This window comes from Kryptolebias marmoratus, linkage group LG3, assembly GCF_001649575.2.
Source record: "Kryptolebias marmoratus isolate JLee-2015 linkage group LG3, ASM164957v2, whole genome shotgun sequence".
Lineage (NCBI taxonomy): Eukaryota > Metazoa > Chordata > Actinopteri > Cyprinodontiformes > Rivulidae > Kryptolebias > Kryptolebias marmoratus.
The window spans coordinates 23754345-23823743 of NC_051432.1; the positions used below are offsets into that span (position 1 = coordinate 23754345).

General features: G+C 40.2%; 7 protein-coding genes and 1 non-coding gene across 9 annotated transcripts in view; 4 read left to right on the top strand and 4 right to left on the bottom strand.

Annotated features, from left to right (window-relative positions):
* LOC108236357 (cholecystokinin) overlaps positions 1-313 on the bottom strand; it is a 3268-nt gene extending 2955 nt beyond the window's left edge. The window contains exon 1 of the mRNA XM_017416936.3: positions 1-313. This exon is cut by the window's left edge and continues 132 nt beyond it. The gene's annotated coding sequence lies outside the window, so the exon portion shown is untranslated.
* A 3748-nt stretch (positions 314-4061) lies between these two features.
* Positions 4062-9378, top strand: LOC108236279 (keratin, type I cytoskeletal 47 kDa-like). The gene is made up of 9 exons (XM_017416835.3): positions 4062-4307; positions 5436-5561; positions 6508-6590; positions 7042-7198; positions 7284-7445; positions 8114-8239; positions 8628-8857; positions 8933-8970; positions 9066-9378. The coding sequence occupies exons 1-9, from the start codon at positions 4062-4064 to the stop codon at positions 9170-9172; spliced, it is 1275 nt and encodes a 424-aa protein (XP_017272324.1). The 3' UTR covers positions 9173-9378.
* Positions 9379-17696: 8318 nt separating this feature from the next.
* On the top strand, positions 17697-19715 carry LOC108236409 (keratin, type I cytoskeletal 13-like). The gene is made up of 7 exons (XM_017417037.3): positions 17697-18171; positions 18284-18366; positions 18469-18625; positions 18712-18873; positions 18973-19098; positions 19200-19417; positions 19514-19715. The coding sequence occupies exons 1-7, from the start codon at positions 17761-17763 to the stop codon at positions 19599-19601; spliced, it is 1245 nt and encodes a 414-aa protein (XP_017272526.1). The 5' UTR covers positions 17697-17760; the 3' UTR covers positions 19602-19715.
* Positions 19716-20140: 425 nt separating this feature from the next.
* On the bottom strand, positions 20141-23139 carry LOC108236410. The gene is made up of 4 exons (XR_005232976.1): positions 22837-23139; positions 22588-22732; positions 22055-22190; positions 20141-21966 (listed from the first exon to the last, which is right to left on the bottom strand). It is a non-coding gene; the product is annotated as an uncharacterized LOC108236410 (transcript).
* A 4891-nt stretch (positions 23140-28030) lies between these two features.
* LOC108236363 (keratin, type I cytoskeletal 13-like) lies at positions 28031-31623 on the top strand. The gene is made up of 8 exons (XM_017416951.3): positions 28031-28498; positions 28690-28772; positions 28858-29014; positions 29567-29728; positions 29823-29948; positions 31054-31274; positions 31376-31386; positions 31483-31623. Exons 1-8 carry the CDS (start codon positions 28103-28105, stop codon positions 31572-31574), a joined length of 1248 nt encoding a protein of 415 aa, XP_017272440.1. The 5' UTR covers positions 28031-28102; the 3' UTR covers positions 31575-31623.
* An 11330-nt stretch (positions 31624-42953) lies between these two features.
* On the top strand, positions 42954-45992 carry LOC108236364 (keratin, type I cytoskeletal 13-like). Its single transcript, XM_017416952.3, has 8 exons — positions 42954-43466; positions 43817-43899; positions 43986-44142; positions 44241-44402; positions 44551-44676; positions 45301-45531; positions 45626-45639; positions 45736-45992. The coding sequence occupies exons 1-6, from the start codon at positions 43038-43040 to the stop codon at positions 45523-45525; spliced, it is 1182 nt and encodes a 393-aa protein (XP_017272441.1). The 5' UTR covers positions 42954-43037; the 3' UTR covers positions 45526-45531; positions 45626-45639; positions 45736-45992.
* Positions 45993-55943: 9951 nt separating this feature from the next.
* On the bottom strand, positions 55944-63959 carry LOC108236281 (stromal membrane-associated protein 1-like). Its single transcript, XM_017416839.3, has 10 exons — positions 63675-63959; positions 63084-63217; positions 61350-61435; positions 61191-61266; positions 61052-61114; positions 60900-60975; positions 59381-59508; positions 58764-58986; positions 57650-57987; positions 55944-56634 (listed from the first exon to the last, which is right to left on the bottom strand). The coding sequence occupies exons 1-10, from the start codon at positions 63790-63792 to the stop codon at positions 56500-56502; spliced, it is 1377 nt and encodes a 458-aa protein (XP_017272328.1). The 5' UTR covers positions 63793-63959; the 3' UTR covers positions 55944-56499.
* Positions 63960-64339: 380 nt separating this feature from the next.
* Positions 64340-69399, bottom strand: part of cenpk (centromere protein K) — a 6007-nt gene continuing 947 nt past the window's right edge. Inside the window, exons 4-10 of one of the 2 annotated variants that reach the window (XM_025006070.2) lie at positions 68382-68445; positions 68134-68180; positions 67951-68033; positions 67748-67846; positions 66956-67091; positions 66820-66873; positions 64340-65008 (exon numbers count right to left, since the gene is read on the bottom strand). In XM_025006070.2, the coding sequence (XP_024861838.1) occupies positions 64853-65008; positions 66820-66873; positions 66956-67091; positions 67748-67846; positions 67951-68033; positions 68134-68180; positions 68382-68445 (639 nt within the window). In that variant the 3' untranslated portion in view covers positions 64340-64852. Of the gene's footprint in view, positions 65009-66819; positions 66874-66955; positions 67092-67747; positions 67847-67950; positions 68034-68133; positions 68181-68381; positions 68449-69399 lie in introns of both variants that reach the window. The other variant, XM_017416899.3, reaches the window with a different exon arrangement.

Here is a 69399-nt window from a genome sequence, read left to right on the forward strand (position 1 = left end):
TTTGCACATTTTGAAGGGACGTGCGTAAAGGAAGCAATACGGGGGGAAAAAACTCCAATAATTCTGCTTTTCACCTGTCTGTAAAGAGCCGTTTTACACGGCCATAACAATAAAACAACTCAATGTGTTTCCACAAGAAATCCAGTCATCTGTCAGAGGATTTCTGTAATCAATTCAAAATATCCAGCGTAACTATGGAGCCAAACATGACTTAAAAAAAAAACACAAAAGAAATTTCCTGACAGAGAACAAAATCAAGTTTTACTAAATATGATTTGTTTTAGCTGTTTTATGTGAAAGGTTTTTTTTTTAGATTTTCTGTGATGTATTTGTGTTTTCTGAATGTGTTTTTTTTAAGTTTTATTGACGATATTTTGTTTTTCCTGGTTTGTTGTTTTATGTTTGAGATTTCATTTTTTGTTGTATTTTGAGTTTTCTTGCTGTGATTTAAAAACGTAGTGTTTTAGTTTCTCTTATTTTATTACCTCTGACAAGGTGGTAAGGAGGTTTTTGGTAGCATCTGACTCTGTCTGTCTGTCTGCAAGATTACTCACAAAGTTTTGAATGAATTTTCAGGAAATTTTCAGGAAACATCAAAAATGGAACAAGGGGTTACATGTTTGTGATGATTCAGTCAAACATCAAGGCCAAAGGTCAATTTAACTGCACAGTTGGACACCTCATGGGTCAAAGGTGATGCCTGTTGATTTCAGGATTCATGAGGTCAAAGGTCAAAGGTCACAGGTAACCCCTTTATTAAACACTTGTCTCTGGTCCTACATGTGACCCTTTTGTATCCTCCACCAAAGAAAGTTGGTTTGTTTGTCAGTAAAGATCAGGTAAAAACTAACAAACAGACCTGGATGAAACGTTCAGGAGATGTTGGGGTCGTCACAGAAAACAATGGATTAAATAATCCAGATTATGATTCAGATTTTGATCCAGATTATGATCCGGATCAAACTCTTTTTTTTAAATCCCACTATGGCCTTAGAGGCAGTTTCTCTCTGAGTTCTTCTAGTTTATATTTTTACTTGTTGTATTTTTATGACAATGTAATTTAAAACCACCCCTTGTATATTTTCTACACACCAATAAAAGACTTGATTTGACTTGATTTGGTTTGTTTTTTGCATGTTGTGTAAGATTTTCAGGTTTTTTTTTTAGTGTTTTTTTTAACATATTCTTGCTTTTAGTTTTCTTGTGGAGTTTTGTTTTGTGCTGGGTTTTGCTCTCATTTTGAGTTTGGAGAAAGTGTTTACAGGTTTATTACATGTTTTGTGCTTATTTAAAATTATCTTCATTGTTTTTTTCACTTCATGTTTTTCTGTTTTGTAGTATTCTGGTTGCAGAATCGATGTTTGCTTTGATTCTTTGTCGCCTCTCATGGGATCACCCTGCTGCAGTCTGACGTGTTGCCAAGCTTTTAGTCAAACCGCTTTAATGGTGTCACCACATTAATGCTGTTTACATGATGTATAGATTTTTTTCTCCTTTGCTTCACTCAATCTTTAAAGGTTTGAGTCGCTCCACTGAAACGGATCTCTGGGAACTCCTCGCTTCACCTGCATGTTGCTTAAATCTCGAGGTTTTTGATGAAAAACTCGTCACTGTTTGACTTCCTCTCACCGTTTGAGCTTCTGTTTGTCTCTTTCTCAGGTTTTGTGTTTTCGTTAAGCTGTGACCGGTCCGACCAACCTGCCCGGTCTTCATTCTTCATTTGTTTTGTTGTTTTCTCTCTTTCTGCCCTCTTATCATTAACGGGACGAAGGTGGCGGTCCACCCTAATTAAATCTGGTTCCTCCTGTTTCTTTTCTTTCTCCTGTGGCTCCTGGACAGAAAAGATTTGGCTTCTTTTGCATTGAAATGATGAATCTGAGCCCTTTAAAACTGCCTCTGTCTGCAGCTGAAAGTAAAAGCTCTGTGCTTTAAATAAATCTGCAGCTGAACGGTTGTTGGAATGTAACCTCACTTTTTAAAATGCTGTGCTAAAAGATAATCAGAAGTAGTTAACATCTGAATCTGATAAACTCACAGGAGACAGTTTTCCTGCATGACCAGTTGTCCGGATCAGACTCGCCCAGGTTTTCAGAAATATCTGCTGCCTTCTGAATATTTCTGCTGATGAATCTCAGATCCAGACGTCTCAGATTATCAGTCTGCGCTCCATCCTGGTTCGATTTTAATCCAGAAACAGCGAAATGAACAGAAATATTTGAACAAGACGCTTCATTGTGGGATTGTAGCTACTTCAGCAAACCTTCAGCTTCAGTTTTAACCATTTCTTTATTTATTAAAGCTCATTCAGGACTGAACGATTGTCTCAGTGTTTGTATTTTAACTTCCTTGTCAACATCTTTGTTAACAGATTAATTTAATGTGGTGTTTGTACTGACTGGTTTTAATTATTTCTGATCTTTTTGTCTGTTTTTTACCCTCTTTCTGCCTTTTGCCAGGCCTCAGTTCTGAATCTGTCCTGTATGAGTAAATAAATGTTAAATAAATAAAATAAAAAAGAAATTATGGCTATAGAAAATAAACATTGAAATACTTAAACTTAATTACATTCCTGTTTCTCATTAAGATGAATGAAGAAGTCTTTAAATCCTTGAAAACTTTGGTGTTTTGTACAATTCACTTCAGTTCACTGAACGTTTAGCTTTTAGCTGCTTTTCTAATCATTTTAGCTCATGGCTACGCTTTGCTAGTTTTGTTTTTTAGCTACAGTTTGTCTAGTTTTAGTTTGTTTTGCTGATTTTAGCTTCTCTTTAGAGCTTATTCAACAATTATTTTCTTTTTTTTAACAATTTAGAAGTGGTTTTATTGTTTTTATAACAGTTAAGGATAAAATGTAACTGACATTCGTTTAATTAGACCTTTGTGAGACCCCTTACTTGATGTTTTATGACCCACATTGGGGTCCTGACCTGCACGCTGATTTAAATTAAAGACCTAGCAGACTTTGTAGGAAAGCATATTGTGTTTTATGAATGACTCTCAGCTACTACCACACCAAAATTCAGCTCAGTCAAAACTGACTGAACTGTAGCCATTTCTGTGTCTGCTAAGGTCAGCTGGTTGTGGCAGCCATCTTGAATTGTTAATCGGTTGTAGACGTTCATCCAGTGATTCCTCTCTGAGAATTTCATTGAAATCTGCCCAGAGGGTCGCAAAATATTTTGCTAACAGACGTACAAACAAAGGCACAAACACAGAACCAATCAAAAACATTATCGCCCACCTTGACGTTTTTTTGTGGCAGAAAATCTCCAGAATGAAAAACATAAAGATAAAATGATATTTAACAGGAACTATATTTTTTCTGCTCTTAATTGAATATTGATCAAAACTTTAATGAAACCTTCAGAGAACCTGAAGAAAATTATTTACAACCACAGAAAATAATACAAGGTTGGGATACTTGAAAGTAAAATATAAAGAAATGACTTTTTCACATTTCTGTAAGTCTGTTCATTGCTGACCCAACTCTCCACCTTCTTCATAAAACAACCTTATAAAACCTTATGAAAACCAAGAATCAGAATTTTAAAACGTGACCTCTTCAGCTGTCCTCCCATCGCTTCTGGCAGGTCACATTTCTCTTTAATGGCTTCTGATGGCCCCACAATTAAAAACCTGAAGAGTTTCACACCAACAGAGTGTTGAATCTGTCGTAAAACTGTCCCCACAGGCCCGAATACTGAGCCTTCATTCATATGCTTCAAATGAAAGAGAATTACTGAGGTACTGAGGGAAAATACTGCCAAGTATTTACAGTTAAAACAGAGTAGGTAGTACCTGCAGTACTACAGACGGTAAATAAGAGTTTAACACTTAATGTTTCCGGAGTATTTCTGCTCTCAGTTGGTTATGTAGGAATGTGGAGAATTTAAAGCAGTGAAAAGCTGAAGACGGGCGGATCCTGATATCAGATCATCAGTTTCAGCTCACACCCTGTGACTGACCCGGAGCACATACCAGACCCACTTGCTCCTCTATAAGAAGCCACCTGTGAGGAGCAGCATCACTCCTCCTGCAGGTCAGAACCTCCTCCTGTCACCATGTCCCTGTCCGTCCGCCAGCAGAGCAGAACCTCCTTCAGCTCCAGCTCCAGCTCCTCTCAGGCCGCATGGATCCAGAGCCGCACACCCAGCGTGTACGGAGGAGCGGGGGGCTTCGGGACCCGCATCTCCTCCTGCTCCTCCTCCTTCGGGTTTCTGTCTGCAGGAGGTGAGTCCAGCCTGACGACAGGAGGGAGGCTCACCATGCAGAACCTCAACGACCGCCTGGCCTCCTACCTGGAGAAAGTAAGTCCTCGTGGAGTTCCTGAAGCTTTACACACTTTAGGTCACACCGAAAACACACACTGAACACACACACACACCAAACACTGAACACACACACCAACCACTGATCACACACACCAATCTCTGAACACACACACCAATCACTGAACACACACCAAACAGTGAACACACACACCAACCACTGATCACCACCAATCACTGAACACACACACCAATCACTGAACACACACCAATTACTGAATTAGAGCCACTAAAAAGTAGAGTTAAAAACAAGTCTTATTAGATCATTACAACTTGGTGCTAGGTAACTGGAGCTAACAGCTATTAGCATCAGCTAACTAGCTCCAACTCATGTTATTTTAGGAAACCAGAGTCACCATTTAGCACAAACTAAAGTTGTTAACAAAGCTAACCGGGTTAAACATCTTCCTACAGGTTGTTTTTACCATCATACCGTTACTTATTACATCCTAAAGCAGAGGTCCAGTCAGGCCCGGTTTGGTCAGGTGGTTTAAAAATGGCGGACTGTTTGATTTGATATAAGTATATATTCATTAGAGCCTAATTTCCTATAAAACAAACTAAAGTAAGTTAGAACAAATGCAGACAAAACAACTCAAACAGAAACAAAATGATAAGTTTTGAGTTGATTTGTGTTTTTTTTAGGTTGTAATTGTTTTTCCAATTAGTGCAATTTACTAAAAACATCATTTTGTGTTAAAAATGCGTTTATGTTTTTAAAATAATCCTCCACAGTTATTTGACTCTGAGATTTTCCTCTTTTATTTGTAAATGTTTCTTCCAGCTTTAACACAAATAAAAGAGCAATATTCATTAAAGAAGAGGCAAAAATATGAGAAAAAGGAGCATCAAATTAATTTTAAATACTATAGTTGTCACAGTAAAACAAACAGTTTTAACATATATGTTTGTTTATATTTATTGTTTTTATTTATGCATTTTAATTTAGGATTTTCTTCAACCTTAGACTTGATAGCAATTATGAATTTTTTATTATATGTAAATTAAATGTTATTATTCTGCATCTCATGTTTCTTAAAGATGAAAATCTGACTAAATAATGCGGTGTGTGTGTGTGTGTGTGTGTGTGTGTGTGTGTGTGTGCAGGTGCGCTCTCTGGAGGACAAAAACAAGATGCTGGAGCTGAACATCAAGGAGTTCTGCACGAAAACCACTTATGTTACCAAAGACTACAAAAACTACTTGTCCACCATCACCGAACTGAGAGCAGAGGTACCACGAGACGGCTTTTATTTAATTTTGTTATTATTTTACTAAACGCAACACAATGATGGAGAACCATAACTCTGTTCAGCCGTGGGGAGACATGAACACACGTCTTTAAATACTGAAGCAGCAGGAAGAGATTAGAACTGAAAATCATCTCATTTGGTCTTAAAAGACAAACAAATGACATCAGATTAATAAGAACTCAGTGATACAGATAATTATTAAGACACCAAAGGACCCCAGTGAGCCTGAAACCCTCCTAAAAGTTATAAAAATATAGAAATTAGGAGAACATTTCTAAATATCTGTCATATTTATTGTATATACAGGATCTTATCATATTAAAGAAAGAGCTCAACATATCTTTGTCCCCTAACAGATTGAAAACAACAAGAAAACAATTGCTTGTTTTCTTTCTCCACACAACAATAAATCTTTACAGCAGAATTAGGGTTTCTTATTTAAGTTTTGCCTGAAATTAACAGTAGTTTGTGACTTTTACACATCTGTAAAAAAAAAAAAAAGTCAAGCAAGTTTCAGGTTTCCCTCCAGCCCCGACATTAGACACACCCGGTGTTTTCCATAATTTAATAAATCCATTTATGGATCTATTATTGTTGCTATTATCAGATGTTTTGATCTTATCTTTTTCAGCTCAACTTCCTCTCAGCACACAGATGGTTTTGGTTTTTATTTTTGTCTTGATCTTGTAGCTTCAGCTTTCTTAATGAAACGTTGTGTTTCTGATCAAAGTTCTGAGCATTTTCCTGAAGTTCGCTGCAAAACTAACATAAGCAGGAGATTTTCCTCTTGGCTGAAAATCATCGTAATTATTCAACCTGTTGACTCCTCAGATCCTGAACTCTGAGAGCTGAACAGCAGCCAGATGCAACAGGAGATTACTGATCAGTTCTCTGTGGATCGTTCTTTTTTCCCTCCTTTCATTTAGATCGCAAAGATGTCTTCAGAGAATCATGGGATCCTGCTGCAAATTGATAATGCCAAACTGACAGCTGATGACTTTAAGATGAAGTAAGCTGAGGTTCTTCTGTTGCTTTGTGCTGCAATTCACATCCAACCTTCAGTAAAACCAACAAAATACAGACCACAGCCATTACATTTAAAGAAATGTGCACGACCCGATGAATATCACAAGATGTCAAATTCAGAGTATGTGAGTGTGACAGTTTTAGCTCAGTATCTGTAACAATGGCGGACTTCTAGCCATTTTTATGTAAGTTAATTTTAATTAGCTGTAGCAACCTTCATAAATTGGACTGGGTTTAAAAGATGTCCATCCAATGATTGTGTCCTGAAAGTTTCATTAAAATCAGTCCAGTGGTTCATGAGATATTTTGCTAACAGACACACACATATGCAGGCGCAGGCAACACCTCATCACCGATTCCTACAAGAAGAACTGAAGGGCTGATCGGATATTTTGCTTAATTATGAGCTCATGAGGATGACTCCTGACATGCAGGTACGAGCTGGAGCTCAGCATTCGGAGTACGGTGGACGCTGACGTGTTTCGTCTCCGGGGGATCAGGGACAGCCTGACTCTCAACATCAGCAGCCTGGAGATGGAAGTGGAACACCTGAAGGAGGAGCTGGTGTCGATGACCAGCAGCCACAAGACGGTGAGAACTGCTGAGGTCAAAAACAACATGTCTGAGGGAAAGATGGGTCAAAGCGTTCATTTTTGTCCCTTTTTGTTTGTTGCAGGAGCTGGAGCAGCTGAGGGTCCAGGGTGCCGGTTCTCTGAACGTGGAGGTGGACAGCACAGAGTCCGCTGACCTGCTGAAGATCCTGGAGGAAGTCAGGCTGCAGTACGAAACCGTGATGAAGAACAACAAGCTGGAGCTGGAAAAATGGTTCCAGGCCAAGGTGGGCTGGAGAAATGACCCTTACTGTGATCATTCAGTGGGATTCCTGAGAGCTGAAAGACTGCTGAATTTAGCTGAACAAGCTGGAGCTGAGTTTGAACAAGCTGAACATTAGCTAAAAGCTAAAAGGATCAAAAGGATATAAAATACATGAGCAGCAGTTAATGCTAATAGAGCAAAACACAAGCGAAAAGCTTAAAGTAGCAAAATGCTAGCTAAAAATTTAAAATATCAAAGCAGTAGCTAAAAGCTAATAGTGTCAAAATGCTAGCTGGTAGCTTAAAGTACCAAAAGGCTAGTTAAAAGTAGCAGAAAGCCAGCCAAAAGCTAATAGTAGCATAATAAGACAAAAAATAGAGCAAGTATGAGCAAGCAGATTTCAGAAATAAAAATATTTTTGAATAAATTGAAGAGATCTTAATTTATTTTTTTATGGAAAATATTTGTAAATATAGTTAAATAATTTAAAAGGTATACAAGTTACAGAAACTAAAACTGTAGCATGCATCTCCTGAAAGAGCTGAACAATCTGACATCTGAGCGGCTGAAAATGCTCGAAGTCTGCAGAAGAGGTTCGACTCGGCGTTCACTCAGTTTTACAAACGAACCTTTTAAGAAAGTCAAACGTTAAAAGGTTAATTTTTACGTTTGCTGTGTTTCTGTGAAAAGATGGAAATCCTCCAGGGGCAAATCATCACTTGCACGACAGAAGTGAAGACGTATCACTCCGAGATCTCCGAGCTGAAGAGGACCTACCAGGCCCTGGAGATAAGCCGACAGGCTCTCTTCTCGGAGGTGAGTCCTGGACCCACAGCAGCCCGGGCACCGCTGGGGCTGCTTAAAGTCCACAAACATCAAGAATAAAACGCCTTCAAGACAACACAAACAGCAACAACAGCTATTTTTTATCAGTTTACTATCACTGTGTGTGTGTGTGCATGTGCTCATTTGTGTTAGCAAAATATTTCAGTAACCACCAGATGGTTTTTAACGAACCTCTCAGTAAGCAATCATTTACAGTCAATTAACTTTGGAGCCTAAAACACACATCCTGTTTGAGGCTTTCCCTGTATCTGTTGTGCTTTTATTGTGAAAGGACACACTTGTTGTAAACATAATAGCAGCTGCAGCCTGTGAGGCAAACAGGAAGCCTTCCTGACCTTCCTTCCTGTCCGTCCTGCAGGTTCAGTGTCTGCAGCAGAACGTGACCGAGGTGAACGCTCAGTACGCTGCTCGGCTCAGCCAGCACCAGGCCACCATCACCACGCTGGAGGCGGAGCTGCAGCAGCTGAAGGTGGCCATGGAGCAGCTGCAGACCAAATACACGCTGCTGCTGGAGCTCAAGCCCAGACTAGAGAGGGAAATTGAAGAATACAGGAGGCTGCTGCAAGGAGAGGAGTTCGAACAAAAGAGGTGAGCGATCGATTTGGTTCTGTAGGACAACATACAAAGCAGACATATTCATAACGTCACCATCGTCCTTTTCAGAGCCGTGATCATCAAACAAATCACAGAGGAAGTCGAAGGTAACAATCCCGATCCTTCTCCGCTTGGATTATAAAATATCACCAAACTAAACTGCAGGGATGGCAGCTGATTGTTTCCCTTCTGTCGTCTGCAGAGCAGAAACCCCACATCGAGAAGCGGGTGAGGACCATCGTGGAGCAGATCGTTGATGGAGAAGTGGTTTCCAGCACCGAGGACACCAAAGTGCAAACCATTCAGTAACACGCCTGCTCCCACATAAACCCACAGGTTTACGATTAGGTCTTTAACACAAGTGCTGTTTAATTATATATAATTTTAAAATGTCTATAAGCTGTTTCAGTTTCTTCTTCTTGTCTTGGATGGAAATATGAAGCGAAAGTTGCTTCCTAAAATGTGAATCAAACATCTAAAATAAAAAGCTGAAGATGTTCGTTTTTATTCATAAATGTGTTTCAGTCCATGACTTCAGTTACCTTTGTGTGGTGAATATCATAACTCTCTATGATTCATCACCGCAGAGTTTTAGACTAAAATCATCTCATGATAAGAAACGACAAACTTGTTGCTGCTGTCAAACCTTTAAAATAACCTTTAATGTGATATTGAGAGATGTTACGGAATGACTCTCAGCTACTACCACTTCAAACTTCAGCTCAAGTTATGTAAAACTGACTGAAGTAAAGCCATTTCTGTGTTGGCTATTGTGGACATGGCAGCCATCTTGAATGGGTCTGACCCCAAAAGTTAACGAGTCGTTTGTCCAAGTTCCATAAAAATCTGTCCAGTGGTTCGGGAGATATTTTGCTAACAGACACAGCTTTAAACATAGATCTCCTTCAATCAGTTAGCGCTCTGAGGAAGTGCTGGGAAGGACTCTCAGCTACTACCACGCCAAGGTTTAGCTCAGTATCTGTAAACATTTGTGTGTTTTCTGTGGTCGCTTAGCTGTGGTGGCCATATTAAACGACTAAGTTGTAGGTTGACTCTGAGTGATTATTCTCTGTAAATTAAATTAAAATCCCTCCTCTGAAATAAAATAATAAATCTGCAGAATGAGTTTAATTTCATTTCTGACCACCAGGTGTCTCTTTTGTCTGTCTTTGAATCCTGACAGCTTCAGATTGCACAAACTTCGTTTACCTAATTAAAAGCAGATTTTCTGTTTTTTTGCTGCGCAGGAGACATTTAGGAGTGCGATTAACTTGATTTATTCAGAGCGGGTTTATTATGTGGTAGCAGCAGAATCCAATCCAGGCACATTTCTGATGGCATTTTTAAAACCTTTGCTGTGGGGAAATAAAGAGGGAACTCTGGCTTGGATGGACACAGAAACATGGAAAAGGAAGGTTTTGCCAAAAGGACTAAACAAGAGTTTCATTGTGCTTTAAAATGTGAAAATGTGAGAAGCTAAAAGCTTCTATGTGTGGAGCTGAGATGTGCCTGCTGGTTGAAGTGACTCAGCGGTGAGGACTGCTTTGTGCTGTTTTCCTTTAACACGTCGACGCTCCTCAGAATCACTTCTATTCACCGTAATCCCCTCTGAAAAGCTTCCACACCGTTTTACCTGCTTTGGCAGTGATTCATGTCGCCTTCAACACCCAGCTATTAGTTTTATTCTGCATGTCAGCACAAAAATACAGCTTAAATCCTGAATGTTACAATATAAAAACAAAAAAAAGTGTTTTTTTAATTTTCCGTGCTACTACTTCTGTATACTCTGTTATTTTAATTATTCATAAATCAATACATTCAGCTCATTTATAGGAGATGTCTGCTGTGACTTTCAGTTTTTGTAACTTTTGTGCTTTATCTATAAATATTTTCCCCATAGAAACGGTCAAAGGTCTTGAAAACATCGTTCTTGTCAGGTGCGGCAGAGAGTGAAGCGAACCCAATGCGCAGACTCACGACTGAGAGTTCCAGGAAAAACTTATTTAAAATAAGAAGAAACAAAAACAAAAGCTGATGTGGCAGCAAACACCATGAGCGGCGAGACACGAGGGCAACCAGACAGCACAAGAAAGCAACAACAGACCCACAAATAAGTGGAGGAAATGACCAGGTTTTAAAGACAGGAGGTAATTAGGGGAAGTGGACACAGGTGAGATGATTACAAAACTTTGGGCAGGTGTAGATGGGCGCGGCAGGAAAACAAGTGACTGATTGAGGACAATGGAATATGACAAAGAACGCAGAGTGCACAAAAACCAACAAACAAAACTAAACACAGGAACAACCAAAACCAGAACAATCAACCTAAAACAAAAGAAACTTAAAGAACAAATTAGACAGGAATCCAAATCCTGACAGTTCTCTTTGAAAGCTGCTTCAGCAAACTGACTTTATGTTTGACTTCTCATGCTGCATTTAGCTTTTAGCTAACCTTTTGCTACTAGTTTTAGTTTATAACCAGCCTTTTCAAAGTTCAAACTTCTTTATTTGTCTCCCATGGGAGAAATATTGTTTGGTATAAAAAGGGCACTGCTGCACAACAATAAAAGCATTCAGGACAACAAAACAACAACAATAAAAGCATGACAGTAAGAATATCGAACATTAATGTGCAAATATGCTAACTTTAAAAAAAGGCTACAGAATTAGACATACATGATATACTATTCAGGGTGTATTCTGGATGAAGATGTGAGAGCGAGCATCAGGGAGTTGTTTACCTGTGAGGTGACTGCCTGGTCTAAAAGCTCCTGGAGGTTAACGGAGTTCGACCCACGATCTGACCTGCTGTTCTTATCAAATGGTAAATTAGAGTTTATTATTTGACCGTTCGGCTGGTGACACCCGTACCGAAGGATGGACTCCATCGGCGCTCTGCAGAAAATTAACATCACGTTTTTTGCAGACGCAGAATAAACGGAGTCTACGTAAAAAGTGAAGGCGCTGACGGATTCTGGCACGAATGGTGGCTTCCAGATAAAGTCACTACAAATATGAACGCCAAGATATTTAAATGAAGTCACCTGTTTAATAGGATTTATTGTGTTTTCACAGGACTCACCGGGTTAACATTTCAACTGTGAAGTTTGTGGTTATCACACCGCTCCACAAACCTTTGCTACTTTTATATTAAACCCTCCAGCTTCAGCTTCTTCAGCAGATGTTTCAGTCATTCAGAACGTCAGAGGAGATTTAATGTTTCTACTTTAATCGTCCTGGTGTCAAACACAAAGCCAAATTTAAAAATAGATAAAAAGTAGAACCAAATAACTTTCTTCCTTCATTCTTTCACCTCATGGTTGCATTCACACCACGAGGAAACAAAGGCTGATCCCATTATCTGTTTTCACCATAGAGTGAAAATATTAGTTTTTGGTGTGAGCACGCGGACTCTAAATTTAAATAATCTACCTTGCATCTAATCAGTAGAAGCAAAAGTGAATCCATCTCCACCCAGATCTTCCAGATCATCTTAGGTGTAACTTTCCAGAGCGCCGAGGCCGACGCAAACTCTGCTGGACAACGAGAGGAAGGCGTGGTCGCTCCCTCAGGGCGTCGCAACAAACACCCAGAGGAATTCAGGCATGCAAAAGAAACAAACAAAACAAGAGGAGGGCTGCCAAAAACCACCTGAATGAGCCGTGACTCATCTTGGCCTTGAACACAACAGTCTGAAAGGAGATATTGTCTTGTGTCGTCCGCACCCAGAAACAGCTTTGAAAGCCTATCGTGTTTCAGTGAATGTTCGTGTTTTTTTAATATCACAACCTGCAAGTGTTGCATTTCAAACCTGAACTGAAATCTGCCTTCTGAAAAACCGTCCGAGTTCATGAAAAACTAAATGTGTCAAACAGACTTTAGTTTTTTTTTTTTTTTTTTAGGAAAACCACAAGTAAACCTCGTTGAAGTGTGTTAATTCAACTTCTGCCCAAAAGTTCAACAGGACTCAGAAACAAATACCTACTTTTTATTGTATTAAAAGAACCAATATAAAAGCATTGTTAAAGCTGCTGCCAGGGGCTGATTATGGTCACCATGGTAACCACAGACTTGTGTCTGTCACTCCCTGCCAGGTTAATGAGAGGCAGACTAAAAAGTAAGCCTCACACAAACAGGCGCTGTGTGAAAACTATAAGTCCAACCTTATAAATCCTTGAACCGTGAGCCGCGGAAGACTCAGAGATTTTACGATGCTGAGAGAAAACCTACAGAAATACCTACGATTCGACGCATAATCTGAATATGTACCTAAAATGATGCGGGAGGAAGAAGAAATTTTAGACACATCAACTTAAGTTTTCTATTAAAACGTCTGTAAAACTCAAGACATTAAAACTGCGACTGTGTCAAAACTGTGAAATATATAAAAGTGTGAAGTTGAACTTTCTGTGACCCGTTTAAATTTTGAATGAAGCTCCTACTGTGAAGTTTGCCCGAGCTACAGAGCTCCAAAGAGGCCTGTGGTTTTCTCACTGGTTTCATTAAACTCCCATTGATCTTCATGATTTTTTTCCCTCATAGTTCAGATTTTGTCCAAGTTTTGCAACGGACCTGCTACCCCGTTCCCAATCAGGCCGCGCGTGTTGGTGTGTAAACCCTGTTTGCCGTGAGGCGAGCGGATTATCTAAGCTAATAAAATGCTGATTATTCCAGTCATTCAAAACAGCCTCAGAATTTAAACAGCCCGTCCTTCATTCACACAGGAACCGCAGGCACACCTTGTCCTTCGCCGCACATGCCGTTGTCATTCATCACCCTGACAACAGATCAACCAGCAGTGACTTTACCGCCAAGGTTAAACTGTAATACATGAGGTGAACAACAAAACGCAGGTGAATGAAAACCTCTGCAGAGTAATTAGCTTTAATTAAACTCATTTGCTCTAAAAGCTGCAGGGATAAACGCAGCCTGATCGACACAAACCGCTAAATCTGCAGGAAGCTTCCTTACTTTTTACAAACATTACTTAAAGAATTTAACATCGATTTTTATAGGCACATCAAATATTAGATAGTTCGAAACTTTGAAGTTGGGTTCTGTGGAAAGTTTATTAACAGTTAATATCTTACCTGTTGTAGACAGCTTTTTGAGCAGCATTAAGTTTGGTGAAATAAAGATTATTTCTGACTGGAGGGACGAGTTAAAAGCTAATCTGAGCGAGGTTAAAAACAAACTGCTGCTTGTGAACGCAACTTTCTAAAACTTTACATCAGCCATCTTCACCTGCCAAAGAATAGATGAACAGATGTCAATGACTGACTGAAGACAAGAACGAGTGAGGAAAACAGTGGCCAGTGACACCAGGGAGACGAACGGGTAAACATACAGAAAACAAACACAAGAAAAATCCAGATCATGATCTGGATCGCCATCAAAATGTAATCCATTGTTGTTGTTGTTTTTGTAACAATAAAATCTTTGAAAAAAATAACCTCCATCATGGAGGAGTCACCTAAGACCATTCCTAAAGATGTTGTAAACGAGGCATCTGTTTGAACTGATATTCTTAGTTGTCAGGGTGTATTAACTCTTTTTTGTTTTCTTCTTTTATTCCTGCCGTTTATCATCATGAACTTTATTTATTACTTTAACTGTGTTGTAAGAAATGTGGTTTTTATATTTGTGTGCTGCTGCCATTCTTGTCCGGGTCTTTTAGAAAAAGAGATTTTTAATCTCAGTTAAATCTACCTAGTTAAATAAAGGTTAACAATTAATAAAAACCTGTGACCCTGACCTTTGACCCCATGACCTTGAACTCAATAGGCATCAACCTTGACCCATGAGGTATCCAGCTGTGCAGTTTGACTTTCCTACGTTACACAGCTGCAGAGTTAGAGCGCAGGATCACCTGTGAACTTGACCTTTGACCTTGACCGGATTACCACCAAAATCTAACCCCTTGTTCCTCGCACCTCGTTTGACGTTTCCTGAAAATTGTCACAAAAATCCACTCATAACTTTTCGAGAAATCTTGTAGAAAAACAAACAGACGGTACGGAAAAACACGAGCTCCTCTGCGAGGATAAAAACCTGAAGACGACTAAAAACAGAAAACAGAGACAAACTCAACCGATAAAACAAACACAGAATCCTGCAGAGCGGGACAACACGAACCGCTTGTTGCACATTTTATCATAACATTAAAACACAGCTTGAACAAATCAGGACTCGTCTCTCGACCTGTTCCATCAGGTTTGACTTTGTGACTCAGTTTTCGGTTGATTTGGAAGTTTTCTGCTGCTAAATTTCCAACGTGAAGTCCGATCTTGTCAACCATCCCACAGGTTCTCTCTTCTTTGATTTGACTGTTTGAGGCAGCAAAGCAACCACAAACCACAACACTCCCTTCACCGTGCTTCACAACTGAGCCGAGCTTTAATTACAGCCTTAATTTGTCTTTACAAACCACATCCTGACAACAAAGCACATCTATTACACGGTGAAGGTGCTTTCCCTGGAGCTCCTCCTGCACGCGTGAACCTGTTTACTTTAACACCATCCGATGAAGCTGCAGATTAAATGTGTTTACGCTCTTATTCACTGGACATTTAAGGCTCTGCCGCTGGCTTTAATTTACTGACAGTCTCGTCTAAAATCTGCACCTCGGGCAGATCATTTTCTGCTGTTTTCACTTTTATTTTTTGTGGTTAAATTTAATATTTTCAAGCAAGCATTATGTTTGAGCACCAGTTTATACAGAGGTGGAGAGGTGATTTAAGATCTTTATATTGAGTTTAAAAATTATTTAAGTATTTATTGGAAGAAAACCAGTGACAAAAACAAGCTGTATGTGATTTCAGGCTGGTTAGCTGTAGAATACTGAGGATTATTTGGAGATACGAGGGTTAAAGAGTTGGATGCGAACAATCTCAGTATTTATAACATGTGATAGTTCTCAGAAAATGTGTTAGGGATGACTCTCAGCTACTATCTCCAAAAACTTATAGCTCAGTGTCTGAGCTGACTGAGTTATAGCCACGTTTGTGGTTAAGCCGATTAGTTGTGGTGGCCATCTTGAATTGCTGTAGATGTACACCTAAAGATTACTTTCTGAGAGTTTCATTAAAACCCATCTTGAGGTTCGTGAGATATTTTGCTAACAGACAGACACAACTGACTCTAATAGGCAAAGTTTATTAGTGCTTAGAGCATGTGTTGGAAATGACTCTCAGCTACTACCACACCAAGTTTTAGCTTGCTATCTGTAAATTCAGCTGAGTTTTAGCCATTTTTGTGTTTACTAAGGTTGCTTAGCTGTGCCATCTTGAATGGGCTTGATTTCAAAAGTGTAATCAGTTGGAGACGTAAATCCAGTGATTTCTTTCGAAGTTTCACACGGGCAAAAACATTATCACCTTTCACATTCTGCAGTAGGCGATAAAAGGTATTTAAAGTACTACTATATGTTATTTCTCCCTTCATGCATAAACTGATTTCTATGATTTATTCACAGAAGGTGAGAGTGATTCTTGGACTTTACTGAAGCTTGTGTTGAGAGTTTTTAAATGAATTGAATTATTATGCAGCATCTATTGTCTGCAGACATGTTTGTGCTTCATATCATCTGTTTGGTTATGAGCCTAACAAACAAATGAAAGGAACGAACTGCCTACTTACTATTTTAAATGGCAAAATTAAACAAATTTAAGCCTTTATTCAGCAGAGTGAACCATTTAATCCCTCCAGTCTTAATGTGATGTTTCCGTATTTAAGAACCAAAATGGAGTCCGTCCAGGAACAAATATGTTTTATTGAGTGAATGATTTTTGTGTTAGCAGAAAAGTCAAACTACGGAGAGACAGTAACGTTTCCACTCAGATAAGAAAGTGGTTTCAAACTGATCTGTCGCCATTCAGCACGTGGAAAAGTTGAGTTTGTGACCTGAAAATGACGAAACATCTGGTTGGATACGCACAGTCAGCAACAAACACGCACGGTTACAACAACCGCCACTATTAACTAAATGAATCCAGAACTGAGTGGAAAGGTTTTTCGTTTTTCTTTCTACTAAACCTTCCTGTCAACAGGTTGAAGAGACGGTTGAAGGAAATCCTTTAAAAGACTGAGATGGAAAGAAGCAAACAGGCAGGAGCTTGTTCGATTCCAAGAAAATAACCTGCACTCATATCTGCGGTGAGCCCAGCCATTAAGAAAGTCCAAACTGGTCCCGAATGTTCATAAAAAATCCTGCTGTTACAAAACACAAAGAGACAGATGGGCACAATAACTAAAAATACATTTAAAGTTTGGTTTTTTTTTTGAAAAGTTAAAACAAAGTGTGTATCTGTTACCTCAGATCCAATGCAAAGTCACATGCCGTTTCATTTTACTCTGTTTGTATCATTTATTGCCTTGGTACTGAAACAGGTTTGGGCTGAACTGCATGACTGTCGTCTGCATGAATGATAGAACAAACTCCACAAGGTTAAACTCCTGTCAGGTCGATGACAAGATTTAAACCCTGCCAGATTTAAGTGAACCACAAACAGTAACGGGTGTGGCTGTTTCATCATTAACAAAATATTTTGCAAAAGGAGGAAGAAAAAAGCTTTGTCCTCATGCACCAAACGAAGCATCAGAATAAATATGCAATCTAATGAATGAATGTTACAAGTCTTAATGAGTTTTGTGAGTTAATGCTGCACAGTTAGAGCTGATTTGGAGAATAAGCTTCAACTTCTCATGGGCGAACAAAAAGCAGCTTTTTTCTGTGTGAGATGGGTGGGATTTTGCACCCATTTTGGCTCATCTTGTTCATATCAGGTTTGGACGGCTCCACCCACACTGGAGGATAAAAAGGGGGCAGAGGCAGAGCTTTTCCATCTCAGTCATCTCCTTCCCTCCCAGGCAGGCAGACCTCCCGAGCCGTCTCAACCATGATGAACAGAACCAGCACCATGTCCAGCTCTTACTCCGGGCGCTCCCTGGGAGGCCCGGGTGGATCCAGGGTGAAGGCGCAGTACGCTTCAAGTGTGTACGGTGGCGCAGGTGGAATCGGGCTGAGAATCTCCTCTGCCTCTGGGGGCTTTGGAGCTGGAGGCAGTGCAGGTGGGAGTTACGGTTTTGGCGCAGGGGGTGAAATGGACCTCCACGTTGGGGCCAACGAGAAGGCAACCATGCAGAACTTGAACGACCGTCTGGCCACCTACCTGGAGAAGGTGCGCAAACTTGAGGCGGCCAACGCCGACCTGGAGCTGAAGATTCGAGAGTATCTGGAGAAGAAAACTGGCCCCAAAGCCCGGGACTACTCAGCTTATGAGGCCACCATCGCTGAGCTGCAGGAAAAGGTGACGTACAAGCTCTGAATGAATCACCAAAGCACCCAATTCAGACATATTATGTTGACATATTAATGAGTAATTTACAATCATTAATGAGAAACTTTCCTGTATCTAACAGATCAGGGAAGCTATTCAGAAAAATGGAACCGTCCTTTTGGCCAATGAGAACGCAAAGCTGGCAGCAGATGACTTTAGGACCAAGTAAGTACCAGAAAGAGGAAAAAAAAATGTTGGAAAAACTGAACAAGCTTGAAAAAAGTAAAGGATAGTTGTTAAGATGGAAATGTTTTTTCTGCCCCGCAGGTATGAGAACGAGCTGTGTATGCGTCAGTCAGTGGAGGCAGATATTGCTGAGCTAAAGAGAGTTCTGGATCAGCTGACGTTGGCCCGGTCCGATCTGGAGTTGCAGATAGAAGGCTTCAAAGAGGAGCTGATCTTCCTTAAGAAGAACCACGAGGAGGTTGGTGGCAAACGTTCAAGTTCATCTCCCGCTCAATAAAAACCTTTCTCGAACAACTCAACAAAGCAAACGTGTCGATTCAACAGGAAATGGCAGCGATGAGGAACCAGATGTCCGGTCAGATCAACGTGGAGGTGGACGCCAAGCCGCAGGTAGACCTGAACAAAATTATGTCTGAGATCCGTGAGCAGTACGAGGCGGTGGCTGCGAAGAACCAGAGAGAACTTCAAGCCTGGTTTGATACAAAGGTGAGTAAATAATGGCCGTCTCAGCTGAATAGTTTACCCTAGATTTGTTCAAAGGTTACTTGGATTCGTTGCTCAGACATTTTCTCACGTCTCCTGCAGTCAGCGGAACTTAACAAAGAGGTGGCGGAGAGCACAGAGAACCTGCAAACGTCCAAAACAGAAATCACCGAGCTCCGTCGCACGTTGCAAGGCCTTGAGATTGAATTACAGTCGCAACTTAGCATGGTAAATGATCCTGAGCTGGCATTTTACTCCTCTTTACCTCATCATGTGCATGTGTCAGTTGTTTTAAATCTGTTTCCTCTTTGCCTCCCTCATTTCTTCAGAAAGCGAGGCTGGAAGAAAATCTTTGTGAGGTAAAGGCCCGATATGCCCAGAAGCTCCAAGAGCTCCAGATGCAGGTGGTAAGTCTGGAGGATCAGCTGCAGAGGCTGAGAGACGACATGAAGGGACAGAACCAAGAGTACGAGATACTGCTCGACATCAAGACACGGCTGGAGATGGAGATCGCTGAATACAGGAGGCTGCTGGACGGAGAGGCCGGGTAAGGGCCGCATAAAACAGACAAATCATTTCTGAAACCTCTTCATTTAATCCTCCGGCTGGTTTTAACCCTCTGTATGTCTCTGCCTCTCCACAGTACTGGCGGTTCAGGCAGCAGCTCGGTTAAAAAGGTGGTAGTCTACACAGAGGAGGTTAAGGACAGCAAACTGTCATCCAGAACCTGAAAACATGCTTCACGCAGAAAACACGAGGCGGCACCTGGAGGCATGGGGTCATTTACACCACTTCCTTTAAAAAAAACAATGTGACACAATAAAAGCCTCTCAGTTTGCCAACTGCATCTTCGTCTCATTTGTGTGTGCATACCTTTACATAATCCCGTGACAGTGCCAGAAGCAAAACACATTTCCTGTCCGACCTGATAAAAGCTGCTCTGAGTACTTGTTACATCTACAAACGTTTGTATTTTGGAATGCCTCCAGTTTAAACTCTGCTCTGAAGTACATCATTATAGCTCCAGGCTGAGATTAAAATGTCTTTGATTTATTTATATTATAGTCATACGATGATGCATATTGATATTTGATGTTACAACACCTTGCGTAATCTGTTAGCACTTGGAGTACGTGCTGTGGATTTCACCAGATTTTAGCTCATATCTGTGAAATTCACAAACATATAGCCATTTCTGTGTTGGCTAAGATTGAATAGCTGTGGCAGCCATCTTTGGTTGACCAAACGTTTTTAAGTTGTAGATGTGCAAACAAAGAGTTCAGCTGAAATCTGTTCAGTGATCAACGAGATATTTTGCTAACAGCACAGACACTCGTCTTTAGCGGCGAGGGGTTAAGAATCAAAACAGGCCAGAGGAGATAAATCAAGCTGTGAAGAAGAGGCTGCTCATTGTTCAGCTCAAAATCAGAGGAAATTCTTCCACTCGAGGCTCAGTTTCTTATGAGTCTAACTGCAGAACCACGATATTATGCCTCATAAAAATCCTCAGAGTCTCAGTTTCAGCACTCAGGAGGACGAGCTGCCTTCTTTAACAGAATGTTTGCATTTTAGTCAATGAAATACATCAAATCACTCTTTAAATGTTATATTTTTGCTTGGTTGGATGTAAGACAGTTGCATCAAACTTCTTTATTGTTTCACCAACTGGTTAAACTTTATTTATTGTTTCTCACTTGTTTTTAGGGAATATATGAAAACACATCTTCTTTCACCCGGTGCATGCTGGGATATGTCCTGGCTCCTTATAATACTTACAAAAAAGTGTTAGCTTAAACCAAATTAGCTAAAACAACACAAGTAAACTTTACAAACATAAGAATATGTAGAGAAAATGTTTTAACACACAAAAGCTTTTAAATAACAAAATCTGTTTTTTACACCAACAGAGGGAGCTCTGAGTTAAACAACTAACAGAAATACTAAAGAAAAGTCATTTCAACCAGAATATAATAATAGTTATAATAATAATGATAAAAATAACAACATCAAGTAACACTACTACTTCTACTGCTACTACTACTAATAATAATAATAAAACTGCTGTTTAAACAAATGTCTGTCAAAATGTGGGGGTTTTACAGCTGATTGATTGATTAAACAGTAGTCATATGTTGGGAATTTGAATAGCTAATTTACTAGCTCAGTAGCTAGTAGCTAACTATAAAAACTGTTTACTTGATTGATTGAATAATTAATTCATCAAAAGCCATATGTTCAGTGCTGTGTTGTGTCATTGCTTCACCACACTGGATTCAAAGGAATGAATGACTTTAACAGTTTGTTAATAGATTATCTGGAAGGCAATTAATGACACATCAATTAAAATAAAATTAAATCAATTAAAATAAAGTGTGTTTCCTACTGTGGTAGTGCAGAGGGGTGTGGCTCCTTTAGGAGAACGTGCACGGATCAACGAGGCGAGGAGAAACTTGTGTTCATATCCTCGTGGTGAGAATCAGAGCACATGAGGGAGGCAGGGAAAATTAGCTGTAAAAGGTTGATGTTTTAGCAGTAAATGAACAGTGTAGACTGCAGTGAAGCAGTAAATACTACAACTCCTCCTGTTACAAGCAGTCTGAGTCTGTTTTCCTTCTGCTGTGTAAAGAAAATCCTTCTCTTGATGTGTTTGGATCATGTTTTTGTTAAAACGTGCATGAAGACATAAAAACACTAATTCTCTATAAACATCCAGAGGAATGCACTTTTCCTGGTACAGTATTTGTACCATTCAAAATTAGTAATCATTGAAAAATAAGTCACAATAAAACACAGTATTTTGACTGCATGATCTGTATTGAATTTTTGTCAGGGTTCCTCCTATGGATGCTTTCCGTTATGGAAGGAGAACAACGTTATGGGCTTATTTTTCAGCGATAGGTTTTTAGGAACTGGGACATTTTAACATGCGCAGTGTTGAAAATGTGGACGATGTTAGAGGGTTGGACATACCATGATCAGCTGGGACTGCAGTTTGATCTCGAGCCACTGGAGGGTGATCTTTAGTTCTTTAACCTCTGTGCTTCTCCTGACAAAAGTGTCTGAACTGATGTTTTCCTCCTTCTCCACAACTAAAATCTTTGCAGAAATACATCACACACATACGTTACTACTCCAGTCAGCTCTTTCAAAGTCATTCGAACTAACCTGTGACTTCACTTCTCACCTTGGTCTGATACCGCACCTCCGGATCCTCGCGATCAGAGCCTCGTGGTGTTCCCTCATCTCTGTCATGACCTGGTTCTGATACACAGAGGAAGGAGAATCCTCAGACCGATCTCAGTCCTCAGCAGAAGCGGCTCCTGCAGGGGATAAGGGGAACATTTCAACCCTTCAGTGTAAAAACTCAAAAGAATCTTTGTTTTATTATTTATTTTATTAAATGGAGTGCTGATGCTGTATTACATGAATGTTTTTGGTTGTTTGATCTGATCTGTGGGTTAGAGGTGGTGTGCAAACAGAAACAATGAGCTAATGGAAGAAGAGAAGAATACATGGAAATGGGCAGAGAGAAGAGGGGCAGCACTGGGAAAAGCACGAAGCAACAGAGATGTTGTTGAAAACGGTAATCTGACAGTATTTCCTCTGTTTTATCAGGGGTAAAACAGAAGTCATGCATGAATACTGATTAGTTTTGGGCACAACAGAACGATAAGTGGTTGAAATTATTGTTGCTCCCCATCTTAGCTGCACTCTTACCTCTTTGTGGTTCTTCTTCTTCAGCATGATGAGCTCACCCCTCAGCGACTCAGACCGACCCTCCAGGTTCAGTCCGTCCAGGGTGCTCCTCTGTGAAACATTACCGCTGTCCTCAGCCAACCTCGTGTTCCGTTCAGGCTCATACCTGCGAGGACAGAACAGGCCAGGGAGGTTTCAGTGATTCATTGAGGTCACGCTCCGATGCATGAGTGAAATATCACTTCAGTAGCAGGATTAAAAAACGCTTACTGCATGTTTGAATCCTCAGTAGCCAGTTTTGCGCAGCCACTGGCCTGAACGGCAGCAGGCAACATGCATCCCTTCAAGAAATGTTAGGCCTTGATCAAGATTTATATCAAACATGGATAAGTTCAGGTTTAAAACATTTATATCTCAGAGTTGTTCCCTAACTTAAAGACTGTCCATGCTTAATATTTTCAGAAAGTTGTGCAATCCCACCCCCGCTAAGTGATCAAACAAGTCAAACAAGTGATGCAGAAACCCACGAACGGCTCGCAGCACTACTTTCTCCCTTTCAAAACAATCCTTTCTCCAATCAGAGCTAAACAGATCTTTATCATTTAAGGGCTGAAAGGTGTTTCTAGCCCTGCCATAAAACACCCACACCCTCAGAGAAAAACCCTGCGGAATCCACATCTGATAAAGGACTGAGGCCTGTCAGGAGGAGGAACCACACCTTTGTGTCGCCATAATCTGTCAAAGCAGAATTTGTTTTCAGTTTGTGACAGAAACTGTCAGGGAAGTTCATTACTGAATCCAAAAGCACTGACACAAAGTTCAGAGTTTTAACTCGAGAAAATCACAACGAATGACGGGACATCCAGTGCTTAGAAAAGTTTCCCTCCAAGTTTTCACATTTAATCATTTAAATATAGTTTCATGATTATTGTTTCTTTCAAACTACTTTCACTTCTTTACCCATTCATCAAAATGTTCAGTTTGACTGGGAAAAGTATTTGTACCTTTTATACTTTACTTTATTTCAAATGAAATTCCCCTTAGAAATACATGGAGATTTCTTCAATTGCTTCAAAACATTGTTCCTTTTGAAATCAGCGTATTTAAACAATTTGGTCTTTTCTTATTTTGACATAAGGTTTTAAATATGATTTGACAAATTTTAGCTAGAGTTCAGCTAATTCATTTTTTTGCAAAGCTTTTTTGTTTTTTGCAAATTTAAACTTTTTGCAACAGTTTTGCCCATTTTAACTTTTACCAACAATTCAGCTAATTTGACCTTTTAGCTGCTGTTGAGGTAAGCTTATTTTTTCACTGTTCTGCCCAGTTTATCTTTTGTTCTGCTTGTTTTCACTTTAACAAATAAGTTTCAGCATCTTCAACAAATTTCAGCAGTCATTCAGCCCTCAGCCTTTACACAGAAAATGCAAAACGTTTCTAGTTAGGATTTAATTTGCTGACAAAAGTCAAGAAGTAAATATTTTGATCTAACTTTATTCGTCCGCTTCAGGAGTGTAATTTGTTCTCAGCAGCAGAAACAAAGCTGAGAAGCTGCAGATGTTTGCCTTAAGCTGAATTTCTTTGAACAATTCAGAAGCAGTTTGATGCCTAAAGTAAGAGTACAGACGTCTGTCATAATGTCAAAAATACTTAAATAAACAGTTCTGATTCTGAACGGGATAATTCAACAAATTGTTTCCACATCAGCATTTTGACATTTCACAGCAGGTAAAACAAACCACTAAATCTCTCCAATTAAAACAAAATTATTTTTACATAATTCATGATTACTACACCCGACAAACCTCGGCGTGCAAACCAAACTCTGGCATCTCTAATCAGGAAGAGAATCAGCAGGATTTCCTGAGGCTGTTTCCAGAGGGATTCAAGCAGAACAACATTTTACAACTTAAAGCAAAAAAAAAAACATGTTAAAAAGGATTAAGTACAAAGAAAAAAAGCTGTGGTTCAAGCCTGCCGAGTCGATCAGGCTGCTCAGTTACTTAGTTCAAAGACAAGCCCTCGAGGCTTTAGAAAGAGGAAGGTGAGATTACAAAACTTAACTTCAGTTTAAAGAAAATGCTTCTTTAGTCCCAATTTTAGCATCAAATGACAGTTCTGAGAAGGTGTAAATAAAGAAATTGACATTTATCTTCGGGTGGTTTAAAGCTTCAATGAGAAATTGAATTATGCATGTTTTTGGGGATGATTGCACAAAAGATAAATGTCTTTTTTTGTTTTTACTGGAAGCTCAGGTAATTTACCTGTGCAGTAATATATTGGAGATCTAACAGTCTGTGGTGGCAGGTGGCATCTGGTTGGAGAGTTAACGACCTTCATGGCTCACAACTGAAGCACGGGGAGGTTCGTTCTCAACTCCTCTTTGTTGTCATAAAAACATTTTAAAAATGTTGTTTTACGAATGATTGTGTAACAGTTTAATTAAGTAAAACAGGAGAAGACTTTATTCCTCACTACAAACACGTACAATTGAAACTCTGTTTGCCACTGCACTTCTGTATTTTTTAAAATACTGCTTTAGTTTTAAATTTGCTAATATATTTTTTCCTTTCTGTATATATTTATCCAGCCGTCCAGCCGTCTGTCCTTCTGTCTGTCCATCCATCCATCCATCCATCCATCCATCCATCCATCCATCCATCCATCCATCCATCCATCCATCCATCCATCCATCCATCCATCCATCCATCCATCCATCCATCCATCCATCCATCCATCCATCCATCCATCCATCCATTATCTGCTGCTTGTTCCAGAGTTGGGTCACGGAGTCAACCTGAGCAGGGAAGCCCAGACATCTCTCTCCATAGCCCTCTCTTCCACCTCTTCCAGGAGGATTCCAAGGTGTTCCCAGGCCAATCGAGACACATAGTCTCTCCAGTGTGTCCTGGGTCTTCCCTGGGGTCTCCTCCCAGTTGGACATACTCAGAACACCTCCCTAGGGAGGCGTCATTACCAGATGCCTGAACCACCTCAACTGGCTCCTCTCGATGTGGAGGAACAACAGCCCTAATCTGAGCCCCTCCAGGATTACTAACCTCTCACCTTATCTCAAAGGGAGAGCCCAGCTACCCTGTGAAGAAAACTAATTTCAAACGCTTGTATCTAAGATCTCATTCTTTCGGTCCCTACCCAGAGTTTATGACCACAGGTGTGGTTGGTAACGTAGACCGAGGTATGTGACTTCAGATTTGGGAAGCTGATCCTCATCATCATGCCGGTCACTTCACACTCCTTTCTGCCACTTTTTAGTACTAATTTATTTATATTTGTAGTAATTTATTCTATTGTGCACCGTCTAACCAACAAAACCCCTTCAGTCCAAATTCTGAAAAACAGGTAAAATGACTGAGCTATGCACTCCATCATAAATCCTTTGTTAACTTATAAAAGTCTTACATGGCTTCAGTGGTATTTGTTTAATTGCTGTGTTGAAAAAAAACAGACTGAGCAGGATTCTGCAGGTGATAATGAAACTGTCAGTCATCGTTAGTTCTGGCCTCACCCTGCTCATCAACAGGGCTGCTGACTGAGAAAGTTAAAAACAATTTACAAAAAAAGTCACTGTGACATTCTAGCTATGTGGTTGTTTCAGGTGCTCCTTCCTTCCCGAGTAGCCACTGTGAGAAAATTCGCACGAAATATTCTGCAATAGTTTTGCACCAGATGCCCTTCCTGCCACAACGTGGGCTCAAACCTGCAGCCTCGGGATTACAAGACAGCAGCACTGACCACCGAGCTATGATGTTTAAAAGCATATAAACGATAACTCTTCACTGAAACGAGAAACTACAACACTCACAAGGAGGGCAGAATGAGAAATACAACAAGCAAGATGTGTTTTAGTGAGCTTACATTACACTTGAGGATGGAAGACAACAGTTTCTCCACTTTTTTTTTAGCCTTTTTCTTTGCAACAGAGGCCCTAAAATAAATAAAATATTCCACTAATACTCAAAACTAGGTTTTCCATAAGCACGTTAGTTAGTAAGACGCCAGTAAATATTAAAGGTTTAGCACATGTTGCTCTTTTCATGCCAGATTTTAAACTAAAATCATGTACTGTTGCAAAAACGATGGAGTTATATTTATTTTAGCCAAACCTTGACAATAACGTCATGCAAGATATTGTGCAATCTGTGAGCACTCCAAGTATGAACGTGTTACGAATGACTCGCAGCTGCTACCATGAAAAATTTTAGCATAAAATCTGTTAAAATGTGCTGAGTTATAGCCGTTTTTGTGTTTATAAGGCTGCTTAGATGTGGTGACTCCAAAGGTTAATAAGTTGTAAAAGTTTTTTTCAATGATTACTTTGAAAGTTTTATACACATCCACCCAGGGGTTCATGAGATATTTTGGTAACAGACAAAGCTGACTCCAATAATTAATAGCAAAGGGTGTAAACTAGTTTAAATCCTATTTAACAAAGATAATTTTTGTGTCCATGTTGGAGCTGCTGAGTCCTCTGTAGCGCCTTTTACTTGCGGAGTGCCTCAGGGCTCTATACTTGGCTCCTTTTCTTTTTTCTTCGTACCTACTCCCTATCGGATCTATTCTCCGAAAACACGATATTGCCTTCCTCTTTTATTCAGATGACACCCAAATCTATATGCCACAAAAACAGGATAATCATGACTCTGTGAACGAACTACTGGACTGTGTCGGAGAAATTAGAAAATGGATGTCAGTGAACTCCAGCTGGTTCAGAACGCTGCTGCCCGACTTTTAACTGGTACCAGAAAACAAGAACCACATCCAATTTTAGCGTCACAACGCTGGCTTCCAGTTTGATTGATTTTAAAGATTGTTTATTTGTTTTTAAATGCATGCAGGGTCTCACTCCACAGTATCTGCCCTACCTGCTCCAGCTGTATGTTCCCTCCCCCTCAGTTCCTTTTGGTGGTCCCGAAGTCAAAGAGGAGGTTAAAAGGTGGCCGAGTGTTTTCGGTCGCTGCCCTGTTTAATTTTTTATGATTTTATCAGCTAATTTGCATCATTTAAACTTTACAGAACATGCTCCCAAACATACGTTCTCTAGCTTACGTGAGAAAAATGAACTGCGGTCGCCTTTCCCCCTCCGGGCCCAGGTTTCACAGGGCTCAAAATTGTCACTGGTATGTGTTGTTTTTGTCACTGGTGTGCTCAATAAGGCTGCAGATGTCATGTATGGCGTTTTCTCGTGTCTTAACACCTAAAAGCAACTGGTGAAAGAATAATGCAATCACTGCCCTTCAGTGCAGAAACAAGAAAATGTGGAGTCACAAGTTTGACCTGAAAATATGAAAGCAACCCACCTCCCATTGATTACCACACCCAGGGTGATGAAGAGATAGCATAGTAAAATGTGGAATAATCTGTCAACTGCATTCCACCCTTTCAGCTAAAACTTCAAGTCCTTCCCCCTTTGCTGCATGTGGCAGCTATATAACCAAGGAGACCAGGTGATACTCGCTACTGCAGATCAACTCCTGTGATCCTTCAGCATCCTTCGACCTGATCGAGACTCTTCAACATGTCTTTTAGCTCCAGATCCTACAGCCAGAATGTCAGCCAGAAGACCGTCAGTGTCTATGGCGGAGCAGGAGGTCGGGGCACCCGTGCCTCCACATCCGTATGCTTTTTGCCTGCACAAGGCCGAACCGATAACTATAACTTATCCTATAAGAGCTTTGGGGGTTCCCTTGGCCTGGGCAACACTGAGGGACTTGACCTTCACGTTGACGAAACTGAGAAGGCCGCCATGCAGAACCTGAACAACCGTCTGGCCTCCTACCTGGAGAAGGTGCACAAGCTGGAGAAGGAGAACCAGCTCCTGGAAAAGCAGATCAGAGAGTGGTACGAAAGCAAAACTGTGACCACCCACGACTACAGCCACTACTATGTCATCATCCAGGAGCTGCAGGACAAGGTGAGAGGCAACGATATGCAGGGGTTTCTTCTCCATCCTTTCACTGAGGGATCTGTTGATCTGTATTTCATGTTAGGACGCCTGAACCATTTTATATATTTCATTTAAGAAACATGTTGTACGTCTCTAATAAACTTTAAGAAATCTGAGCTGAAGCGTGTTTTCAGCTGACATCTGTGACTTTTTCTCAGATTCGGGCTGCCCTCGTGAGCAACTCTAAGGTCGTCCTGGATATTGACAATGCCAAACTGGCTGCTGATGATTTTAGAATGAAGTGAGTGTTTTCTCTCCTGTCACTGAAGTGATATTTCACACATACATCAGAGAATGAACCTCTCTGACCTGTTCTGTCCCCTCAGGTATGAGAATGAGATGAGCATGAGGATGGCTGTAGAGGGCGACATAGCTGGACTGAAGAGGATGCTGGATGAAATGAATCTGATCAAAATGGACCTGGAGTCTCAGTACGAGTCTTACAAGGAAGAGCTCATCATGATGAAAAAGAACCATGAGGAGGTAAGATATCAGTCAGAATAGGTAGCAAGTAACAGTGCAACAGTTTCATTAACTTATTGATTTGGTAGGCTGCGTCAACACGTCTGTCTATGAAGTCTCTGCACAGAACCTGAAAATAAGTTACTACATCTATGATTAATTGAACACAGTTCAAAGTCATTCATGTTTCCAGTGGCAGCTGTTTACTGTATGATCAAACTGTCTCAATTTGTCTTATCCTTCTATTGTGTACTGAGCAAATGCATGACCTCTGTCTTACTCCTGATTAAACAGAGGAAATACTGTGTTAGGTTACTGTTTTCAAAAACCTCTCTGTTGCTTCATGCTTTTCCCAGTGCTGCCCCTCTTCTCTCTGCCCATTTCCATGTATTCTTCTCTTCTTCCATTAGCTCATTGTTTCTGTTTGCACAACACCTCTAACCCACAGATCAGATCAAACAACCAAAAACATTCATGTAATACAGCATCAGCACTCCATTTAATCCAAATAAAACAAAGATTATTTTGAGTTTTTGCACTGAAGGATTGAAATGTTCCCCTTATCCCCTGCAGGAGCTGCTTGCGATGAGAAACCAGATAGGTGGTCAGGTTAATGTTAGTGTGGATGCTCCTTCCCCTGTGGACCTGAACCAGGTCATGACAGAGATAAGGGAACACTACGAGTCTCTGATTGCCAAGAATCGCAAGGATCTGGAGGCATGGTATCAAAACAAGGTGAGAAGTGAAGTCACAAAATTTTACAGTTCAAATGACTTTTAAAGAGCTGACTGGAGTTGTAACGTGTGTGTGATGTTGTGTCTCTGCTCAGATTGCAACTGTGGAGGTGGAAGTTAAAGAAAGTTCAGACAGTCTTATGACGCAGCGCACAGAGGTTAAAGACCTGAAGTCCGTCCTCCAGAGGCTTCAGATTGAACTGCAGTCCGAGCTGAGCATGGTACGTCCAACCCCCAAACTAACCCACGTTTTCAAAACTCAGTTTGAGTTCAGGATGATTTAGATCAGGGGTGTCCAATCCTGGTCCACGAGGGCCACTATCCTGCATGTATTCCTTGTTTCCCTGCTCCAACACACCTGATTCAGTGGTTTAATTCCCTCTTCATGTTACACAGAAGCCTGTTAATCACCCACTGATTCAAATCAGGTGATTTAGATCAACTCTTGGTTTAAGAAAATGATAGCTGAAAACTAGAAAAATTACATTTTCTGCAAAAACGCATCGTGAATGCTGAGTGCTTAATGAATTTGTTAAAAAAAATTAGATGTTAATGCTAAAAAAAGCAGAACAACAGCTAAAAGATATAAGAACAACACACTCTCTAAAAGCTAAAAGAATGAAAAAACTAGCTAAAAGCTACATGTAGCAAAATGCTAACTATAAGCTAAAAGCAGAAAAAGGCTAGCCAAAATTAGCAAAAGGGCTAAAAAGAGCAAAAGGCTGTCTAAAAAATAAAAGTTACAAAAACCTAGCCTAAGGCTAAAAGTAGTAAAATATAGCTAACAGTGGATACAGGCAAAAGGTTAGCTAAAAGTAGCAGAAAAGTACCTATATCTAAAGTAGCAAAAGGCAAGCTTATTGCTAAATGTAGCAGAACATTAGCTAAAAGCGAATAGTAAAAAAAGACTAACCAAAAAGTACATTGTTTTAAGTGTTAAAAAATCTCAGATTTCATTTTTTTCTGCGCTCTCTGTGAAAATGGATCACTTTCTCATTTCATGGCTGGTTATCCTTCCTTTAACCTTTCACTAGTTTTTTTGTTGATCCTTCTTTTTCTGCTGGTGAATTGCTGCAACCAGCTGGTGATCTCCGTGAACCAACTCACAAAAATAAACAAAGATAGTGAGCAGAAATGTCAAATCATCATATTTAATTCTTGCAGACCTATTTTTGCTTTATTTATTTGAACAGAAATCCAGCCATAGACGTGTGCCATTTATCTCACATATAGCAACAAAGCAAATATTTCCTAAGCGCTGGCTGTGTATAACTTTTTCATACATCTGAAAAGTAATCCCATATCTTTGTTCTCCCACCACAACAGAAATCATCTTTGGAAGGAACCCTGGCAGAAACTCAGGTCCGCTATAGTGACAAACTGTCAGGTTTCCAGTTTGAGGTCACAAGCAAGGAGGATCAGTCTCTTCAGCTCAAAGCCGACAGGACTAAACTTAACGAGGAATTCGGCACGCTTCTGGACCTGAAGACCCGCCTGGAAAGCGAGATTGAGCAGTACAGGAGGCTGCTCGATGGAGAAGATGACAGGTGAGACCCGATGATAGGAGAGATGATGAGAATATTATGAATAAAATATATGACAGAGGTGCCAACTAATATCTTTTTTTTTGTCTCTCTTCTATTGACAGCTCAAAACAAGGTAAGAAGCTTTTTGTTCTTAAAATATTAGGAACATTTTAAAGCTTTTAGAAATAATATTTGCTGACAAGTCCTATTTCTTGTTCTTTTTTTCCAGTGATCACAAAGGTCATTACTGTGCAGGAGACAGTCATCGACGGAAAGGTCGTTCAGTCCAGCAAATCTGTTGGCGTGAATCAAATTCAGTGAAAAGTTGAAACCATCAGCAAAATTCAATAAAGATCTTGCAGCAAAAATACTTGTTAATTGTCTGTTTGTGAAATGCTTTGAACAGTAGTAGTGTTATGAAAAATGAGGTTCTGCTAATGAATACTGAGCACAAGCTGCAGCTCTGCCTGATGGGATCGTCTTCAGTTTTGGATTATTCCCCATGGATAGCTGCTCACAATTTCCACAGTGGCCTTGAAGTCCTAATTTAAACAAAAATTGTTAAAAATGTGATTTTAGGAAGCTCTCAATGGGATTAAAATGACAGAAAATGGTGGACTTAAAGGGGAAATAAAACAAAAGTAGAGATTACTCCATTAAACAGTTGCAGATTGAGAACAAACAACATATTCTTTTCTTAAAGGTTTTCATTTTTTCAGTCTGTAAAATCTTCTAAAAGGATGCCTTTATGTTCTTAAAAACACTCAACTTTAAAAACATCATTATCTCCACCTTTATCTGCCTTTCCAATTACAGTAAAGCAGAGACACATTTAAAAAAAAACATTTGTTTTCTTCTCACAACCTTCCCTGACTATGTGGGAGTCAATCAGAAAAACTTATACTGAAAATCAGTAAATAAACAATTATACACAATTTCAGGTGTAAAAAAAAACAGAAAATAAATGTACTTTTTCCTTACTTTGCAATCACTATAAACAAGTGACAACCCTAAACATCTTTTCTTTAAATATAAAATCATATGTGAACAGACAGTGGTGTCAACACTGATAATTCAACACTAGATGGAGCAATTCAGCTAAAAATCTCAACCATCTGGTCCAAAAACCTCATCTGGAAAGGGTGTGGCAATGTGACAATCTGCTGCGTTTGTGGAGCTTCACAAGCCCATCACCTACCATTTCCAGCTGATTCTTTCTATATTTAAAAACATTTTTTGTGTAACATGAATGGCTAAAACAAACATTCCTGAAGGTACTCATGCTTTACTCTCCCACACACCTCTATCAGCTGCAGATGAAGTCAAACTGAGGAAATGAAGTGCTAAGAGCAGGCATGAAGCCCTTAAAGTAAAATTAAGTGTGTTGTGAAATACCATGACCTAATGCAGTTTGGGAACAGGCCAAGGTACGCCGGTAATGTTTTATTCACACCTGCTGCGGCGCATGAACGAATATAAACTGAGTCAATATGCAAAGCCAGTAAGTTCACCAAGGGTGAATGTTTAACTTTAATGTGCAGAAACTGGCTGCACATGGAATGAGCAAACAAACAGTTGAACAAACAGAATTGTAGTCTCACACGAGCTCACACCTCATAACTGCAGCTTTTCAGACAGTAATCAGTCCAGGATATTTGTCTGAGATGTTGCACTGTGAGAGATTAACACACAATACAGAGTGAATAGTTGAGCAGGATGTGATAATGTCTGTGGATGGGGTGTGGTGCATTCACAGCCGACTCTAAGGACCATGTTGCTCCAAACAGGTTCACATCTGTGAGTCAGAGTTTCTCAGCACAAAGCTGCTATCTCTGCTGTTTGAACTGTTACAGCGGCCTGTCTGCAGCCAAGACTCTTCAGCAAAGGGTTTGGTCACCGAACATGAAAACTTTGCTAAAAGTCAAATAAGTTTGGCACTGATTGACAGAGCACTCACAGAGGCAGACTCTTCATCACAGCCGTTGGCAAACATACAGGGTGACGGAGGTCAGCCCCGGTTTACAGCTGTGCCAGTTTTTACAGAATGTGGGGCAAGGAAGGCTGCTCAGAGTTTACTGAAAGTGACGTTCACATTCCTCTGAACAGGCCGGAAAAAAATCAGAAGTCAAATGTTAACTTGAAATTTGTTAATTTAAATAAATCCCACAGAAGAAGTTTACAATTTAACCTTTAAATAAGCACTACGATAACAGCAGGTTCCATGTGAGTTTAACCTTGTAGCATCATGGCGTTGGTATTGCACTACGATTTAACACTTGCTTGTAAAAATAAATATCAGTTCTGCTTGTAAATGAAAATGTGGGAGAAGTTTAAAGTTAAAAATTAGATTTTTCATGCTATTGCATAATAATAATAGGCTCCATGTTACTTTTGTCCTTTAGCATTATAGCATTTCTATGCTAATGCAAATCTATTAATACCATGATGCTATTGCTATGATGCTAGTTCCTGTTACTTTAGGCTGTTAGCATCCTATCACCTGCTAATGAATACTCAGTTCAGACAAAAATAAGTGTTTTTAGTTGTGCTTATAAAGAAAAACATGAGAAAAGTATAAAAAAATAGCATCATTATGATATTGGTGTGAATGTGCAGCAGAACCAGGCTTAGGATGGGCGGCCGGCTGCCTCGACCAGCTGGGGTTCGAGAGGACAGGGAGTGGACAGGAAAGGGACGCAGTCAAACACAGAATGACTGCCCCAGGTGTAGTTTCTATGGTGGGAAAAACAAAGAAAAACACAGAATAATGACAGCAATAATTACAAATACAAACACAGAGAGTAGAGCAAGTAAAGACAGCAGCAGGGTGAGGAAACGTGGTCAGTTTGTCCTCCAGCAGAACTAAGGGCTAGATCAGGAAACCCAAAAAGGAAAGTCTTGATCCTGGTATTTTTTTTTTTTTTTTTCCTTTTTTTTTTCTATAATGGCCTCCCTTCTCCCCTTACAGCCATCCTCTCCACACCATTATTGAAAACTATTTATTCTAGTGATTATCAAGTGGAGTGTTTATTATATACATATATATATATATACATATACATATATATATATTCATATATTTATTATTATTATTATTATTATTATTATTATTATTATTATTATTATTATTATTATTATTTATTTTTTTATTATTATTATAATATAGAAAGAAAAAGAAGAGAAAGAAAGAAAGACTACAAAATATAAGATGTATACACAAAGAGAGCACACGGCAACACGGCAAGCACCTGACCACTGTCTGTTCCCCTGTAAAGGACATGACAAAGCACAGCATACACANCATCTATTTGTGTGTGGTTGTGAGCATGCATAAGTGCGTAAGGCTTCTCTAATAGAACATTTAATAGCAACTGTGAAGCAGCTGAGACCTGACCCCCAAGACCGGAGGCAGATATAAGGGGTGAGGGCCAGAGCCCAAGACCCCAGGAGGGACCCCGATCCTGGTCTTAAAGAAGACAGGATGTCAGCCTCATGGACAGAAACTGGAAGTTGGTTCAACAAGAGATGAGCCTGATAACTGAAAGCTCTGCTTCTCCTTTTGGAAACTCCAGGAACCACAAGTAAACCTGCAGTCTGAGAGCGAAGTGCTCTGTTAGGAAAATATGGAGCAATGAGATCTTTGGACTTCTGGGTAATAAAGAATTACAATAGTCCACTTTAGAAGTGATAAATACATGGACTAGATGTTTCTAATTTTAGCCTCACATGCTAACGCATATTGCTATGATTACACGCCACTTTAGCCTTTTAGCAGTCTACTACTTGATAATTATAGTAATGACAGGGTGCAGCTGAGTTTTATGTATTTGCCTGTTCTTAAAAAACATTAGGAAAGTCTAAATTGTGCCTGAAAAAAAAATCTGATGACTTTAACAGTTTGAGAGCTTTACATGGAAACATTTTAGCTGCTCGTTCCTTATAATCTAACACCGAACTGATAAAGGCCTGAGATAAAGAAAAGGAAACAGTGTCATTCTTCTTCTGGCAGAAACTCTGAGCACTGGAAAAGAGGACTTGTTTTAAGTATTTAACATGGATAGTGTTCACCCAAATTACCCATATATTTAAAAGAGACTAAAAAAACTGTTAATGCGACACAATGTGATGATCTCAGAGCTGCGTTTTGTCAGCTACACTTGTGCAATAAGCAGCGACAAACCTCAGTGGACGGAAACAAAAATACACCGATGTGCTCTGTTGATATCCCACATCGTGTGCCAACTATTTATAAAGGTAAAAACCAGTTTGCTCCAGAGAGATGCAGCTGATGGTGTGAACGCCACTCTCCTGTGTGGGATTCATCTGTGTTCAGGTGCAAAAAGTCAGACCGTCAGGAACTCAAAACAATAGATGAGGTTCAAGCAGGAGTAGTGATACAAAAACTCCCTGCTGCTCTGCTATAAACAAACAGTGGATTATTTTGATGTGTCCATGGTAACAATATAACCTCTTCCATTATGAAGCCCCTTACATGAACAGACTGTATTTGTTGAAAAAGTAAAATCAACTAAATTATTCAAAGTCTCTTTTGAGTCTACCACTAAAATTTGACATGAAAATAGGACTGTTGTGATTCCTTTTTGTTGCAACAAATTTGGACCAGTTCAGACTTGAGCCTGGCTACTGAGCCCGGCCAAGATTAAAGCATAGCTCTTCTGGTTGTGAAGCAACCGTCCTGACAAGCTGTGACACTGTGGTGGCTTTGGTCTTTTGGGACAATAATGTAAATGTTGCAGAAGCTTGGAAACCGCCAGCGAAGGTTTTGCCAATAAAATTTATTTTGTAGTGTATTTTTCTTGGCACTGTCATTTATTTACAGAAGGAACATATAAACTCAAGCAACTCCATCGGTATGGTTGAACGGGAAAAGAGGGACAACAATTCTTCTTTTATTTCATACACTGTTCAGAGTATAGGCTCACAATGATGACATCAGAGTAAAGGCACACAGGATGCTACCCTTGGATCATTTTGACCCAAGGTCAGCAGGAGGGTTAGAACGTTTTGAAATGTTCACAGGGGTTCTTAGTTTTGTTACGTGAGTTGCAGGGGCTCACAGTGTTGTTGCATGAATTTCAAACATATTTGGTGACAAATCTTTTCTCAAAATAGTCCCACGGTGGTCGAGGGTGTCTCGAACTTGTCTCAGTTTGGTTTCCAAAAACTGTAGAGCACTAAATAGCATGGGAGTGACAGAAAAGTCCAGATTCAGGTCCAGATCTATGAATGTCCAGGAAGGTTTTGTATATTTTTTCACAATTTTGAACAGTTGCAGCACAGTGGGATGGCTTACTACAATAACCAAGTACATATATTGCATAAAGAGGTTAAAAGTATAAACTAAATAAATACACAGCAGCAGCATCAAGCTTGGTTTTTAACATGAGTTTGAAGTTGGGTGATGATCCTCCATCTATACTCCAGCTACATGAAGTCCAGGTTGGTGAGCTGTACAGTGATGTTTGCTGTCTTTGCTTGCGACTAGTGCAGCCATTTATCTCTGCAGAGAGTAAATAACATCACAGATGTGTAGGACAGAACACATGGTATATTAATGTGATGTTAAAAGAGTGGACAGTGCGTAAAACTCTCCCCAAGGACTTGACTGAGCAGCAAAGTTGGCAATAAAAAGGTTGCAGAAAAGTTACTAAGGCTTAAAGAACGGTGCCGTCTTCTCATTAAGTCTCAACTTTCTGTCTTTAAATAGAAAAAGAAACTCTTTACAGCTTGGAAAAAAGGGTATCCAGACCTGAACAGAATGAATGCAGGATTTAATGTTCACTGATGCAGATAATCTCTCAGTTACAACCGCGTCTGCTTCTCAGTCCCACCCTGCTACCAACAATTAGTTATTTATCACTCCGGATTCTTTTTTAACCAATTTGTTTTGTAGTTAGTGTTTGACCTGTGTACTCTAGTTTGGATAAAAATACATCTTCACAAAGGAAAACTTGTTCAGGAGTTCAAAATGTCCCTGCACATCTGAGCCGATTGCATCATATTTGGCTAAAGTTTCTTAATTGGCGTGTTTTATCTTTACACTGACCTGAAAGACAGCGAGGAGTAGGTGGAGTGTTTGCACTGACTCATAAGGTTAATTACGCCTGTGTGAGTCAAAAAAATCTCCAACTAAAACAAGTGTTGAAATATTAAGATTATGACACAGCTCTAACAAAGCTTCCAAAGATCTAAATGATTGATTAGGCTGTGGCTACCGAGTGATATGTGTTTACTTAAAGGTTTGACATTACTGGATGTTTGGGAGCCACAGTTTGTTTTAGGTAAAGATTCAATAATATAGACTTTGCTCTCAATCCTACGGATCCAGACAGCAAAAAGCATCTTAATCTTAGTCTGAAGCCTTCATGAACAGACACAGTCATTACTTGTCTCTCTCGTTCGGTTATTAAACTGACTGAGAATGGTTGCAGCAAGATGTGAAATGATACGAAATGAAAAAGAAAAGTGCTGTTTGAGTTTTCCGCTGCTGAGATTTCACTCGGCTGTTGAGTCATGATGTTGGTTTTAGTGAAAACGCCCATCCAACACTGACCAACCTGAGAAGAAGTCATGAGCTCCTTCACTTTTGTAAAACTCAGCGATGTATCATTGGCTCGTCCTGCTGAGGAATTCGTCGGCTCCTGCCTGTTTCTCAGCACCTGTGCCAGAACTTGCCCACGGTGACTCACAAACCAAACAATAACAGAAACCCCTCAGTAAAACAAAGGAAGATTTCTCTGGGCTGTGAGAAACTTTGAACGCTGTGAGGCCAGAATCGGAGAATCGTCTGCTTTGGACCGGACGGATTACTTCAGCAGCACCAAGGAGACACTTCAGCTCCTCCCTTCTTTGTGTAGTTTTTACCTCGGAGCTTCTGATGGGAGTCTTTGTTTGTTCTTAGTGAGGATCTTAGAGGAGTCACTGTTTTCATAATGTGAAGACTGACAGGCCAACAGAGATTATATATATCAGGGGTGATTAAGGGCTACACAAATAAACTTGACTTGTTTTTTTCCAACATAGTCAGGAGCAACTTCGGGGGTTTCATGAATTTTTAGGCCGTCGACTCCTTACAGCACAAATGTCTTCACTTTTTCTTTCTGTTAATTAAAAAAAAACATTGTTATTTCCAGTTTCATTGCTAAAGAGAAGGCAGCCATCTGAAAGCAAACAGCAATAAAAGTAACCAGTCAAAAATGTTTAAATCTCGGTTTCAACATGTTTTTTTTTTCTGCCACCACTTTGAAACAGTGCCAAGAAAAATATTCTATGAGAAAAATTCACGAAGGCTTGTGCAAAACATAACATAAAGATGAAGAGAACCACTACAGAAAGAAAGGCAGAAATAAGAAAAATTGTGTTTTAGAAAAAAAAAGGGTTATAAATGAGCTGCGGTCATGCTGAGACAAACCTCTTTTGACAGAGCAACCGGGGCAGAGCGCTCCGGGAATGCAGTTCATCCTTTTGTTTACAGGTAACAAAATAAAAGCCCATAAGAAAAAGATTGTCCTACCAGCAGTAAATGATGGTGGAAACCCTGTCATCATCACCAAGGGTTTTACAGGGGAATGTGGTATCCTGCATCAGAAAAACTGCTTCAAGACAAAATCATTTTCAGGAGGCTGAGACTGAACACACACATCCAGAATAAATACTGATCTGTGACCCTGTCCACAGGGAAACAGCATCTTATTTCCCAATACTAGAACCCAAAATAATCTTTAAAGGCCACCCTTGTGTTTTAGTGTGGATAGACAAAATGCTACCTCTTTAAAACTATGATGTCATATTCCCACCTCTAACCTAAAATAACCTAACCTATGACCCCGAGCAACATGTTGACAGTAACGATAATGACAGATTACATGCTTGTGTTTGTATTTTGCATCACTTCAATTAACAGACAAGGCTGATGAAGAACGACGCTGCCTTAAACAGAGTGGAGCAAAAAAACACTTATTATTACCCCAAATGATTTAAGGACTAAAGGCAATACAAGACAGAAACATTTCAAAAACCCTACAATATCTATCAAGTCTACATAAAAATAAATGGGAATCGTTTTAAAAGACTGACACCTCTGTAAAGAATATGATATGATGTGAACATCTTGAGGAGAAACCTTCCCTCCAGTCGTCCCTCGCAGGATACTGGACCTGAAATCATCCGTTAAGTTGGACTATTTGGGCTAAAACGACCTACAGTTGTTGTTTTCACTGAACAAGCTTAGTACAAACATTCAGATCTGTCTTTTCTCAGTCACTTTGTGTTCAGGTGTAAGTGGGTCAGAGGGCACAGAGTTCAGGACCAACAGAGAAACAACCCTGCACACGCTCTCACCTCAGGTCAATGTCAATTAACCTAGCATGCATGTTTTTGGACTGGAGAAGAAGAAGATCCATTCATGCACAACGAGAACACAAACTCTGCACAGAGAGACCAAAATCCAGACTGCAGCAATCTTGTTTCCTCCCACAGGCCAAAAACATGCATGTCAGGTTAATTGGTAACTCTAAAACTGTCCCTCGGTGTGAATGGTTGTTTGTCTCGTTTGTCTCCATGTGTCCCTGTGATGGACTTGCAACCTGTCCAGGGTGTCCCCCGCCTCTCGCACAGTGACTGCTGGAGACAAACACCAGCTCCCTGTGACCCGGAAAGGAGAAGAGGGCAAAGAAAATGGATGGATGGATGTGTATCTCTCACTATATTAAACATTCTTTTAACAGGAAAAGCCAGTGTGTGCCTCTGTGGTTGATGATAAAGTAGGTGTTCATCGATAATCTTGGACTTTGTTTCACAGCAGAAGATAAAACAAATTTTTGTCAATAAACTGCTTTGACTTTTTGTTTTAACCAGCAGGAAAAAGCTACTAAGCTAGCTGACTTTGCCGCAAAAACAGATACAAAAAAAAGACATGAAACTGTTTTTCAAAGCTTTTTGCTTATAGGTTTTTGGCTGTCAGTTCAAAATAAATTGAAAAATGTGTTTTTATAATTTACAGACTCTGTCAGAAGATGCATATCTGCTTTGTTCATATCTGAACACTGGATATGAAGCGTTTAGTCAGTTTAGTCACACAGTTTGCTGTAGATCTGTCCCAAAGCTTCAAAACAGCTAAAAGACTTAAAGAAGTTGTATTTTATTTTTGGGATGTCTTTCTTAAGATGCCTAAAACTCTTTAGTTGTTGTTCATGGTTTCTCTTCATTTAACCAAGCTCGGCGCCTCTGAAAACACCATATAAGACATGGAAAGAATTTCAGGTTGACCTGAAGATTCATGAGGTTCGTGCTGCAAACTGAAAGCATTTTAAGCATCAGAGTTGGAGTTTTAAAAAAAACATGTTCAGGATTTGCCACAGTTCAGCACACAGCTGAACTGCAACAATTATCCCTGATGTTTTACAGAGATGACCTGTTAAGATAGTTTCTAAGTTGAGGGAAAACCTCATTGGAATTAGTTAGTGGGCCTGTTGGAATGAGCTGCTGCTTCATTCGCTCCTGAAGACATAAACTTCTTCTTCTTCAGTGTTTGTTTTAGCGCACGTCAGTCAGCCTAACATGCCATTAACAAAACACAAGGCGTGTTTTACATGTGTGTCCTTCCCCACTTTTAGATACCACTCTGAAGTGAGAACAAATCCCCAGCAGGGAGATTATTTCTCTTAACAAGAGAAAGTCCATTTCTAATTTACCAGACTTTGTGTAAAAACAACATAACTGTGAGAACGTTGTAGCATGAGAGAAGTTTAAAAAGGACACCACTAATAGGGAAAACGAAAAAGTACAGAAAAAGGTAACGTTCGAAAAGGTTCCGCTCCTGAGCTGCATGAAAGAGCTTTTTGTAAAACCTCCTCTCCTTTTCTAAAGCCACTAATATAAAACAAATGATGCCTGCCTGGAGGACAGTAAAGCATCTACAGAGTGTGGGGCCTGGCAGCTAACCTGGACTCAAAGAAAGAATGAGCTGCTTTTGTAGAGTCTGCCACTGGAACTAATCAAAGCAGAATGGGTCTTCTGAAAGGAGCCGAAACAAAGCAGACAGAAAGTGATCAAGTGCTGAAGCAAAGCACAAAACAAAATAATTTAAATATTAGTAACATATCAGAGGCCTCGCATTCATTTCATGCCAGAGTTTTAGACTCAGATCATCTTATGTACAAGCAATCTCAAAAAAACACACAGGACACTGAACTGAGGCGGGATGTTGTGTGTGATAAGGTGAACAATGGGGTGCTGAAGAACTCGACTCGACCAAAACCATTAACCATTGAAGTTCAAGGCCTTGAAGTTTTCATGCAGCCAACAATCAGTCAGAGGTTTATTAATGTCCTGCTCGTTTTATCAGGCAGACTGCAGTCAGCCTCAGATAAAACCAACATGTAATAAAACACCAAAGGTTGAGAAGTACATGATCCATGAACAGTTTTCTTTCTTTTGTCTTTAGAAAAGTAGCTAATAACAACCTGTAACTGCTCAAGACTGCATACATTATGATGCTATAACAAATTAAATAAAGTTTAAACTGTAGAAAAATACAGACAGACAAAACTAGCACTCCTTTAAGAAATGCATATAATGCATCACCTGGTGTGCTAAAGTTTTAAAGAAAAATCTTTCACAATCTATTAGCACTCAGAGTATATGTTGGGGATGACTCTCAGATACTACCACACCAAATCCAGCTCAGTATCTGTAAAACTGACTAAATTATAGCCATTTTTGTGCTTCCTAAAGTCAGGCGGCCATCTTGAACCAGGTTGGCTCCAAAGGTTAATCAGCTGTAGATGTACATCCAGTGGTTCATGAGATATTTTGCTAACAGACAAACACAGCTGTCTCCAACAGGTAATGTAAAAGCTTTAAACACAATCTTTTAGCAGTCAGAGTATGTGTTGGGGGTGAGTTTTGGCTACCACCACACCAAATTTTAGCACAATATCTGTAAAATATTACTGCATTATAGCTAGTTATGTTTTGATTAAGGTTGACAAGTTGTGGCGGCCATATTGACTTGGGTTGACTCAAAAAGTTAATGATTTGTAGATGTGTATCTAATGGTTATTTTCTGAGATCCTCTCCAGTGATTTATGAGATATTTTGTCAACAGGCAAACAAACACATGCACACATATAAACAGGCAATTACATAATTGCCCGTGATAATAAATGTTTAATTTAGTTTGAGATATCCTGCATTTTATCTATTCTACCAAATGATCTTTAACTGAAGGTCTTCTTTGCAAACTGCTTATTAGTTATGTTGACTAACGGTGGGACACTAAGTCAATAAATCTGCACCTCCCCTATTTACACTGAGATGCAAAATGACTGGTGTGATCAAGACAATACCTGCTGGTTTTTCTGAGAGCAGACACACACACACACACACACACACACACACACACATGCACACGCACGACTCCCATATTTGCAGAGGGATACAGACATTCAACTCTCTGAGATCCAAACCAGCAAAAACCTTCTCAAACACTCACATTCCACAACAGTTTCCTCACCAGAGTGGAAAGAAACCAAACCCCGGTCTTAAGAAGAAAAAAGTAGCAGTTTTTGCCAAGCCTATGGCTAAGCTACAGAGGAAACCTCCCTCTTTCCTTCTCCAGCTCCCTCCTCTTGGCCGGTCCCGCCTCCACATCCAGCACTATATCAACAGCCTGCCTCCCTCTGTCGAACCCCACAGTGCTGTTCCGTCCACAGCTCTTCTCTCTACTCGTGTTGCCTCCTGACCAGCAGACAGCCAGCCATCATGTACGCTCACAGCCATGTCAGCGGCCCAAGGATCGTCAGCCAGAGCTACAGCTACAGAACCAGCTCTGCTCCCAAGGCTCACAGCGTGTCCGGCCTCGGCTCCATGAGAGGCCAGCGCATCTCCTCCTCCACCGCCTCTCGCGTCTCCTCTGGGTTTGGAGGTGGCAGCGGGAGCTACGGTGGAGGGTTCGGTGGTGGCTTCGACCTGTCCAACGCCATTGACCAGAGCAATGTTCACCTGAACGAGAAGGCCACCATGCAGAACCTGAATGACCGTCTGGCCTCCTACCTGGAGAAGGTGCGCTTGCTGGAGGCTGCCAACGCCAAGCTGGAGAAGCAGATCAGGGAGTACTACGAGCAGAAGGGCCCGGCAGCCGAGAGGGACTACAGCCACTTTTGGGCCATCATCAACGACCTGAAAGACAAGGTATTCTGTCAAACAAAGCGTCCAATGGACCTCTACAATTTAAACACGAGACAAGTCAAATATTTGCATTGGTGTTAATGATTCTCAGGGGAGAGCTTTAAAAAGTTCAGTCATATCAGGAGGCTGATTTATGATTTGAAAAAGGTTTTCAAGTATGCATAACAGCACGGCTTAGCAATCCCATAAATTTACTGTATTCATTGCAGTTAAAAGGTTCATGCTGCAGAGAAGCAGTAAATGTTAGGGAAATAGGTTAGTTTACAATTCTGGCACCAGATCAAAATTCAAACCAGCTACTAGCTGCAGCTGTACTGTGTAACTGATACTATTCCTGCTTCTCTACTCTTCAGATCAATGGCGCCACCATTGAAAACGCCAACATCCTGCTGCAGATTGATAACTCCAAACTGGCTGCTGACGACTTCAAAACCAAGTAAGGCCAGTTTCAGCTGCAGCTGTAAAAGGCTGAACAGGTGGACTTTAAGGTGTTTCTCATTGCGGCGTTCTGTAACCAATCAGGTTTGATCATGAGCTGATGATGCGCCAGTCCGTTGAGGCTGACATCGCCAACCTCCGCCGCCTCCTGGACCAGACCACCCTGACGAAGGCTGACCTTGAGATGCAGATCGAAGGCTTGCAGGATGAGCTGGCCTACCTGAAGAAGAATCACGAAGAGGTCACTGACCCATCCTGGTCCTACTTTTAGAGCTGGTTGCAACTCTTTAAACAGATCCTAACAAACAATGCTTGTCTTTTTTTTAATTTTGTTTTTAGGAACTGGCAGCAATGCGCTCTCAGCTCACCGGCACAGTCAACGTGGAGGTGGATGCTGCACCCCAGCAAGACCTGAGCAAAGTTATGGAGGAGATCCGCGGCCAGTATGAAGCCATCAGTGATAAACATCGTCGGGATCAGGAGGCGTGGTTTAATGAGAAGGTGAAAAGATTGACCCATAAACATAGCAATGATACATCACATGTTGTAAATTACTGCTCCCTCTGCAGCCCAGGCTGTGATTAAACATACTCTTCTCTCTAAAACAAGTAATCATGGAGTTTGACTCTGCTGTTGTGTTTCCTCATAGTCTGCAGCTTTGACAAAGGAGGTGGCCATGAGCACAGAATCAATCCAGACATCCAAGACAGAGATAAACGACCTACGCCGCACACTCCAGGGTCTGGAAATTGAGTTGCAGTCTCAGCTCAGCATGGTAAGAATTAAAAAAAAACTCTGAGACCTAAACCTACTTGTCTACATCTCTGATCCTGCCTTATATGAGCAAAATTTTCAGATCTAAGCCTCGTCAGGACAAAATGAAGAGACAGATAGAGGGTAAAAAGCACAAAGGGAGGCTAAGAGGGGGGAGGCATTACTGAAAGAATGAAGGGAGGCAGCAGGATGGGGGCCGGTGTAGAAGGGAGGAGCTCTTCACAGACATCTGCTCAAACTCAGAAAGTCATAAAAGAGCTTGAGGAAAGCTGAAGGAATGCTGAAGTGGTTCATCTGCTCCCAGCTGCAGTTAGTCACTCCCTGAACCAACCTGCAGAGGACAGGCAAAAAGATAAACACATTCAAGGTCTCATTCAAACCCGGCTGCCTTTTATTCTCCCATAAAAAGAGTTAAAACACTAAGCAAACAATCTTCCTTTTGTGCCTGAATGATTACATCCAGGGTGTGGCTGGTGCATACAGAACACAGCATTAAACAGCCGGAACCGTCATGAAAAGTCTTAATCCATAAACTGGTTTGCAAGTCCAAGCGGCACAATACGTCTGAGACAATAACTTAAACTCAGATTTGTTTTCTGTTTTTGTTTCTGCCACCTCCTAACAGAAAGGCGCGCTGGAAAACACGTTAGGAGAGACAGAGTGCCGTTACAGCAATATGCTCGCCGGCTACCAAAACACAATCAACATGTTTGAAGGCGAGCTGGCCAATGTACGAACCAGCATCGAGCAGCAGGGTCAGGAATACAAGATGCTGTTGGACATCAAGTCGAGGCTGGAGCAGGAAATCGGAACCTACAGAGGCCTGCTGGAGAAAGAGGAGTCCAGATAAGCCCAGGTGAAAGTTCTGACTAAAACTCAAACATTCATGAATGTAAGAACTGCACGAAGCTTCTGCTCTAACCGTCTTTCTTCTCCTTTCTTAACTTTAGACCAACTGGCACAGGTAAGTGACATCCGTTTTCATAGAAACGATGCAAACGATTTAATAAAAGCCGAAACAAGTGTCTTTACATTTGTTTTTGTTTTCATTTTTTAACAGGAGGCACAAAGACCACACAGTGCACACCTCCAACTAGGAAGCCTGACCGGCAGGACAAGCTGTTCTCAGACACACACACATTTACTCCAACTAATAAAAGCTGTTACACGAGATGAGAGAAGCTGTGCAGAAAAATGTTGAAAATGAAACCCAGTGTTAAAGTTTGTAATCCAACTCTTTGCAATCCAGAACTGCAGCACTGACCGTGCATGTTTGTGTGAGAACTGTCTGAAAAATAAATCTGCTGGTGAAGATAAGACTTGTGTTGTTCTGTGACTCTACTGGACCCCTTTGCAAGAACCACATCGTTTTTCCATGACATCACTCTGTTTAGGCAGTCCCCGTGGTAACTGCGTTAGTTTTTTGGAGGGGGGGGATACGAGGCTGCGGAAATCTGGCTTACGTAACGGGCTGCTGTCAGGAAGGGGGGAACAATTGGTGAGAGCTGCATAGAAAAGCTTCAGGGTCCAGAGGAAAGGCTTCACAAACATTTTAAAACTCAGAAATAAAACCCCAAAACATTAACATTAAAGGCCTAGCTTTCCTTGATGGAATGTATGTCACCCGCTGCCTTTCATGCCAGAGTTTTAGATTAAAATCATGTTGCTGGATTTGCTCAGAGAATGTGTTAGGGATGACTCTCAGCTACTACCACACCAGATTTAGCTGAATATCTGTAAAACAGACCAAGTTATACCCATTTCTTGTGTTAGCTAATGTTGATTACCTATGGTAGCCATCTTGGTTTTGGTTGACTCCAAACTTTAATCAGTTTTAGAGCTACACCAAATGATGACTTTATGAGAGGTTTGTTCAAATCCGTCCAGTGGTTCATGAGATATTTTGCTAACAGACAGACAGGGCTGATGCCTACAGTTAATGTCAGAGTTTTAAGCAAAATAGTTGCATGTTGTGTAGCGCATGGAGGATGTGTTAGGGATAAAGTTCAGCTACTATCACACAAAATCTGAGCTCAGAGTTTGTAAAGTTTGCAGAGTTGCAGGTATTTATGTTTCCTAAGGTTTGTTGGATATGGCAGCCATTTTGAATTGGGTAAACTCCGAAAGTTAGTCATTTGTAGATGTCAAATGATTACTTTTTGAGTTTTATTAAAATGCATCCTTTGGTTCTTGAGATGTTTTGCTGATGCTACAGACAAATGAACACACACACACACACACACACACACACACACACTGGCAAAAACATTGTTCCCTTTCACCTCTGGCAGCAGGCAGCAAAAATGTGAAAGTTATGGGACTAAATGAAGCAAGAGACCCCAGAGTTTCCCAAAAGAGATTTCTTTTTTTAAACAAGGCACACCCAAATGGTTGACTAATCTTTGCCCTGGAAGCCTTTCAACAGTGCAGCATGAAGTCTGTGTAACTCCTGTCACCTAGAAACAAGAAAACACACAACTCCGGAAAGAAACCTGGAGTAGGAAACGGAGCAAACAGTGAGTAACAGAACAAAGAGAGTCATTGTGGAAACAGGTGTTATCAGGACTGGACTCTGACCTCTTACATGAACTTAAAATAATGCCAAACAGCTAACGATGTTATGATGGAGAATCACTCAGGGTGGGGCCGCTCGGCTGCTGGCGTTTCATGTGTGAGAGAAATTAATATGTTTGTTTGCTCTGTTTTTTTTGCAAGCGTTGACTGACAATCCCGTGAGAACGTGAAGATTCTCAAATGGTGTTGTAATGTTAGTCGACGAGAACGGATGGTTTTGAGACGGGATTGAATTTCGACTCATCCCTGAGAAGCTTGACTCACCCATATTTGGAACCATTTTGTCTCACATCAGCTTCTCCTCCTCACAGCTTTTAAAGAGAGATGGATGCAAAGCACTTCTCTTTTATGCTTCTAATTTGAAAGGAAAATCCAAAGCAGGTCATAAAAGGCATGTTGTGCTCATATGAAACTATTTTACCCAGATGGGTGGTTAACCAAACTGGCTGGTTAACAACAAGCTCGTTCAAGAGATAAATGACTGCGTTGGGTGTTTTGGGGCTTTTCCCGGCTGTTAAAATGTGCCATAATAGTTTCCTTTTTACATCACTTTTACATCAAGGCAAGTCAGTTTTTATCTACATTCAAATGTTATAACTCTGCCTCGAGGCAAAGCAGCACCCTCTGTCCTGGAACCGTGCGCCTGGTGCTCGATTCAGACGAACTGTCACACAGTTTTTCTGAACATATTCGAAACTCAAGTGAGAAAAACGAGAGCTTTCTTCGTGACTCTGAGATGCCCCGTAAATGTTTCGAGACATTTTGGAGACTCCCTTAGAAATGCCGCTCACTAACTAGACACCAGCGGTTGCAGTGGGATACAATCTTTCTGAATTCACGCAGCGACAGCATTCGTCCCGTAGAATGAGGCCTGGACGGTCTTGCTGAAATAACCACAGACCTGTGAGGAAATAAGTTGTCTTTGTGGCATCATATGAGTCTCCAGAACTCCAGGATATTTGTTGGCATCTATGGTACCTTCACCCTTAGCCAAGTCGTCCATGTGAAGGTCACCAATTTATCTCCACATAATCAAAGATGTTGGCTGATGGACCTTTTTCTAATAGCTGATTTTATCTTAGGAACATAGAACCTAAAGTCTGTATTTAAAGCAACTGGCTTGTTGGACCACGCTCTTGGCCCTGTTTCCTGTTTTTAGTGTATTTTAGTGGCAGCGCCACATACTGGCCTGGCATAGATACTACAGCGTTTTGGGTGGTTTGTGGTGCTTCTGAGTTAGGGGTGAGCAATCCTGGTCGTCGAGGGCCACTGTCCTGCATGTTTTACTTCTTTTCTTGTTCCAAATTTAAATCACCTCTTCATGTTCTGCAGAAGCCTGTTAATCACCCATTGATTCAAATCAGGTGTGTTGGAGCAGAGAAGCAAGTAAAACATGCTGGACGGTGGCCCTCGAGGACCAGGATTGCCCACCCCTGTATTGAGTGAACCAAGAAATTTCTAGAAATGGTGCCGTGTTTTTAGAGGATGCTTTCAAAAGACAACAAATAAAAAGATTGTTCTGGAAAAGCAGGTGTTTCTGTTTAAAACTTCAAATTACCCGAACAGTCACGGTTTAACACTGTGGGAGGAAACCTGGAAAAAACCCACAGCCAACCTATGAACGTGCAGACTTGTTGCTGTGAAGTAACAGTGCTAACCGTTGCACCACTGTGCTGCCCTACTGAGCTGTATTTAAATGTTGGAAGCAGATATTCTGATTAATTATACGATAACTGCAAAATACTTTGCTTCGGATGTTCTGGTTGAGGCTTGAGGAGTTTTAATCTACTTCTTACCAGCCTTAAATATATAGTTTAAATTGTGTTTATTTTTCAATGCTGTGTGTTTCATCAAGGGAAAGTACTGAATGAAAACGCCCAACATGACAGGAGCTAGAACAAAGACGGCTTTGAGTGCCAGGTGTTTATATGAAAATGGGTGTGGTGCAGGCTACACACAGGTGAAGCACACCCAGTAGCAGCTCCACACTCTCCATTTCTGAATAAAGAGACAACTACAGAAGTCCAGCTATTTTGGTTTTTTCAATTATGTTTTTGGATGCATCCACTTTAAAATGGTCTCTGATCATCAGTTTGAACACATAGGCTGATTACGATTTAGGTATCAGTATTTGGTAAAATTGCTTAAAGAAGAATTTAACTTTTATAAATGACCATTAGATGTTTGTACACTGGAGTAAAATAATAAAGTTTTATGCCGGAGCTGTCTTTGGTGCACAGATTCAGGAGAAGGAGAATGCTTAGAAATTCATACCGTACTTAAAGAAATAGATAATTTATTTTGAAATGGGGCACTGTGGAAAGGTTAAGAGCAATTAATATCTTACCTGTTGTAGATAGCTTTAAACTGGCCAGCACATGTTGGACAAACACCTAAACAGATTGCTGCCTTTTGAAAACAACTTTACTCATTTCATGGTCATCGTGGAAGAAATATTAAACTACTGCTGCTGAAAGTACCCCAGGCTGCACCTAAAGTGCTACCGCTTGTTGCTGCTGCCACTATCTGCGCCTGCAAACAGTCATAAGACTTTATGCAAACAACCGCATCATGCAAAACCGATGGCAATGTGAAAGTTTATAAAAGGTTGTTCCCCTGAGCTGCTATGACATATTTGAGGTTGGAGTTGTTTTAAGATGGAAGCAATCCGGTTTGCTCTTAGCCTCTCTCACAGCTCAGCAAATTACAAAATAAAATATCCCAACCCAATAGATGGAAGTTAGAAGAATAATTATCAAAAAAGTAAATACACAAAGTATAAACCTGATGCAAATGTTTCAGTCTGTAGTGATCCAGTTTTGGTTGAATAATCCACACTTCTCTTGTAGTTATTGTTAATTTTACATTGATGCTACCTACTATATTTGTCAAAAATTAAAAGGTTTAAAATACTAAAGGCTCATGATTAGGTCAGCTTAACATGTCAGGATATTTTTAGATGTCGCTGTTTACATTCAGGCGTTCATTTTTAAAATATAATGTATCTACTTCTTCAGGCAGTGATTTATCTTATGATAAAGTCACAGCGACCGCACTGTAAACTGTGTTGTTGTTGTTTTGACAAACTCTGACAGCTATTACTGCTATGTAGGCCTGGGAAATACTCCACCTTTGTGTAGTTTCTGTTATTCATAATGACAAGCAGTTTCACCAGGTGAGGACAAAACAAACATCTCAATAATGTAGTAATAATTGCTTGTCATTTAGAGATTGCAGGATGAAGATGTCAGCAGCTGTTCCTGCCCATCAACATCTTTGTAACATAATGAAGAGTCTAAATTCTTGCCTTATTTGGAAAATGATCATCAAAGTCCAGCTCTCTGAAACATGATGAAAAGAGAAGAAGTACTTGGAGGAGTTGCTGATGCTTTGATCGCTTAAGCTTCAAAACCAGCTGTACTCAGTGGTGCGGAAGCTTAATACCAATAAATTTAAGGAGTAGCACATGACAGATGTCTAAATCTGCAGGACTGTGTAGTTATATGGAATAAACATGATGTACAAGGTCAAATTCTTTGTCGATCCCAAAATAAAAACCAAGTTGACGTTTGAGGATTTTACAGTTTGTTGCCTGTTTTAACCCAACGAGCTGACGTGTCAAGCGACTGAAGAAAAGGCAAACTGTCAGCACGTGGCCACATTAAAGAGAATGATACAAAGCAGTGCCAAGTTGCCAACAGTTATGTCTCTGTCTCCTCCGTCTGTCGTGGCTTCCTGCCATTTCTGTCTCGCCTCTGGCTTAAAGAGTGATGAAGAGATCGTGTTGCTTGCTTGATGTCATGAACTATGTGACATGCAACAAAAGTTCAACTCAAGTTCTACATAAGGCACCAACTCTGTTTTTGCCTTTTTTGTAGAGAATATTTTCCAAATTATGTGTGTAACACTTCTAATGCACAGCAGATGCATTTATTAGCTTCAGTGCTGAATGGTGCTAGTTGAAGACATATTTAATGTAAAAACTATATGATACAGGAAGAAAAGGCAGAAAGGATTGACTTAATAAAGCCTGTAAAAAAGAGAGAAACAGTGATGCTATATCAAACTAGAGCTAAAACAAGAAAACAAAACAGCTGGAATCTTTACAACTTTGTACATCAGTAGAGCTAATTTATAAGTTTTAGTGACTTGGTACCAACATGTAGGCTTCTTTTAATACACTGCTGTCTGACATTATCACCCCATTCCTCACTGATATGTTCAGTGACCAAGCTAGCTACTATTAGCAATCTTCTTCTTTCAGCTGCTCCTGCCTTCATCTTACCTATCCAAATATTCTCGTATTTCACACCAACTCTCTACATAACTTCCTTCACTTTACATTCACAAACCTTCTCTCTACTATTCCTTCTCTGCACATCTCAGCCTTATCTCTAATTGTCTCCTGATTACTCAACCTGAGCTGTCCACTTCTGATATACTCATTCCTAATGCTGTCCAAATCCTAATCTTCATGTCTGCCACCTACAGCTCCACCATCTTGTTTAAACTCTCCCTTTTCACTCCCAGACCTGTCCTTCTGTCACAAATCCCCCCTGACATTCATCTCTACCCCACTCCACCTTGCCTGCTCTCTCATCCACCTTTCAACATCTTCTTCTCATTTTCTGTGCACATATGTATCCTGTCTCACCTCTACTGACCACCTCTCCAGGCTCTCTTCCACCTGCTCCTTTCTCTCAGTGCAATGTCATCTGAAAGCATGTAGTTTAGGTCTGCTCTTATCTATCCACCTGTCCATCAGCATTGAAAGCATGAAGGATCTCAGAGCTGATCTCTAATGTAAACCTACAGCCCCGACCATGAATCCACTGCCTCCTTCTCATTGTATATTCAGAATCTTAACATGTAAAACAACACATTCCTCTGAATTTTATGCATTTCAAACACTTTACTATCATAGAGGTTGTAAAATACAACATCTGCATCTGATTTAATTAACTTATTTCAGCAGCTTTTATCCCTTTTTAAGCCCAAGGCAGCCATATTGGATTTAGGGGTCAGGGGTGATGAGAAACCTCAAACCTTCCAAGTCAGAACTCAGATTTTAGGGGCTTTTAGCTGATTTTTTAACTTGAAACTTATGAGTTCAAACGTAAAGCATCATTTGTCTCAAACTCTCAGCACTCGTTTTCAAATCTAGAATACATCTTCACTTGTATTAAACATGTTGCCAGATTTAATGAGAGAGTTTAATCAGAACTGTTTTCTTCGTAGTCCTGCAGTTTTTCACTGGGGAATTCAACCAAAACACATTAATCTTCCATATCAGTGAAGTTTGGTCATGTTCGTAGCACTTAAACTTGAGGTTAACAGCATCAGCAGGAATGTTGATGTCACAGGGTCAGAAAGGACACGCAGCGGCTGGAAAAAGAAGACATTCTTCACTTGGATGGGGGACTCTATTCTGGAGCAGTGTTAGGTTGACTCACACGCTGAGAGGAATGCCGAACCTCTTTGCTAAAGGTCTCAGGCACCGTATGGCATCAGACCTCGATGTGAAACTTTACAAACTGCAGCTGCAGAATGAAGCAGGTAGTGGACAGAGACCACATAGATGACAGAGCTTTCAGGCCCTGCCAGGCTTCATGTGACTTTTCATCTGTTTCCATGCCTGTTGGTCCTCCTTAAAGGGTATTCCAACCATCAAAAACGACTTTTACCAAAGTATATGGTCCTCGTGTGCAGCCAGCATTATTTTTTTAAGGCATAACTTGGCAGCACTGGCTGGTTAAAAGGAGGAAGTCCAACAGGTACGGCTGGTTTAAAGATACACACCCGAAACACAAACCAAGCAAAAACAAATGTTAATGCAAAGCTCCGAGGCGGCAGTTTTGCAGTGTTCTGCATACAATGGATGCTATCATTTAGGTGTCAACTTAGGTAAAGAATAGGTTTAATCCCATGGTGTTTTCTTCAAACCAGTTTGATTTGGGCTGAATGAACACGCTGGGTGGAGAAATAAAGACTAAATGTCTCTTGTATTTAAAGAAATCCATTCTTTACAAAATCCTGTTTAATTCCCTCTCAGGGCACACAAAACGCCGGACGTAACTAAAACGCTTCTTGATCAAAACTCCTTGGGAGGCAGAGTGAGTCAGACTTTCCTCACAAAACTGACTGTAAACACATGGGATGACTACTTCTCCAAAATCTGGAGGTAACTGTGCCTTAGACCCACAACAAACTCCAACAAAAGGGCATTCATTGCAGCAGTTACATAAAAAGCTGACATTTTAATAAACATCATGTTCTGCAAATTACAGCTCTGTGGAGAGGGGGTGGGCTGGTTGTTGCCAAGTAAAATTTGCAGCAGAATAAAACAAATATATGCAACTTCTAATTAAGTCAATTAAATAAAAAGGAAATTGCATTTCTTATTTTGTAAATGAATAAATAAATGAATGAATGTTGCAGTGTACTGCCACCTGGTGCTGGTTCTTTGAGTCGAACGCCTCAGATTAAACTCATGTGAACTGGATTCAAACCCGCAGAGGAGCAGATGTTGCTCCCCGTGTCAGTCATTTATCACGCCTGAAACTGTTTAAATAAACTGCAGCGTTCTGCTAAAAGCAGAGTGTGTCATCAGCACATTTCCTCAGCATCCGGGTGTCAACAGAGACGTTAATAACGTGTCAATTTTAAGAGAACGTTCAGAGATGATGGATGGTAATTTCAAGAATAAGCACTTTTCTTTTTCTGTAAGAGCCTTGTGGTTGCAGAAGCCTGAGAGTGTGGCCAAATGTGTTGAATGTTTGGGACTCCTAGGACTTCACAAACACCAAGTAACTGATACGAGGTGAGAAAAAGAAACTTTTCAAAGCAGAAAATCTGGGTTTGCAGAACAATCCCACGCACTCGCATTTCACCGTGACTATCTTTATGTAGCAGTGCTGACTTGAACTTTGTACCAACTTCCAACAAAATGATATCAGACTGTAGTGTTTGGGTGATATCACACCAATCCTGCTGTCCAACAGCGCCACCTGGAGGCTCAAACTTATTCATAGCTCTGAATCCTAATAAAGATGCTTTAAACATATACAAAACATATACTTTCCTGACGTCATTTGAGAAGTTCTGTCTTTGTTCAAATCCTCTGTGGAACGTAAACAACACAATCATTTACAATTTATGAGCATTTCTGAAAGCACTTTTTCTTCATTTCACAAAAATAAATGTTTAGGTTTAAACTAGAATATAAATAGAAAAGATCTGCTGAAAAGAAAAATGTTCAAAAAGCTGCAACAATCTTTGATCTTGTACATTTTAGTGGTAAAATAAAAAGTAAACAGTTATGTGGTTTAGCCGCAGACTTCTCAATAATCACACTGAATGAAGCGACACCAGAACAAAGCTGGTTCTTTCTTCCAAACTGATTTAAGCCACTAAAGGAACCAAATTGCAGCAAAGATCTGTGAGCTCAACTAAAAATTAAAGTCCTACCTGAAGTGGCCTCAACCCATCAGCTTCCTGGTCGTCACAGGACAGATTTGAAGCTTTAATGTTGGTTTTTAAGGCTCCACGTGGGCTGGCTGCTGGTTATATGAAGGAGTTTTTTACACCATCATACTCCAGTAATCTGATGCGTTCAGAGCCTTCGCAGCGGCTGCTCCCACTCCGAGGAACGATTTACTGATTCAGAAACGATCTGCTCAGACCCTGAACAAGTTTAAAAATCTTCTGAAAACCCACCTGTGTTCACTGGCAGTTGATTCTAGTAAATCCTGACGTGTAATCTTAGTGTTTTAAAGTGAAATTTTATCTTTAAATCGCTTCACTTTTTGAAATTTAGTTTTGACTTAATACGTTCAGTTTTATTTTTGCTTTACTTATTGTGTTAAAATCACTTTATGCTGAGAAAAGATGAATGTGTAGCAGTTTCAGTCAAACCTTGAAAATAACGTGAGTTCATGCAGTCACGCTCAGAGTATATGCTGTGAATGACTCTCAGCTACTACCACACCAAGTTTCAGCTCAGAATCTCGGAAGCTGACTGAGCTTTGTGTTGGCTGATGTCAGTTAGCTACGGTGCCCATCTTGAATTGGCTGTACATCCAGTGATTCATTTCTGACAGTTTCATTAAAATCTGTTCAGTGGTTCAGGAGACATTTCGGTGACAGACACAGAAACCTTATCGCCCACCTTCGCCTGTCGGCAGCGACTGATAAAAAGCCCAACATCTCGTTTTGCTGATTCAGAGTTATTATTTCTTCCCTTTAATGTGTCGTTTAGCTTGGTTTATTATCAAACTCTTGGTGCCGTTCTTCTCCCCCGCTGACTCTTCCCTTCGAAAGACTGTTTCCACTTTGCCCCTCAGTGGTCATAATGTTTTGCCTAATCAGAGTATTGAGTAAATTAGCTCATCGAGTGATCTTATTGTTCTTTTTAGACCTTTAATGTGGAGCCGGTTGTTATAAATCTTGCTCTAATGGATAAAAACAAGCTGGGCACAGACATACAAACCTTTAGCTCTTCTATTGATTCTTACAGTGAACTTCAGTGAGAAGTTTAAACATTAAAACATGTTTTTTTTAAGTCATATGAACCAATAAATGAGCACGACTTGTTCTTGTCACTTCAAACAAATTAGATAGTCATTTTAAGGCCTGTTAATTACTTTTTCTGGAATTTAGGACCGAATTTTAAAACACAGAAGACATAAAAACAGATCATTTTTATCACTTTAATTTTATAGGGGAACCACAACAACTTTAAAAGAAGGTTATACAGCGCTGTACATTAGGGAGCAGTACTGACTGATTTGATAGTCAGATGGTCTCCCTTTAAATACTATTCATTTAAATGTTCTATAATCTTATAATGATACAGTGATACAATAAAAGCTTGTAACTGGTCCTGCAGCTTTACTGATATGTCGATGTTGGGACTGGTATTGTCTTGTATTTTCTTTTTTTCTTTCTTTTTCTTTTTTCCAAAAAAGGAAAAATTAAAAGTTATGATCCAAAACCATACGACAGGCAGAAACTGCCAGGCTGAAATCCTGTAGAACTCCCAATTCACTCACACAATAGAGAGAAAGAGAGACAGAAAAAAGGAGAAGGAGAAGAAGATACATTTTTTTTTTTTATGTTCTGAAGACTGGTCCGTGATGGAGATGGCCATCAATTCTTAGTGAGGTCCAAAGAAGCACAGGTGATGTTTTTGCACTTTCTGCAACCTCGGCTCTTACTCTGCGCGCCCGCCGCCCCCGACCCGCTCCACGGCTCACTTCCATAGCTGCGTGCTCAGAGTCTGGCCGGATCCAGCGGCGGCCCACCCACCCATGGCTGCCGGGGGCTGACCGAAGGCCATCTGGCCTCCCGCACCATTCAGAGTCAGTCCTGACATCTGCTGGTTCACCTGAGGATAAAAGCAGCGTCACACTTACAACACGTTTGCTGCGTCTTGGTTCCGTGACAGCAGTCATTTAATATGGTTTTTACAGCCAGTATTTCAGGATTCTGAGGAATCGTTTAATGATCGTGGTTGGCTGAAGCGGCTGAAAGTAGGTCAACGATGTCTGGGATGAAGAAGTCCGACAGTTTAGATGAACTGAAATGCATTTACGCTCAGATTGGTTGAATAAATTACGCAGATAAAAAGACTGTTTGGGTCGTAATGATAAACTTACCGATCCAGAAGAAGGTGCTGACTTCACCGCCCTGCTTGATCCCTGATATTTATCCCTAAGTGTTTTCTGACTCGTTCTCTTTTCTTTCGCATTTCAGCAGCAGATTCACTCTTATGTTTCCACCTAAACGTCTTCTCTGAGATTCTACTCTTGTCCGATTCGCCCTACGGACAGTCTAAAGTAGGTCAGTCATGTGACTCAACCTTCCAGGTGGCTCTCAGCAGATTCAGCTGAGTGCTTTGTTTACATTGAGCGCCTACCCACATTTCAGAATTGCATACATATCAATATCTGAGCAATATATCTGGAAAACTATTTCATGTAACTTAGGTTAACAGTTTTATTTTACAGCTTGCAATGAGAAGCTTTAAATAAAAGATCTTACTGTTTGGTACAACTACAACATTACCCAATATATGTGACTTCAAAGTAGCACTTGTGCCATCTGCTTGTATTAAAACTTATTAAAACAAGATGGAGTTTTGTCATTCTTTGTGTTTAAGTGTCCGTAATCCAAACCCCCCCAAGTAATCTTTTGAAAACATGCGAGAAGGATTAAATATTCAGCCCTAATTCTGAAATTTGGTTCGTGCTGCCATCTAGTGGAAGCTGGAAATGGCACTTTATGAAGAACTTGGCTACTTGGCTAATGGCTACAAGCATGTGGCCATCTGTGTGCAGCTGAACGGGAGGTAAATTACACCCCCCCCAGAAGAGCTGCTCGCAGTAACAACACAAACGTACCTGACCCATGTTCCACTGGGCCTGCTGCCCCGGCTGGATGGTGTACATGCCCTGAGCAGGGACCATGCCCGCGGGCATCGGGGCTCCCTGTGGTCCCATCATCCTGGGGGCCATGCCCATCATGCCGGTGGCGGGCGCGTTCCCCATGAAGCCGTTGGGCATCGTCATCCCGACCATCATGCCCGGCGTGGGTCCCATCATGGCCGCCCCGCTCTGAGCCATCATGGCACCCATGACAGTGGTGGGCGGCACGGCTGCGCCCATACCAGGAAAGGCCTGATAGCCAGCAGGAGCCTGGACAGGAAACTGCATCTGAGAGGGGCCCATGAACATGCCAGCTGAGGGGGGAAGAGAACAAACAACACGGAGCTTAAAAAAAGAAGGACGGGCTCCAAAACTGTACAACTCTGAACCTGTTAGTCTAAGAAACAGGTCAGGAAAGACCCGTGTGAGGAAACAGCTGAACACAAGTCATCTATTTGATGTTCTTGTGATGTCACTATCAGCATAGATCAAAACTTAAAGTGTGTTATGCTGTCCTGTTAAAGCAGGGGTCTCCAATCCTGGTCCTCAAGGGCCACTATCCTGCATGTTTTACTTGTTTAGAGACCGCTGCCTTAAAGGGTTATTAGCAGAACTATTCACTACATGCTTACTAAAGTAATAATTTTAGTTTTACTGGAATAAAATAAAAAAAATAAAACATGTCTATGACTAGTTTCAATTAATTTAGTTTAAGATGTCTGTTGTTAAAAATACATCAATCATAAAATGAGGTTTATATATAGCAAAAACAAAAAATAAATCAATATGAATGCTAAAATATGTAAAAAGAAAGTGAGTGAAAGGGAAAATTGATTTAATTATGGTACTTTTAAACTTTTAGGTTTTCTAATCAAACGGCAGATGGAAGATCCTAATTATTTATCAGAATTCCCAAAATTAATTTTTTATTTAAGTCAACATTTTGACCATTAAAGGTACAATTACTGATCTTGTGTACAAATACCTAATATTTTTCTTCTGTTCCGACACAGTTTATAACACATACGGTAAGACAAAATAATTCTATGGTTGTAATAATATTCTAGTTTCTGTCAGTAGTTGTCCTCACCAGCAGGGGCCTGCTGGGACATGCTGTTGGTTCCGTACAGAGACAGGATGGAGTCCTTGGACAGAGGCTTCTTGGCGGCGTCCTCAGCCTTCGTGGCGCTGCTGCTTTCACCGAACAGGTCCAGGTCGCCCTGCCCCGAGCCGGAGCCCGAGCTGGCTCCGCCCCCCGCCACGCCTGCAGCTGGAGGTTGTGTCGGAGTGCTGGCCGAGTTACTGGAGCTCACCTGGACGGAGGAGGAAAGTTTACAGTCCCATCCCATAATACTGGACCAGCATGGACGGCCTTTTGTTTTAGAACATTTGTGTTTGACAAAAAAAAGTCGTCAACATTCCAGCTTGTAGCTCCGGGTGTTCACCTCTACACCTGCAAATGTGGAAGACATCACATTCTGTGGAAAACTATTCATTTTTTAAGAAAGTAAAATAGCTGAAGGTGGTAATTTCTGCAAATATAAAGTACTTTATCAGAACTCGAAGGAGGGGGGGTGCCCCAAAACAAAAAGGAAAACTGAATCTGACTGTTTTCAAAGGCTGAAAAAAATGTGATTCAGGAATTTACACCTTAATATTATTATTATCTTTAATGACCACTGCTGTCTGGCCCCGACGAGATCTTACCTGAGAAAACTGAGCCGAGGACGTGGACGACGGGAGGGGGTTGGACACCATGGGGCCAAATATATCCAGGTCGTTGTTCTGGCTTGTGCTCGTGCTGCCATTGTTAGCTGATGCGGCGGCTGGTGCGTCTGTGACAGAATTGAGGACAAACTGGTTTAACGGGTGGAATAAAGTCACATGACAAATGGGAATCGATTTCAGGAACAAACTCTGTCAACACTCAAATGATGAGATACGTTTCAAATACGGTGCGTCGGGTGGTATTCATACGCACTGGACTTTGACAGGGACTTCATGAGTGTGTAATACTTTGTGTTGGTCTATCACATAAATGACGTGTAGTTTTTTGTTTGTTTTTTGTTATATCATGAAATAATGCAGAAAAGTTCGAGGGCTATCCACTAAATTTACATAAAATGTATTTTCTCTAATAAGAAAAATAAAACACCTCAGAGTTAATACTGCACACATACAGACACTTTAATTCATTCATAAAAGTAATGAAAAAGGTCACAGCTGATTGTAGATCTTATTTTGGACTGATTAAAGAAGAAAACCTGATTTGATTCAAGGTCAGTTTGTTTCTCAGTTTAGCCGAGATAAACTGCTGATAAATGCTCCCCGTTTATGGAACATCTCACACTGAGAACACAAATAAAACATCCAATATGGATGACAGAAGAAACAAAACCGCCCATACATGGTACAGAATTATTCACCTGACACCCACTTATTTGTAGAAAACCTAAACAAAGACATCATCAGAAAGCCTATAAGTGCAAACCAAAACTTTTCAAAACACCAACCACCTGTTGGGTTTCACATAAAGCTGTTATTAAGCTTCAACCTGCTCCATGTTCTTATTCTTGCCACTTCCTGTGGATCATTTAACAGTTTGCTCTGCGTTCCCTCTCACACTTCACACTCGGCCACCATAAATGTCACAATCTGAATGTACGCTTAGTTTTCAAGCAAAACAAGAAGTGAGCGGTCTGAGGTCAGCAGCTTCTGTGCTTCCTCTTTCTATCTCATCAAAAACAAACACCGAGCAGTGCAGTGGCACTCGATGGAAAGGAGGAGGCAAAATGTTTCGTTGGAATCTGAAACAACTTCACTGCAGCTCTGATCAGAAGGGCAGAAGGGAAACCGTGCTAATTAGATGCAAATAAAGTGCTGCTGTGGAACATACATGGTGACATTAAAGTGTGTGTAGATCATAAAGCTTCCTCTCTAACCGATTATTAGATCAATAACTGCTGAAGTATTGGCTCACAGAAACAAAACCAACCAGATATTGATGGTGAAACCGTTCCAGGATAAATCAAAATACCGAGCAAACAATAAAATCCCGATTCTATGAACTGAAAGTGAATATAAGGATTTACGACGGGCCCGGCTCGTGGCAGTTTAACTCCACCGTTAACAAGTTTATAACCTACAATCTGACAGTAAACTAGTCTGATACTTTGTTTAACCCGACGTCATAAATGACGGTTCAGTTTGGACCTTCTGCACTCACCGAGGCCTAGTAGGTTCACAGCAGGTTCTGAAGTCTTAGCCGGGCTGACTTTGGGAACGGGCTTGGACTCTTCACTCTGAACGTAGAAAACGGCAATAAACAAGTCAGAAGAGATTTGTTTGTTTCTGCGGGAACGTGCAACCGAGACCTACCTTGGTGTAAGATGACACCTTGCTCCCTCTGTCCGGCTCCCGGTCTTTCTTACTATCTTTTGGCTGACAGAACAGAGAAAACAGGGTTTGCGCCGAGAATCCCTTCATTTGAAACAGTGAGGTTCTGATCAATACGTACACTGCTCCCATTGATCGCGTTCTTGTTGTAGTATTTCTTCTTCTCATATTTATCCCTGATGAAATATTCAACTGCTCTGATGGCAGAGTTAAGAGGTAAAACGACCTGGCGTGCTGTACAGTGCTGTTAGGTTTGTGTCTCTACTGAGTCAAAGGATACTGATCTGTTTGAGGTCTTCTGAAGTTGTCTGGAAGGTTGGCCTCGTAAAGCTGCCTGGCCCTCGTGTTGCCCATTTCCTGTATACTCTGAACAACAGTACAGTAAAAAATCAGGCTGAAACCGTTCATGTAAAATAAGAAAAAACACTGAAGAGGCTGATTTCCTACACTGTAATTAGTTTGCTTATTGTAGCGGGTCAAAGACTACCAGCTGAAACAAAACAGAACCCGGATAAATCCTGGATCCAGCTCTGAGACCAGAACTGAACCCCGGACAACCACCGTGTTGTAAACCAGATAAACCTCAGGAAGTTTTAAAAAACAGAATCTGTGTAAACAAAAAGGTGTGAAAGCCATGAGATGCGCTCATCATTTATCTGATTTTAACTCTTTAACAGGAGAGTTAAAATACTTCACTAACAAAACTGAGTTATGTCAGTTTTTAGTTCATTTAAATGACAAACCTTAATCAATAAAAGACTAATAATGTATTAGGCTGAATAGTTTGAAGCTAAATCATTCTGTGATCTTAAAGTTCATGTTTGAAATGATTTTATGTTTGAAGTTGATCACATTTTAATTGTTTTTATGCCTTTGGATTTATGGTGTCTTTTGGAAGTTCACTAATAATAATAAACACGTTTTTAGAGTTTTAAACTGATGTGATTTAGGCAGCGTTTAGTCCTTCTGTTTTTGGCTCTTCCAGGTTTTCACCATTGTTACCGACGTCTAACACGAAGATTAGAGACGCTGATCGTCCCACAGAAGTTGGAAATCCAAACAGGATGTTACTTTTTACAAACTATTTAAACCCTACATTCATGGACAGAGATTATTAACTTTTGCAAAAATATACATATTAATGCTTTCACAAAAAGACAGAAGTAGTTTTACTTAGAAGCTGTTTCACCTCTGTTACTGAGGACAGGAAGTACTGTAGTAGGAAGTGATTTTGTTTTTTGGTTTACTATAACATAGAGCTGCGTGACATTAGAAAAATGTACGATTGTGATATTGTTGTAGAATATCGCAGTAATGATATCAGGTGGGATAAACCCACCTGTCCTGTCTTTACAATATTCATAACACTCTCCTTATGTCAGTTGTAAGCATTCAGAAGGGCGTCAAGTCCATTTAATTGCTAAATTTCTTTTTTATGAAGTTGATGTCTAGAATTGTTTCTTAACTCTTATATATATTATATATTCTGCACTCTGACAATGTGACTTCAATGTATCTGATGTTTAGGCCTGAAATAAGATTTTATTCGCTCATCAGTTCAAAGGCTTTTTTTGTTGCCATTTTTATTTCAGAAGATTTTAAATGTTTATAACGCAAAAAACACAGGTTTGCCACTCAGACACTCTCACAACGATGGTTTGAAGTTTAATAACGTTTTGCAGAAACATACAAAACCTTCTCTGAAAATAGATATTGAGTCTGTAATCATATTCATATTTGAATCAAATAAGTCAGCCTCCTTTCATAGCTACTCGTGTTATGGACTTTTACTCAGTTCCTACAGGAAGAGGTTGTTTTGTTTTTCCTTCTGCAACATTTTGAACTTGTTGCTGGTACAAATTAAAAACGTTCAGCTTACATTTTATGAAGTGAACTTGTAATGCAGTCAGTAAATTACAGCATACACCTTTTTATTCAGATTAGCCTCAGACAAGGTTATATGCAAAGCATGCAGCAGACAGGGCAGCATCTCTGTGTGGGACGTAGAAACTACCTGGATTTGTTCTGTGGTCCACTGGTCCAGGTTGACTGACTTCACTCTGGATATGTGAACTCCCAGGTTCCTGTGGATCCCGGCACACCGGATGCAGATAAAAACTCCCAGATTCCAGGATGCCCATCTGGGACCTGTGTTGGAACATTTCAGACCGTGAGATGCAAGAAGAGCAACTCCATTAAAAAAAAAAACAGCCCAACATGCCTGATCTCGCTGCGGCTTTAAGCGCCGAAAGGAAGCTCTGCATTCTTTCCAAAATAAAAAATAAAAAAATGCCCCGACACGAAAACAAGACTCGAGTTTCTTCGAAAGAACAATCGGTGTTTGTTCGAGCCGGGCACGGAGGGGCAGACCGGGAGCTTAGGTGGATTTACAGAAGTTAGCTCGCTGGTTAGCAACTTAGTTTAGCTTCGGGGTAAAGAACGGTCAGCTGACGAGCCTGAGCCGTTTACATCTTAGCCCAGCTAGCTTAAACAAGCCGAACAACGACGGGTTTTTAACTCGGGGTTCGGGTTCCGAATTACGCAGTTACCGTTTTCAAACCAATACACGAAAACCCCGTGTGTGTGGTGTGTGTGGACGCCGCACCTTTCGCCTCGCAGTCGGCGCAGTACTTGTTGTCTTCCTCCCTCAGCATTTTGGACAGGATGGCCTGGTGCTGCTCGTTGAGTTTCTGGGCCTTTTCCCTCTCCGAGCGGGTCGTCATGTTCGCGGCTTCGGCGGCGGCTTCCTTAATTCGAGAGAAAACTGCTTCGATCAGTCGTGAGTCGAGAGAATTTTCCGATTAAATATCATAATCAGAGGTCTGGGAGCCTCCGGCTGCGATATGAAAACACCCGGAACCGGAATCTGCACTCCGCCCACAAGAGCCGTAGAGATGACGCGGCGTACGCACCAGATTGGTCGTGCGTCATGACGTCACGCGACGCACTAGATTTCCCAAATATTACGTTTCGTTTTAAAAACAAATTATCGGAACTGCAGCCTTATAAATCTGCAGGTTAAGCTTTGATTTAGCTTTTCAGTGTCCACTTCTAGAAACTTTTACAAGAACACTTTCTTTCACACGTTTAAAATCAATAACTATATACTTCTTAAACATTGTTATTGTGGTTTTATTGACACTGCATTACTAAATGTTACCTAATTGTCACCACTGTAAAATATCATTTAGGTGTGAATTTTCTAGTATTTTGTACACTGCAACTCTCCACATAAGAATAATTTTAAACTGAGGAACACACACATGAGTTTACAAGTTTATTAAACAAAAAAAATGTACATATAAACAGCATATCGTAAAGGTAACTAACAATGTCAACAAATAAACTACGTTAAAAACTATAAAACCTAAAATTTAAAAGCAATTTAAACAGTTTAAGATTGATTAAGCATACGTTGGTGTGTATTTGGGAGCATCAAGTTTTGAAGAACACAAAATAATTCAAGGAAATCTAATTAAAAGTTAGTACATATGTTGTGGAGAAAAGATTTACAATTAGGCACTGATATAATTCAAGGGTAAATACAATAAACAGTGTAACAAAAAAATTAAATTGCAGAGTTTTAACTTGAATCTAGTCTTTGATTCGAGTTAAAATAAAAGCATTATATACACAATATATATAAAACACTTTGAGGTCTAAACAAACTATTTTAAACTGTAAATCTGCATACTTCCTGAGCACAGACCGTCTTCATATCAGCAGACAGAAAGAAAAACTGCCAGTCAAGTTAGTGCTTCAGAGGCTCAAAGGAGAAGGACGTTAAAAGAACATTTCCAGGCGGATCTTGAAGTTATTCTCCTGGTGTCTCACTGCGATCCCGTGTCGGAGCAGCATCTCTACATACGGTGGCCAGAACGTGTGATCTATGGTCACATACGGGTCATGTGGCGTGTTCAGAACCCTGTTCATGAGAACCTGCAGGCATTGAAGACACGGAGGGTTTTAGAGCCCTTCTGAGATTCTGTTGGACAGGACTTTCAGCGTTCATCTAACTCCACTTAAACAATAATTAACACTTAATAAAATAATGGGAATAAACATTTTCACTACCTGTACAAGCAATCTGATCCGTCTGCAGTGATCTATAAATAAAAAAAAAGAATCTACTTCCTAATTGCTGCCCTCTGGTAAGTAAGTGACTTTAAATCAAAAGTTGAGTTCCAGAGACTGAAAATAAATTATAAATTTAACACCTCAAGGTCTTTAAAGTCATCACTGGTTGTACATCTACAAGTGATTACCTTTTAAAGTCACCCCAATTCAAGATGGCCACCGCAGCTAGATGACATTAGCAAACGCAAAAATGAAAGCCACAGAACTTTTATTTTAGCCTCTTTTTTACATTTATGGGGTTAAAACTAGGGTAGGTGACTTCACAAAAAACATGACGTTTTACTAATATTGGTTGAAATAAGTGACAGGTGGAACAACAATCTGAGTCCAGCAGCAGTTAAAGCTGGAAAAATGCAGCTTTAATTAACAGCATTAATAATGAGTCAGTTACCACTGAAGCAATTAATGCAATACACAAGGCAATGCAAGCTGCTGATGGAAAAAGAATATGCATGCAGCGTTATTAATAATAATAATTACATGTCATACAGCGAGCTGGGGAAAAAAAAAAGTCATATTAGGCTTGTTTCCTCGAAAATGATTAAAATATGAGGACACGTCCTCAGTCCTACCGCTGGACACCGTCCCATGAGGTCCAGTCATTACAGAGTGTCTCAGAACTAATTAAAGTAAAATAATGCTGCACAGAACATACAAAAAAAAAGAAAATAATAGCACTTAAATCCAACAGACACAACCTGAGTAATGATTATTATTTTTTTGTTGTTTATTGAGCTCAATAAGAAGTTTTATGCAAGAAAATACAAAACTTTGTTTTTTACTAAACCTATCATTGATTCTGAGTGAAGTGGAGATTAGTTCTGTTTTTGTTTTTAATGAAAAATGTTAAACGTTTTATTTACAGAGAGAAGTCCTGCAGGTTGAAACTGTTTAAACAGCCTGGATCAACGGGAGGTTTGTACAAAAATACCTCAACTAACCGGAAGAGTTCAGGTCCTGGTAACTGGTGAGACGTTGGTAGTTAACTTGGTAACTTCACCCAGGGTTTATAGAAACGGACAGCTAGTTTCTGTAAAACTGCTAGAGTTGGTAAAGAACAAGTCGGATTTCTTACAGCAACACGGTGAGTTCTCACAGAGAGAAAAAAGGCAGGACAGGTCGATGATTTAAAATAAATAAATAAAAATTTAATTAATAGCTCCAAAATTTAAAAGCTTTTGAGACACCAGCTAGAAATCAACCAGTTAGCACTCAAAGGATAAGTTGGGGATGACTCTCAGCTATCACCACTGATGGAGTTATAGATGCTTTTGTTTGCTAAGGTTGCTTAGCAATGGCAGCCATCTTGAATTGGGATGAATCCAAAAGTTAATCAGATGTTGAGGTTCATCCAGGGATTACTTCCTGAGTTTCATTAAAATCAGTCCAGAGTTTCACAAGACATTTTGCAGACAGACACACACACACTTCTTGAAGACAGGAAAAAACATGATCGCCCGCCTTTTGCTCTTTGGCAGTGGGCATAAAAAAACAGGTTTGTCAAAGAAAGAATGGATGAAAAGCTACCTGTCAGGACAGTCAAAGCTAAACACTGACTGGTTTTACATTCATCCCAGATATCTGACCCTGGAGTTGACTCTGTTCAAACTCACCTCCAGGATTTCACTGAGAGAAATAAGATCCTCGCTGATCTCGTCTTCAACGTTCTGAAAACAAAACGAAACGTGCGCAAAGTGAACGGGAGAAGCAGAAACGTCTACGGCACGTTGTCGTGTTCGGTCACTGCACCTTCTTCTTCTTGCTGGAACTGGATTCGTTTTGCAGGAAAGGAACGTGCGCCTCCAGCACGTCACCCAGACACTCCATCAGCTGCTCCTGATAGGCCTTCATCTTCTGGATCTTCTCCTTGGTGTCCAGCAGGATGCTGGACGAACACACAGAATAAACGGGGTTTCTTTTAATGACAAAGCTGAATTTAAACATATCAATATACATTCATTTTAACCAAACTGTATTTTGTTTAACTAACATATTTATTTAGTTTGCAGCCATCTGCTTTGAATACACCCTAAAACCTGGACCTCTTTGGCTTAATGCTGAGTCAGCATTAAACTGTTTCCAATTTCTTTCATTTTTCTGTACATCTTTAGGAAATTAACTTCTTCTTTACACTTTGTGCTGTCAACTGTTCAGCTCGTTCAGGAGATAGGTGCTATGACTCTTGGTTTTTGTAACTTTTATAATTATTACAAGATTAAACTTTATTTACTTTAAACTTTTAGCTAGTACTTAGTTACCTTTTGCAACTTTTAGTTTATCATTGGGTACTTTTAGCATTAAGCTAATATTCTGTGATTTTTAGCTGTCACATAGCTTTGTGCTAATTTTAGTTAACATTTTGCTATTTTTGTCGTTTAGCTAGCGTTTGGTTTCTTTTACCTTTCAGCTAGTCTTTTGCTATATTTTAGCTTTTAGCCAGTGTTCTGCTTGTATTAGCTATACCAGCTCAGCTTCTCCAGCACCGCCGTTCAGGACTCAGTGTTTAAACAGTTCTTAGCTGGATTCTGCCACCTGACTCACTTGTGCTCAGACAGTTTCTCTTTTTCCATTTTAATCCGTTCGATGTGATTTTCTGCCGCTTTCAGCACCTGCTTCTTCTCCTCCAGCCATTTCTGTTCACTTCCAAACATCAGATAAAACAAAGAAAAGCAGATTCAGTCTTAAATGAAACATTTCTGTGCTCTGAAGAATCATTCTAAAAAAGGCTACAGTCAGTTCCTCACAGTTCTTTAGTCTCTTTCAGTTTGTCTCTCTTCGCTTCACAACAAGAAACGACCATTTCAAGTTCGGAGCACAGCTTGAGCAGCTGCAGAAAACAGGGAGAGGAAATGATGTTAATGAAGGCTGCTTTTAATTCGTAAACTTATCTATAAATAGTCTTCATTGGATTTTACACATAAACATACTTCCTCTTTTCCAGCTTGAAGTAAAATCTCTGAATTATTTGCCAGCACTGAGGAGCAAACAAGAAACAAACTTCAGTTTTACAGATGTCAGATTTAAAACTGCACATTAGAAGAGAAAACATCCCCAAAAAACAATAAATTCATGATTAAATAGTAATATCTGATGCCAAGTGTGGATTTGATTTGCAATATTATTATTTGAGCAGTAAATATTTAAATGAGAAGATCTTATGGCTGAAGCGACTCACAGCTCGGCTCCACCGACAGCCACTGCTTCAGTTCAGCTTCTGTCGCAATCAGCCTGTTTACTGACTGCTGGAGACGAATATTCACAATTACACAAAATACAACACATCTATAAACAATTACTTGCTTATGTAAAGTTAGTTACATGAGTTTAATGTCAACGCAAAACTAATCTTCAGAAATGTAAAGCCAAAAACAAAAAATAAAGCTCCAATAAATAAGAAATATATCAGCAATAATAATAAGAAATATAAACAATCTGATTATAATCTGGAAACTCAAACACTGAGTTAGTTTAGGCAGGATGGGAAACAATCTTTTAGAAATAAAGGCCTAGCACTCTAGTGAATGCATATCACCCGCCACCTTTCAAGTCAAAGACTTATATGAAAATGTTACGCTGAGGAGGGACAATTACAGCCGTTTGGGTCCAACCTTGAAAACGACATTCTGCAGATTCTTATAAACTACAGAGATCGCTCGTGAGATACGACAGCTCACAGTGTGTTTGTTGAGGATGACTCCTGGTTATTATTACTAAATTTATCTCAAAATCTGGGAAACTGACAGGTCTTCTGGGATGTCCTCATTAGGAGGGAACAGAAGTGCCACGGACGGAACACGGACCTTTCAGCCAAAATGTTGCACAACGTGTAGCACTCGAAGCATACGTTGTGAATGTCTCTCAACTGCAACCGCACCACATTTTAGTGCAATATTTGTAAAACTGACTGAGTTATAGTCATTTTTCTATTGCCTAAGGTTGATTAGCTGTAGCGGCCATTTTAAGCTGGGTTGGCTCCAGGAGTTGTGATTACTTTGAGTTTCAATAAAATCCATCCACTGTTTTTTTTTTGCTAACAGACAAACAAGGTTTACTTTAAAAGTTAACGCCAAAGTTTTAGGCAACAATGAACTCTGTAGTGCAAGGTGTAAAACTAGGAGGTGACTCTCAGCTACTACCACAGCTGATTTGAGCTCAATATCTATAAAACTGACTGAGGTACATTGTCGTCTGCC

Excerpts from the sequence above, each read along its gene's own strand:
- LOC108236409 (XM_017417037.3), top strand. The coding sequence starts at position 17,761 with ATGATGAACAGAACCAGCACCATGTCCAGCTCTTACTCCGGGCGCTCC. Across the intron at positions 18,172-18,283 it reads TCGCTGAGCTGCAGGAAAAG|ATCAGGGAAGCTATTCAGAA; the intron begins GTGACGTACAAG and ends TGTATCTAACAG. Across the intron at positions 18,367-18,468 it reads GCAGATGACTTTAGGACCAA|GTATGAGAACGAGCTGTGTA; the intron begins GTAAGTACCAGA and ends TCTGCCCCGCAG.
- LOC108236364 (XM_017416952.3), top strand. The coding sequence starts at position 43,038 with ATGTACGCTCACAGCCATGTCAGCGGCCCAAGGATCGTCAGCCAGAGC. Across the intron at positions 43,467-43,816 it reads TCAACGACCTGAAAGACAAG|ATCAATGGCGCCACCATTGA; the intron begins GTATTCTGTCAA and ends TCTACTCTTCAG. Across the intron at positions 44,143-44,240 it reads TGAAGAAGAATCACGAAGAG|GAACTGGCAGCAATGCGCTC; the intron begins GTCACTGACCCA and ends TTTTGTTTTTAG.
- LOC108236279 (XM_017416835.3), top strand. The coding sequence starts at position 4,062 with ATGTCCCTGTCCGTCCGCCAGCAGAGCAGAACCTCCTTCAGCTCCAGC. Across the intron at positions 5,562-6,507 it reads TCACCGAACTGAGAGCAGAG|ATCGCAAAGATGTCTTCAGA; the intron begins GTACCACGAGAC and ends CCTTTCATTTAG. Across the intron at positions 7,199-7,283 it reads TGACCAGCAGCCACAAGACG|GAGCTGGAGCAGCTGAGGGT; the intron begins GTGAGAACTGCT and ends TGTTTGTTGCAG.
- LOC108236281 (XM_017416839.3), bottom strand. The coding sequence starts at position 63,792 with ATGACGACCCGCTCGGAGAGGGAAAAGGCCCAGAAACTCAACGAGCAG. Across the intron at positions 61,267-61,349 it reads AGAAGACCTCAAACAGATCA|AGCAGTTGAATATTTCATCA; the intron begins GTATCCTTTGAC and ends CTCTGCCATCAG. Across the intron at positions 56,635-57,649 it reads CCCAGTGGAACATGGGTCAG|GTGAACCAGCAGATGTCAGG; the intron begins GTACGTTTGTGT and ends TTTTATCCTCAG.
- LOC108236363 (XM_017416951.3), top strand. The coding sequence starts at position 28,103 with ATGTCTTTTAGCTCCAGATCCTACAGCCAGAATGTCAGCCAGAAGACC. Across the intron at positions 28,499-28,689 it reads TCCAGGAGCTGCAGGACAAG|ATTCGGGCTGCCCTCGTGAG; the intron begins GTGAGAGGCAAC and ends ACTTTTTCTCAG. Across the intron at positions 29,729-29,822 it reads AGGCATGGTATCAAAACAAG|ATTGCAACTGTGGAGGTGGA; the intron begins GTGAGAAGTGAA and ends GTCTCTGCTCAG.